Below are 72,089 nucleotides of genomic sequence, written 5' to 3' on the forward strand. Positions count from 1 at the left end.
CTCTTATAAATATAGTTTTGCAGAACTTCATACAAACAACTGTTCTCAAGATGACTACTTCTATTTGGATAGTATGTATCCAACATGTTTGTCTTCAAAATATCTGTACTGTTTGGTTCTTTCTCCGCCAAATACTCAATTTCTTCTACAGATTTCAAAACTCGGTTTCGTGTTGCAGCAAGTCCTAGACTCGCCCAAATAATTGTTCTAGATTTGGCGTAGAGACTTGCTGATGATAACCGATCAGAACATTCATATGCTCCAATTTCTCGATGCGACAACATCTTCAGACTGAAACTGTATAATTTTTTACTTATACTCTTTTCATGTGAAATGTCCTCCCACATTTCCTTCAGTTCTGTCTTTTCTTTTTTGTGATATAAGACGTCACATATCGAGCCACAGCAATAGAGTTGTCAGCAACGAACTGAATATCCATGTTAGCATTCCACATGGACAAAATCACTGGGTTGTAGTCGTTGATGTACTTGGACTCTTCGTTTCTTTTTAAATTGTATGTATTTTTTGGTGATTTCCTCGTCACAGTATGTCGCAGAGAAGACATCAAATTATTTACTCTTCCTTTAGAAATCACTGGTCGTGGAAACCCGAAACGACTTTTTGTGTAGAACTTGTCCTTGTTTCTGAATTTTCGACGACAGTACTTTCCACAACGATGGGATTGAAAGCATAAAACTTGCTGCCTTAAACTGTTTTCTTCGGTAGTTTTCGGAACAGCACATGTTGAATACTCTTCAATGAAGCTCATCACTGTCTCATCCGAATCTCTTCCAAATTTGGGTGCATCTTTAATCCACAACAACATATGTATGTGAGGAGCACCTCTCGCTTGATACTCCTTTCTCCAAAAGAAATCCAAAACCTCTCCAAGGGGAGGATTTTTTTTGTTGGTAATAAAAGACATCATAGCTTCAAATCTATGATTGAAATATCTGCATACATTCACTGGATCCAAAGAACACAGTTCTCCAGGTGTTTTGAATTCTATATTTTGTATGTTTGCGTTTGCCTCTCGTAGAAATTGAAGTAAGTCATCCCATGCATACTCAGCACAGCTAAGAGTGAGGAACCATGTAGGAGTTCCTAAGTTTCTTAGCATACATTTCAATTCCCCATGACGACGGAACCAATACCCATTTGTACCACGTTGACATGCCATGAGATTGATTAGCTGAGATTCCAAAATACTGTTTTGCAGATTGACTTTCTCCATGAAGTCCCTCGCCGAAACATTTTGCAGATGTGGTCCACTTTTCAGTATATGGTTCACTGCATAAGAAAGCCCAGGCAAGTCACTTTCATACAGTAGATGAAACAAATACGGAATGCATTGACGAAACCTTGGATCTTCAGCATATAATCTTAAAGTCCGGTATTCAGATGCAGGAATTTGAAGTAGTCGATCGTCATATCGTCCACCTTGACCTGTTGGAAATAACTGTGGAAAACAACGAGCTTCCAAACTTTCTTCCCATACACTAATGGGACTTCCTTTTGCTGCTTTCATTTGAAACAAGTCAATTGCATTCCCCATTACTTCTTTGGAATGCAAAGGATGAACAGTATAATGTTCATATATTTCTTCACTTCTAGACACATCAACTTTTTCAATTTGGCCGGCTGAACAATCACTGTCCTCTTCTGCAACTGTTTCCTCTGCTCCAACACATACATGTTTGCAGTACTCATTGTTTTACATTGTTGCCTTTTTGACTTTCCTAACATCCACTAAATCTTGCCAGATTTTCTTACTCTTTGTCGGAACCCCATTAACTAGAATAACCCGAGGTTCCTCTTTCACTTTTTCTACACCAATTGTATCAATATTTTTGTTGAAATCTAGAGGCAAATAAACAAATCTTCCCTTTAATCCTCTCTGTAAATCTGAAGGAGGCAATTTCCCTATCTTAGGCTCCATGCGAACAATAGCCTGAAAAGGATGGACACATTGAATCAACATAGATTCATATGTATTTAAATCCATCAATTCAGGAGGAATGTCTACCAACTCAAGATTATTATGAACAGCTCTAGCAGGCATTCTGTTTTCATTTAATTTATTATAACAATATTTACAAATATGCTGATCAAAACTCAAATCAAAAGAATTCTCCACTAACAAATAAGTTGCAAAATACTTCCACTCATAATTATTTATCTTTTCACTTTTTACGTATAAATCAACTAATCTAGTTTGATGCTTATAATGAGTTCGTCGACAACACACACAAGTAAAATTAGGCCTTTCACTTGATTTCACCTTAAATTTTGTAATTTCCTGGTCAAACTTTTCTGTACTTGAAATCTGTACATTGTCTTCCAAATTACCTTCTATTACTGTGTCAATTTCTACACTGTCCTCTTTTTCACCAAAATAACAAATCTCAATTTCTTCACACATCTTCTTCTCATCTAATTCTGTTCCATGCAAAAGAGCACTGTTTAATTGTTTAAGCTTAAGTGCTGGACGTTTTGCATAGTACAACCTTCTCACTAATTTCCTCACTTTGTTATGATGCCCTGCTAACATCCTAAAATGGTGAAAAACACTGTGACATACTTTTCTAGAAAGACAAGCCAGTGAATGCCCTTGCAAACCTGTGTTTTCTCTCACTCTGCAAGGATCTAAGTCTTGCAACATCTTCATTTTCTGTTTTAGACTTTTCTTACTATATGTACGTAAGAAATTACGAAACAAATCGATTGAATCCTGTCGCACACTACAAATACTACTACACTTCCAAGTGTACACTGGACCCTTAGTATGTCTCCCTAAAACTTCATCAGTTAACACCTCTTCTGCCTCTCTAGGCACAAGTTTCTCTTTTTCAATCGGACAACCGTCTTTCACCTCATATGCTCGACCACTGGTCTCAACTGCATGCACCAAATCATTCTCCTGGAAGTAACTCTCCTCATTAAAAAAATGGCTCACAACTTGAACTATGCATCCATTCTCCAGAAAAACTTTACAAAAATTAGTCCGATTAATTACTCTTTTGCATCTACTGTTTGATTTGAAAACATCAATTGCCTTGTTAAGTGTCCTAATTCTATCGATTACTAAAATAAATAATTTTTTCTTAACTTCAAAAGCCTGATCAACAATCTTCTCTACACTTTTCTTTTTCTTATAAAAAGCAGCTCTCTGTTTACCTTTCTTAATATTTTTTAACAAATTTAAAACCACCCTATTGCGAAACATTCGTTTACGAATGTCCCTAAATTGGTTTTGCCTTCTATTCCTATACATATTATTCTCTCCTGCTCCAGTAGTAACATTTTTGGGGGGCCTCTCCTTCCTTTTCAAATTTGCTCTCTCCTTCCGTATATTCACATTCTCATCAACATTTTTTTTTTATCTACGTATGTTCCGAAAGAAAGACTTAGTTGTCTTACCAGGAGCTTTTTTCCTGTTTTTTGAAGTATTTGTTGTAGAGGAGTGCTTTAATTCCGTTGCTGTTTTCTATTTTTCCCGCCTTGCATCTTTTCTTCTCCTCTGCCTTGAGGGCATATTTCCTTACTATTGAAATCTTGATTTCAATCTGTGTTAAAGAAAAAGATAACACATTATTGACCACTATTACCAAACAACAAAGCAATGACAATAAGCAAACGATTTAAAAACTAGTTTACAACATATCTAAGTTTATATCACAGCAACTATGTAACTAGGAGTAAAACAGAGAAAAAGAGCTAGAGGAACTAACACAAAAAGACAGAGAGAGTCAGACAAAGAAACAGGTTAAGGGACTCAAACATAGAGAAGGAGTAAGACAGAAAGAGTGTATAATATGTTGTAAAACAGAAACAGGATGTAATAGGGAGAGGGAGTCAGTGAAAGCAAGGGACAAAGGGAGTAAGTCAGAAAAAGGATGTAACAAGGTGTAAGACAAAGAGAGGGTGTAAAACGATTTCAGACAGAGAGAGGGTGTTAGAAGGTGAGAGAATGTAAAAGAGACTAAAACAGAGAGAAGCTGTAAAAGGTAGAGAGAGAGAGTAAGTTTGAGAGAGGGTGTAAGAGGAAGTAAATCAGAGAGAGGATGTAACAAGGAGTAATGAGAGAGAGGGAATAAATCAGAGACAGGGTGTAAGAGAAAGTAAGTCAAAGAGAAAGTGTAAGAGAGTGCAACACAGAGTCAGGATGTAAAAAGGAATAAGTCAGAGAGAGGGTGTTAGAAGGGGACTGATGGAAAAATAGAGTAAGTCAGGAAGAGAATATAAGAGAGACTTATACATTCTTGATAATACTTGGTAAAGAAATCTTGGTGCATACAGGAATTGTATTTTATAAATGAGCGAGGTTTCAGTAGTGTAATGAAATGCTTATACATATTACCTTTTCTCTGTTTTTTAAATGTTATTCTAAAAAAAGATTTCGGGCACATGAATTGGTTTTACATTATTGACAAGGATTAGATAGTATCTACATGATTTAAAAAATATATAATAGCACATTTCACAATCATGTCACCTGTGTTTTCTCAGATTAGTAAGTACATTGTGCACATGAGGTGAGGCCTGTCCAGGGGTGCAGAGGAGGTGAGACCTGTGTCCAAGAGTGCATTGGACAGGACTCACCTCCTCTGACCTTTGCACAAGCCTCACCTCCTCTGTGGACCCTGGACAGGCCTCAATGTATTGGGTATAATTGATGGTAACAGGGTGCAGATGAGGTGAGGCCTGTCCACGGGTGTAGATGAGGTGAGGCCTGTCCAGGGGTGCAGATGAGGTGAGGCCTGCTCAGGGTTGCAGATGAGGTGAGGCTTGTCCAGGGTGCAGAGGAGGTGAGGCCTGTGTTCAAGAGTGTAGTGGGAGAGAGGCCTGTCCAGGGGTGCAAAGGAGGTGAGGCCTGTGTCTATAAGAGTGCAATGGGGAAGAGGCTTCATGAAGTCCAGTCTACTGCACTCTTAGACACAGGCCTCACCACCTCTGCTTCCCAGGACAGGCCTCACCTCATGTGCACCCCTGGACAGGCCTTACCTTATTTGCACTCTGTTACCATCAATTATACCCAATACATTGAGACATGTCCAGGGTGAAATGGAATGCTTGTACATAGGACCTGTGCTCAGTTTTTTTTATGTTAATATAACAACGATTAAAGGGCAAATGAATGGCTTTAACATTTTTTAGAAGGATTAGAAAGTGTCTGCATGATTAAATAAATATGCCTGCACTTTTCACAAACATATCAGCTGTGTTTTCTAAGATTAGAAAGCAGATTAAGCTTTTTTATTCTTCCTTTGTGTCATATTTCTTGATAATATTTGATAAAGAAATATTACTACATAGAGCAATTGTATTTTGTGAAAAGAAATGAGGTTTCAGTAGTGCAATGAAATGCTTCTATATATGACCTGTGCTCTGTTTTTTAAATATTAATTAAAAATCGATTTAGGGCACATGAATTGGACCCCTGGACAGACCTCACCCCATGTACACCCCTGGACAGGCCTCCCCTCATCTGCACCCTGTTACCATCAATTATACCCAATACATTTAGGCCTGTTTAAAAAATGATTTAGGGTTGCAGATGAGGTGAGGATTGTCCAGCGGTACAGAGGAGGTGAGGCCTATGTTCAAGAGTGTAGTGGGAGAGACGCGTGTCCTGGGGAGCAGAGGTGGTGAGGCCTGTGTCTAAGAGTGCAGTGGGCTGGACTTCATGAAGCCTATCCCCCACTGCACTCTTAGACACAGGCCTCACCTCCTTTGCACCCCTGGACAGACCTCTTTTCCACCACACTCTTGAACACAGGCCTCACCTCCTCTGCACCCCTGGACAATCCTCACCTCATCTGCAACCCTGAACAGACCTTACCTCATCTGCACCCCTAGACAGGCCTCAGCTCATCTACAGCCCTGGACACGCCTCACCTCATCTGCACCCTGTTACCATCAATTATACCCAATACATTAAGGCCTGTCCAGGGGGCAAGGAGGAGGTGAGGCTTGTCCAAGGGTCAGAGGAGGTGAGTCCTCTCCACTGCACTCATGGACACAGGCCTCACCTCCTTTGCACCCCTGGACATGCCTCACCTCATCTGCACAATCTACTTCCTAATCTGAGGAAACACAGGTGACATGATTGTAAAAGGTTCAAATATATTTATTTAATCATGCACACACTATTTATTCCTAGTCAAAAATGTAAAAGCTATTCATTTGCCCAAAAATCGTTTTTCAAATAAGATTTAAGAAACAGAGCGCAGTCCTATGTACAAGCATTCCATTTCACTACTGAAACCTCACTATTTTACAAAATACATTTCCTCTCTCTTGCAAACATTGCTACCAAGCATTATTGAAAACCATGACACAATTCAACAAGAAAAAAGCTCAATCTGCTTCCTAATCTGAAGTAATACAGGTGACATGATTGTAAAAGGTTCAAATATATTTATGTAATTATGCAGACACTATTTATTCCTTCTCAAAAATGTAAAAGCCATTCATTTGTCCCAAAATCGTTTTTTAAATAACATTTTAGAAATAGAGCACAGGTCCTATGTACAAGCATTCAATTTCACTACTGAAACCTCACTATTTCACAAAATACAAATCCTCTATCTTGCAAATGTTCATACCAAGCATTATCAAAAAACATGACACAAACCAACAAGAAAGAAGCTCCATCTGCTTCCTAATCTGAGGTAACACAGGTGACATGATTGTGAAAGGTTGAAATATATTTATTTAATCATGCAGACACTGTTTATTCCTTCTCAAAAATGTAAAAGCCATTCATTTGCCCCAGAATCGTTTTTTCAATAACATTTTAGAAACAGAGCACAGATCCTATGTACAAGCTTTCAATTTCACTACTGAAACCTCACTATTTCACAAAATACAAATCCTCTATCTTGCAAATGTTCATACCAAGCATTATCAAGAAACATGACACAAACCAACAAGAAAGAAGCTCAATCTGCTTCCTAATCTGAGGTAACACAGGTGACATGATTGTGAAAGGTTTAAATATATTTATTTAATCATGCAGACACTATTTATTCCTTCTCAAAAATGTAAAAGCCATTCATTTGCACCAAAATCGTTTTTTAAATAACATTTTAGAAACAGAGCACAGGTCCTATGCACAAGCGTTCAATTTCACTACTGAAACCTCACTATTTCACAAAATACAAATCCTGTATCTTGCAAATGTTCATACCAAGCATTATCAAAAAACATGACACAAACCAACAAGAAAGAAGCTCAATCTGCTTCCTAATCTGAGGTAACACAGGTGACATGATTGTGAAAGGTTGAAATATATTTATTTAATCATGCAGACACTATTTATTCCTTCTCAAAAATGTAAAAGCCATTCATTTGCCCCAAAATCGTTTTTTAAATAACATTTTATAAACAGAGCACAGGTCCTATGTACAAGCATTCAATTTCACTACTGAAAACTCAGTATTTCACAAAATATTAATCCTCTATCTTGCAAATGTTCATACCAAGCATTATCAAAAAACATGACACAAACCAACAAGAAAGAAGCTCAATGTGCATCCTAATCTGAGATAACACAGGTGACATCATTGTGAAAGGTTCAAATATATTTCTTTAATCATGTAGACACTATTTATTCCTTTTCAAAAATGTAAATGCAATTCATTGTCCCCAAAATCATTTTTCACATCACATTTAAGAAACACAGCACAGGTCCTATGTACAAGCATTCCATGTCACTACTGAAATTTCACAATTTTACAAAATACAATTCCTCTATGCAGCAAAAACTTTTTACCAAGCATTATCAAAAAACATAACACAAAGCAACATTAAAAAACCACATTTTGCTTCCAAATCTTCTCCGTAGAGTATACAAGTCTCTATCTATATTAAATAAATCATTACTCACCTTTACAAATGCTTTGGGAGATTGAGAACAGTGTCAGACACACACACCAATATTTATTTAGCAGAGCAAAAGGTATGCACTCTAGGCACTGTAACCATGAATGGCACTGAGAACCTCTAATTCTACACACATATCCCTCATGTTAACGAATTATAACTCTTCCCTCTCTATTTTCAAACCAACACCCTTACCCCCCTCGGCCCTTTCTACCTGTTACCATAGCAACTCCCTCCTCACTGAGCTCTCAGGGTTAAAAGTTTATTCTACAATGTTCCAAATGAACTCAGCAAGGATGTTTGACCTCTCAATACACCAGCTTATCCGGTGCAATGTTTCTTTAAATTACTTTTTCTTAACCATTCAAATTACTTCTTTCACAGAACAGAACCATGCACCCTAACTTTCAGTTTTCAACTATCTGAATCCACCAATCATTGCTTGTGATTCAAGAGCACTGAAACTGCACATTTTTTTTGTTGCAAACTCCTAATGTTCCAACTGCCTTTTCATTCCTACACTTCATCTGACTGCACGGAACCTCCTCTCACCATGTATTCTGTCTGGATTATTGGACATAGCTACATCCACTGGGCTCAAAGGTATGCAGCTATCAGAATTTTTCACAACCTTGATTTACCAAATGTGCACATCAAGTGGATTGGCCAAAGAGGATTGAGATGTCATCAATTGATACCATTGGTGAAAACCTTTTACCATCTGCCACACCCTGACCTCATAATTTTGCACTGTGGTGGAAATGACCTAGGCACTTTGACTGGGGTAGGTCTGGAAATGCTTTTAAAGGACACCTTTGGGCAATTGATGAAACTTTTTCCACAAACTGTCTTGGTATATTCCAATATATGCCAAAGACAGAAATGGAAGTGGTCCAACCAATTTTGTCCACAATTTGAGAAAGCACGGAAACATGTGAATAAATCTGTTTCTGCTTACATGACAGACTATGGAATGGGTTCAATATACAACAATAACTTGCGTTACAACATGCAAGATATCTACAGAGGAGATGGTGTGCACTTCTCAGATGAGGGGAATAGAATATTCCTCCTGAATTTAAGACTGTGCATTGGAACCTACTTGTAGGTACCTAAATCAGCCACAGATCCCCAAAAGCTCTTTTCGGGGCTACCCTACCTCTGATCACTCAAAATGATTATTTTACTCTAACTTTTTTCACTATTTTTCACCATAGTATGCTCCCCAGTACGCTCCCCGGTGCGCGTACCGGGCGCTCCCCGCGTGAAAATAAAAAAAATATATATATTTTTTGGCCTAGGGGGTCAGGGGGTGTCTACCGTGCCCCCTTTTACCCATTCCCAACGTTGTTTATCCTCCATCTTGTGTCTCAATTCTTCCGAAACACAAGATGGAGGACTCCCGTAGCGCTGCCGGTGCGCGTACCGGGGCGCACACCGGTAAGCGCTCCCAAAAAATGTTGAAAGTTAATTTACATAAAAACCACTGGAGAGACTTTTACCAAATATAGAATAGGCCCTACTACATACCAGTCCCTACCATTTTCCCAAATTTGGTGGAATTCCATTGAGCCATTTGGGCTGTAGCCCTGTCTAAATATCCTGAGGTAAATTACATGACAAAAAAACGTATGAAGTGTTAGAATTTACAACCAATTAAAATGTTACTTTCATTTTCTACTTTTATTTCCTGACATTTGATTGGTTATGTACATGAATATAAATGAAAAATGAGAGGGAAACACGGCCATTTTGACTACAACTTCCTGAGGTACATCTTTAAAGGATTTTCTCATTTATCTTCATCACCTTTCTATAAGGTAAGTTGTTAATTTGTAAGGGGCACTTTAAGTTAATTTGTAACAACGTTTTCTGATAGTTATTTACTGTCCCTCTGTTATAGTTATAGATTGAGATAGGCTTCTCTGTTATAGTTATAGATTGAGTTAGGCTTCTATGGTATAATTATGAATTTACTTAGGCTTCTTCAAATGCACTTTTTTATATTTCTACTTCCTGCCTGATACCATACACTGCCCACGGATAACTTCACTGTTAAAAACTCAGAAGTACCTGTCTGAACTTAAACCCAACAGTGCCCTAACTCTACTGATATATTTATTTTTTATGCAATTTACAGCAAGAAAATGGAAGGAGAACAAAACAAAATTAATATTTCTTTCGAAATTGTTCTGGAGAACAATCCTGAGGAAAATGTTGCTGAGGAAAATATTGACGACTTTGACTTTATGGATGAGTCTCTGGACCATGAATTACTTGACTGTGTTGAAGCAATAGAATCATGTATTCAAAATGAGGACATTCCAGATGATGTAATGTTGGAAGCTCTTTTAAATTTTGAAAAATCGCAACAATAAATGTATATTTAATAATTAAAAATTGTTCGAGACATTATTCATTTTTATATGTAATTCATGAAATAGTACCAAAATGATTATAATATAAACTGAGACTTATAGTATACTGTGCAACTTTTTTGTGTTACATAGTAATTTTGCTCATAGTTACCTCCTTTCTCCCACTATATTATCTCTAATGTGTATTGACATCTCTTTTTCATCTCCTGCCTCCATGTTGTTTCTGCTTTCCTGACAGACTATGGTATAGATTGCATATACCACAATAACTTCTGTAACAACATGCAAATTATCTACAGAGGAGACGGTCTACATTGAATTTAAGACTCTGCATTGGTACCTACATGTTGATACTTAAATCACCCACACAACACAACAACTCTATTCAGCGCTACTCTACCTCTAAGCACTTTAAATTATTATTTTACTGTTTCACTGTGTTTTCCCCATGGTACGCTCCCCGGTACGCTCCCTGGTGCGCGTACTGGGCGCTCCCCCCGCGAAGCATTTTTATGGCCCCTACATCAAACCTATGGGGTCAGGGGGGGTCTACCCTGCCCCCTTTTGGTCATTTCCCCCTTTGTTTTTGCCACCTCTTGTGTCTCGATCCTACTGAGACACAAGATGGCGGCCGCTCCGGACTGTTTGGAATGTTGACAGACACCCGAGAGCCAATCAGCTTTCCGCTCGCGAACTCGTCAATAGTTCAGCGTCCTGAAAGTGACCACTTTCCACAAATTCTCAGGCTTGACATCATTGTCCCTACAGCCGAGAGAATGAAACAACTAATTCAAGAAACAGAGAAATTTAACTTACGGAAATTGAAATGGAGGGGCGAGGACATTCAAAATATTATGATCACGGCCACCACTTTCATGCGCCAACACGAGAGTTTTGACAACGGCGAGACAATAAAAACTTGGGAAAATCTATTAGAGGTACTAATGGAAAACCACTCTGCACACCCGAGAAGAAACAAAGACCACACAAGAAAACCAGTGCCCTGGTTTAACAAGGACTTAAAACTAGAAAAAAAGAAATTAGCCAGAGCCCAGCGATTGGCAGTAAAGAGCCAACACACAAACATCGCAGACCTCAGAATCATGAGAAAGGAATACCGAAAAAAACTGTGGGCAGCTAAAGGTCAATACAAAGAACAAGTATGGATAAAGCTACTGATCTCGACAAAAAAATCATCTCCCAGAGAGTTCTGGGCAATTATAAACGAAATAAACATGGGACCCACACTACAACAGGACCCCGGGATCAGCAACACGGAATGGGAGACACATGTTAAAAATCTTTATTTAAAAAAAGAACCCCAAATAACCAGAAAAAAAGAACAAGGAAGACCAATGGAGGATGAGGACTCTAGTTTAAATCCACATGACACCGTCATAACAGAATCATACCCTACCCAAGAAGAACTAAAGATAACACACGCACAATTAAAAAGATTAATACAGAAATTAAAATCAGAGGGGGCCCCGGGGCCAAACGGCGTTCCAGCCGCAGTCTATAAATCAGACACGGACTTCTGGGCCAACCTACTATCCACACTTTTTAACGACATCTTAAAAAAAGGAACGCTCCCGGAAACTTGGAGAGGAAATATCATCCACCCAATTCACAAGAAAGGGGACCGGAAAGAGCCTGGAAACTACCGTTTAATTTCCTTAATAGATGTTGAAGCCAAGTTGTATGCATCTTGCCTATTGAAAGAGCTGCAGGACTGGGAAACCTTAAGGAAAATAATCCCAAGGTTTCAAATAGGATTCAGATCAGGGATGGGGACAACTACCAATCTGGTCAGTCTTTGCTTAATAACAGACAAGGCTAAAAAAAGAAAACAGAACCTATATGCCTGTTTTGTCGATATAAAATCAGCTTTCGACCATGTTAGCAGGCCCAGGCTGTGGAGCAAGCTAAGAGAGTGGAAGATGCCGGAATACCTAATAAATGCAATATCAACACTATATAGTGACACATGGGCCAGGGTTAAACAAGGAAACGGTCGCAGCCTGACCAACAAAATCGAAACACAGGACGGACTTAAACAAGGCTGCGTCCTTGCTCCAAGCCTCTTTAATCTATATCTTGCTGATATTGGAAGAAAAATTGAAGTAATAGAAAGCCACGCACCAAAACTAGGAAACACTCCGGTACCCATAATGCAGTATGCCGACGATATTGTCTTACTCAGCAAAACACCTGTCGGGCTGCAACGCCTAGTGAACACGCTGGTTACGTACCTATCAGAGGAAAACCTGGAGTTGAATAAAAACAAAACTAAAGTGCTGCGAATCACGGAGGGAAAGAAACTTAAATATACATGGACAATCAACAAATCTCCACTCGTAGAACAGGATTCGTACAAATATCTGGGGATGACCATCGAGAGCGGTATAAAAAAAAATAAGCACATCCAGGTACTAAGAGGAAAAGCGCAATCACTAATCTATGCATATAGACAATTGCATAAGACAGTGGGCGGCCCAAACTACACCCACTTACTAAAAGTCATGGCCGCCCAGATTATTCCAATCTTGTCTTATGGTCTAACTGGATGGCTCGGGAGCGAATCACCAATCTTAAACAGCTTACAAAATAAAATATACAAAGTGGTGTTTGGGTTGCCAAATGGAGCATCAGCAGCCCAAGTTCGATTAGAATTTGGTTTACAAAATCAAGTAATTAGGTCAAATTCTACATTCGTAAAACTTTGTCACAAGCTCCGTCTCGCACCAGGTGACTCCTGGGATAAAATGTGCTGGGAGGATATAAACTTCCAAATAAACAAGCCGAATACCAACCATTGGGGAGAATTCCTTAACCAGAGCTTGTCAACCCTTGGACTCCACGAGGTATGGAACAAAAACATTGACCACAAGCAGTTTTGCAAAATTGCAAATGGATCAGCAAAAAAGATCTCCTTGCTTACAGACAAAAAAACCCTAAGCAAACGGAGACACGCCTGGACAGTAATCAATACATACTCCACCCAAAAACCGCAAGCTTTTCTAGCCCAACATTACTGTCAACACTTAAAAAAAACTTATATATCGTACCGTATGGGCTCGCACTTTACAAAAGACTTAATGCCTTCCTGGAAGCGCAAAATAGACAGTGCCAACTGTAGACTATGTGGAGACAAGAACGAAACAGTGGCCCACATATTATGTGTATGTCCTATACTGCAAGGCCTAAGAATAAGACATCTTCGGGGAATTTTCAATACACTGAAAATCCGGACCTGCAGACAGGCGGTTATACGGTGGCTAAGCGGCGTTTCCCCCATTCTTACATGTCGAGGAATTAAGTTCATGTCCATGGCATTAAAACAGATACAAGAAAAGGAACAGGCAAATGAAATTACAAAGACTAAAGCAAAATAAATGGGCTCAATATCGTCGAATGAGGCATATGACAAACTGTAAAGACTATTGTTAGATAATTATTAGATTTAATGACAAGTTTTAAACCTGTATTTTAAATTTTGTGGACGTGCATTTCTTACTGCTAGTAAAGATTGTAAAGATTTTAAATAATCATACAATAAAAACATTATGACTTATGACTTATGACTTATGACTTATGAGACGGTCTACATTGAATTTAAGACTCTGCATTGGTACCTACATGTTGATACTTAAATCACCCACACAACACAACAACTCTATTCAGCGCTACTCTACCTCTAAGCACTTTAAATTATTATTTTACTGTTTCACTGTGTTTTCCCCATGGTACACTCCCCGGTACACTCCCTGGTGCGCGTACTGGGCGCTCCCCCCGCGAAGCATTTTTATGGCCCCTACATCAAACCTATGGGGTCAGGGGGGGTCTACCCTGCCCCCTTTTGGTCATTTCCCCCTTTGTTTTTGCCACCTCTTGTGTCTCGATCCTACTGAGACACAAGATGGCGGCCGCTCCGGACTGTTTGGAATGTTGACAGACACCCGAGAGCCAATCAGCTTTCCGCTCGCGAACTCGTGTTACGCGCTGGTACGCGCCCCGGTGCGCGTACTGGGGCGCGCTTATAGATATATATATTTTTTTTAACCTAAATTACTCAAAATCCACTGGAGCACATATCTTGAGACATAGCAAAGGCACATCGGGCTACCAGTCCCTACAATTTTGCCAAGTTTGGTGGGAATCCATTCAGCCGTTCGGGCTAAAAGTGAGTCCAACCGCCCTATGGAAATTAACATGGAGAAAACACGTTTTGGGACCCCCCTTTTATCTCGGTCCCCGCTTGACAAATCCCCCCAAACTTTCAGGGAAGGAGCAGAGCGGAGCGGGCCATCTAAGTTGAGAAATTCGCGAAAATTCGTCCACCGGCGCCAGAGTTATTCCCAATAGAATGTGGCGGATTTCCTATGGAAACTAGGTCCTAACTATAACTACCTACTGGCGACCACCATATTTTTTTTTTTCACTGAAAAAACCATAGGTTATAGACCATATATAGTTAGGAATTAGCATTTATAAAACCTTATTTTACTCACACAAAACCATTGAAATTCGCATATATAGTTAGTTGCACTAACTATATATTTCGCGCACCCGCAATCCACTGCTGATGATGTCACATATTACATCATTCATGACATGGTCAGTGACATCACTGATGACATCACTGATGACATCTCAAATGACATCACTGATGACATCACTGATAACAACATCCAGTGACTGTATGTTTCTGTAAAGTTAAAATATTTCTTACATATTGAAGAATGAGTGGATGTATAAGTGTCTGGATGAAGGATTTAGTAGGTGCATGACTGACTGTATGAGTGAGTGATTAAATGTGTCTCACTGAGTGCATGGGTTAGTGACTAAACTGTCTTAATTTGTGCATCATTATGTCTGTTGTTCTGTAAACTGCTGCATGTGTTGATCAGTAGCTATATGAGTAACTATATGGGTTATTGATTGGTTGCGCAAGTATTTGTATGGGAGACTGAGTGTGTGTGTGGGTGGTTGGGAGGTGTATGACTCTGTGCATAGATGTGTGATCAGTTGATTCACTAGATGTATGGGTTCAAAAGTGCATGTGGAAACAGCAGTATGGGCAATTGACTGTGTGCATGAGTGTATTGGTGAGTGAATGGATATCTCAGTGCTACATGTCAAAGTAAGAACATATGTAAAACACAGTATATGTGAGAGTTGACATATATAAATAACTGTGCATAAGAGCCAGTGAATGTGTGAGTGGCTGTATGGATCATTGTGAACTTGTATCAGGGATTGTATAAGAGAGTAAATATGTGTTAGTATATGTTTGAATAAGTAAGGTGTTTATAACTGTATAGTTGAGGAAATGGAGGTGTGATTGATTATTTGCATGACTGACTAGGTGTGTGAGTAACTCCATGGATGAGTGACAGTCTGTGAGTGTCTGTTTACACTGAGTGTATATAAGGTTATATTAGAGTCTGAAGAGGTTCATCGTATTATCACATGAATGATGTCATCAGTGATGTGATCAGTAATGTCAAATGAGATGTCATCAGTGATGTCATCAGTGATGTCATTTGAGATGTCATCAGTGATGTCATCAGTGATGTCACTGACCATGTCATGAATGATGTAATATGTGACATCATCAGCAGTGGATTGCGGGAGCGCGAAATATATAGTTAGTGCAACTATTTATGCGAATTTCAATGGTTTTGTGTGAGTAAAATAAGGTTTTATAAATGCTAATTCCTAACTATATATGGTCTATAACCTATGGTTTTTTCAGTTAATTTTCAAGGTTTTGTAAATGCTAATTCCTAACTATATATGGTCTTTAACCTGTGGTTTTTTCAGTGAATTTCAATGGTTTTTTAATAGCAAATATTAAAAGCTGTTAAATGTATTCTTCTTTTAAAGGAAAAATATATTTTATATGTATTTAATATAAATTTTTTTTGTATATAATTTTTTTTTTTTTTTTAGTTTCGCTACCGGTCCGCGCACCGGGTAGCTTCCCGTTAGCTCACTTTTATGCCGCGACCCAGTCCGCGTACCAGGAAACGTTCCGTTTGCACAACTGCCGCGTTCGAGAACAACATCGTGTCGCGTAAGCGCGACGTATCGTGTTGCCGCGTAATGCCTTCTTATGACGCGCCGCGTTCGCGCACTTGGAAGTGCTCCAGTGCGCGAACGAGGCGCAAAGTGCAGCACACCGGAAGCGCTCCGGGCGCGGAGCGGGACGCGTAACGTAAGCGTAACAGGTCATGTGACCTGTAAATCACACTTTTCATTGGATTAGAACTTTTTTTTCCCAAATGATGAAAACCCCTCCTTTTTTCCTCACTCTGACTTTCATCTTTGTGAGAGGAAGACCTTAGTTATGGCATCTGTAGTAGCTGCAGCTGGTGGACCCCCACCACCACCACAACCACCTAGGAAGGAAGGACCACCTCCACAGTTCCTTCCTAACACAGAGGAAGAGGAAGAAGAAGAGGAAGAAGACGTAGAGCCGAGGCAGTTCTTACGTGAAGAGCCCCGGAAATCCCACCACAAAGACCGTTTTATTTGGCAATTTTTTTCATACCCTCAAGGCCAAAAAAAGGTCAATGCCCGACATGTGACATGCCTCATTTGTAAATTTGTTTTGTCTAGAGGTACAGACAAAAAGTATAGTTATGGTAACTATACTATGCACCGCCACATGCAGAGGTGGCATCCACTCAATTACAGTGTTGCTGAGATGCGTCACCTCCAAGATAACCCACCAACTCCTGTGGTCAGTACATCGTCACAGGTAACTCTATCGGGACCAGAGGCGAGGGAGACGGTCCCAAGTATCCAACAGAATTTTGTGCACATGAAGCTAGTGTGCATTTATTGTGGTGAACTAATTTCATAAGGCAATATGAGTATCATTTTGATTAATAGAGCATTTGATAACCACAAGTGCTCAAAACGCCCCAAGAAATAAAAAAAAAATTGCTCCTGTTGAGCCCTTTCTAATGCCTGTTTTTCGTTGTTCCCCCCAAAAAACACCAAAAAAAACATAAAATTGTTCAAGAAATACAAAAAAAAATGTTCAGAAAAAAAAAAAAAAATATAAAACAACAAAAACATTTAAAAAAAAGTTCTTTTCAGAACTACCTCCCATTTAAAAAAAATTACTAACATTTTTAGCACTCTTGACTTCATTTTTCTCATGGGTGCACTTCCCGGTACGCGCACCGGTGAGTGCCCCGTAAGCGCAATAAAAAAAAATAAAAAAAACCAAGAGAAGGAGAGCATAAGACAAAGAGAAAGAGAGAGTAATGTTAAGAGACAGACAGCAAGAGAGAGCAACACAGAGGTACTGTGTAATACATAGTAAAACAGTGTAAAAGATATAAGAAAGTGTAAGAGAGAAAATGAAAAAAATATAAGGCTGTGAAACAAAGAAAGAGAGAAGAAGAATACTAAAGCAGAGGCACATGAAGAAGGTGAGTGGCTGTAAAGAGTAAAAGGAAAGAGAAAAAATTATGTACAAATAAAAGGTAATAACGGAACCAGATTTAAATAACACTGGTAAGGGAGAGAGAGAAAAAAGTAGTGTGCATAACTAAAGAGGGATGAAATAAGATGGATAAAATCTACTAAAGTTAAAACATGTGGATTGACAGAGAGAAAAAACTGAAAGAAGAAAAGAAGAAGTAACAGAAAGGGCATAATTGAAGCAGCAAAGAAATGTAAATAATGTAGTGTGTTTGAACTTCAGGGAGAAAGCATAATGAACAAGTAGTGAAAGACTGAAGAGACAGAGAAAATTACAGTAAGAGAGACGGACTGAGTGAACGGGAGTGAGGAACTGTGAGAACAGAGGGACTGAGAAAAAGAGTGGAAAGAGTGCAGTAAGTAAATCACCCACACAACAAAACAGCTACCCTACCTGAGAGCACTCTAAAATATTATTTTACTGTTTCTCTTTATTTTCCCCTTGTTACGCTCCCCGGTGCGCTACCCATAGTAAAAGTAAAGAGGGGTGAAAGAGGGAGAAATATTGATTTAGGATAACACATGGTGAGTGACAAAGAGAGAGGACAAAGAGAGTAAAGGAAACAGTACCTGAATGGGCTTGAGTAAAACAGCAAAAAAATATAAGTAATGCAGTGTGTGTGACTTACAGGGAGTTACTGGGTGTAGGTCGGAGTGTGGGTGTGTAAGGTGTGTCTGTGTGTGTGGTTGTGTGGAGTGTTTTGGTGTGGGTAGAGATGAGGGTGTGTGAAATATTTGTGAGAAGTGTATGAGTGTGGGGTGTATATGTGTTCGATGTATGTGTGTGTATGGAATGTGTGCGTGTTTTTGAGGAGTGTGTGTGGGAGTTTTTTTGCGTATGTGTGGTGTGTGTGTGGGGTGTATGTTACAGGTGTGTATATGTGTTGGGAGGGGGATGAGGTATATGTGTAGGAGTAAGGTAAATAATTAAGAAAACGAGAATGAGTAAAGAAGCAAAGGAAGGGAACAGAGGGTAAGTGAAGTAAAGAATAGGGATCAAAAGAAGTTGAATATGAGAGGGTAAATAATGAAAGGGGAGTAAACATGGAGAATAAGAATAAGTAAGAGAAGCAGAGTAAAAACACAGGAGTGACGTAGATTGAGAAAATGTTAGTGACCTTAAAGCAAAGGATGATAACAAACTACATGTTTTAGTCATATTTACCATATAATAAATGTAACTATAATTTTTTTTACTACAGTTGGTATCTGTGAAAGAGAGAAGAAAAAATAAGTTATAATTAGTAAAATATGTATTTTAAATTAAAAGATACAAATGAAGAGCTAAAAACATCATAACACTCTATTTAGAAATAAAGTTAGAGTGAAGAACACAGAAAGGGAAATAAACTAAGGTAGAAGGACAAAAAGAGGGAAAAAGAAATAGAAGGAGAGCAAATTACAAAGAGTAAGGCATATAGATTCACTAAGAAAAAGAGAGAGAAGAACAGAGAAATGAACTGAAGGTAAGAAAGATATTAAAACAATGTGAGTTAGCAAAACTAAATCAGGAAACAGAAGTAAGTAAAAAGATAATGACTGAGACAGAAAACAGTCTAATTAAGGATGCATTTAGAAGAATGAGGAATAGAAGATAACTGAGAGTAAGTGAAGAACAGTCATAGAGTGAAAGGATGAAGGGAGACAGAATAATATACAACAATTGAAGGAAATGGACTGAGGAAGTTATAAGGTAGACACGCTAAGAGAAAAACGGAGTGAGGTGGAGTACAATGAGTGAGAAAAGAAAAAAAGTAAGTGAGCAAAAAAAAGGAAAGAGAGGAGAACACGACTAAAACAGTGCTACTGAGAAAAAATAATTTGGTGATGAAAGTAAAGAGAAGGACATTGAAAGAAAGGAAATGATGGATAGTAACGGAACCAGAGTAAAAGAAATGGGATGAAGAACGACGAGAGAGGAGCAGTGAAGTTGTTGTAAAAGAAGTGATAGAAGGTAGATAAAAACAAGTGAAAATAACACAAGTAGAGTGAGGCACTGAGCACAGAGAAGTAGTAAACGAAAAATAGAGAGAAGAGGTCAAAAGTAAGAAGCAAACAAAGATAAGCGAGTGAGAGTGGATGTCAGAGAATGGGAATACAATTTAATTTACACAATCCAAAGTATAGAATAATTTCTACAACATGTTACATAGTTTATTTTTGCTGTTCTCAGAATATATTGAATTTCACTTAAAGCAGTGAGTTCAAATTACTCATCATATGACAGCGGGAAAAAAAAACACAATCTAAAAGATTGTGTTTTAAAAAAAACCTTACATACTGACAAATGTACGCTAATCTTTGATTGACTTACTTTTCCTTGAGGCCAAATAGTATATCATGGAGGTCCTTTTCTCGTTGCATAGTATTTTGCTGTTCACTTAGAAATCCATTTCATCGACTTTCTACAAGAAAAGCTCCAAGAACATCTGAAATATTTTCAAAATTTTAATATACTCCTTTTTTTCAGTCATGACTCTTTACTCATTCTTGCACCTTTCCATTTGGCCAAATAGTGTCAGATGTATGAGTATATATGAGTACTCCTCCCATCTTCATAGGCCAATTACCTTTACCTAAATTTTGGCTGTAAAAACACTAGATATGAATTTATAAAGCCAAAAGGCAAACGTTGTTTGAAAGTCAAATGATTGTCATTACATTAGGTCCAACCTTTAGAAGTTTTTAAATAGCATGTGCAATGCCCTGATGTTGTAGAAGGACCGTCATGAAAAATAATAGCTACAGTTGCAAAGGTTCTTCCTGATATCGATAACTGAGAAGCCACTACATTTTTAATAGAAGTTGTCAATTTAGTTCCATCAGGTCTACATCGTTGGAACATTAAAATAACATAGTGACCATCATTTTGTAGAAATAATGTGGACAGCATTGCAGACTTACATTGAGTACACACCATATTGTGATCCGCTGCTTTAACTAGATTATTGAAAGACACTGATTTGCAGTCTGGTAAAGTTAAATATATAAATCTTTCAGAGTCTATTCTAGTAGTACTTGATGAAGCACAGTTATCACAGTCATGTTGCCATTGATAAGAAAGGCCAAATAGATTTTTTATATCTACTCCTTCATCTTGTAATACATCAAACATATACATAAAAAATTCCTGACAATCCTGCTGAATATTCTGTGAAAATTGATTTTGACCTGAACATATATCTAGAAGATTTCTAATTTCATAAACACTTTCTATTTTAGCTCTATCACTACTACATTTGTCTAACACAGAATTCAATAAACAGCACAATGTTTGTTCCCGATTTTCAACAATCTGTCTTTGTAAATTTTGAAGAAAAAAAACAACATTAACTACTACATTAGCATAGCAGTTGACACCAGAACTGTTTTCAAACTGAAATCCAACAACATCTTCAACAGAATCCTTTTTGTTTCTCTTTACAATTACACTTTTATCTACTTTATGCCTTTTTGCTGATACCTCACTGCAATTACTCTCATTTCTTCTTTTTCGGCCTACCACACGTTTTTCAATCAGAGGATATTGAGGCAAATGTGGAGCATACTCTCTTCTTAACCTATTGTATTCTTTTACACAATCTAAATCTGCACAAATCTTTGTTTCATCACACTCAATCAAGTACAATCCTGCTAAAGTTCTGACTCGTGATAATGCCACATATGCCATACCCTCTTTAAACACAGAACTTCCAATGTTCACCAAAGCGCTATCTACACTTAAACCTTGAGACTTATGAATTGTCACCGCATATGCCAAACAAATATGAAACTGTTTTCGGCGAACATATAAGTCTTTCACAAGCAAAAATCTAGCTGAACAACGACAAATTTGTTCTATTTCATCAATGTCATCAAATTTAATTTTTAAAATTTCAATTCCATCTCTATTTTTGTAATTCACAAAACCAACAACATAACCCATTGCTCCATTTACCAGACCTCTTTCAACATTTAAATTCCTTCTTAAAATGACACGACAATTCAAACACACATTCAGAGTCTTTTCAAAACCAGCAGTTTTAGATATAGTCTTCTCTAATGAATCCAATTTTGATTTCAAATTTTCAGACAAAATACTTGTTGCTCCCATATGCTCTATTTTATCAATAGCTTCCAGTTTCACTATCTCTTCATTTTCTAACTGTAACATTTTGTTGTTGAACATGGAACATTCTTTCAGAGTTGGCAACACACATATGCCAGATTTCTTCTCGTTAATTTTCTTAAATATGTTCTCTGGAAGAATGTTTTCATTTGGGTACAAATTTGAAATTAATCGTGCATGTAAAGCTTCTTTCCCTTGCTGACTTACTTTTCCGATCCTTACATCTTGTAGAATATTTTTATAATCTTCATCCTTTGCCTGCCGCATATTTTGAAGCAGTTCTGCATATTTAAAGTTTAACCATATATTAACGTTTCCGATGCTCCCTAAGCACTTCCTGGTATCTTCATGAGTGAGTATTTTGAACACAGGTTGTCCTTTTACTGGAGTCAACTGCAGAAGATCTCCAAAAACAATAATATGTTTTCCTCCAAATAAGACATCATAGTCTGTTCTAAGAATTTCTTGCATCCTCAAATGCACAAAAGCAAGCATTATATTTGACACCATGCTTACTTCATCAATGATAAGAAGTTTCATTTTCTTCAGGACTCTTGAAACTTCGGAACACGCATCTCCAGATAGCTTGTGATACTCCAATTTGTTATCATGCTCCACTGGCAGCATCAGTAAACGATGTAAAGTAATCCCTTTAATGTTATGTGCTGCCAGCCCAGTTGGAGCAGTAACAACACAAGACAGCGGTGATTAAGTCCTTTTCTGCAGATAAGTTGTAATGGCTTTAATCAGAAAACTTTTTCCAGTTCCCGCTTCTCCACTCACGTACAGTTGGACAGGCTTAAATGATGTACATGAGCACTCTTTTTTCTCATGACTGAATCCATGTTCAATCTGTTCTGTGACTTCGTCATATATCTGTTTCTGCTCAAGGTTTAGTTGTTTCACCACATCTTCTAAGTTAACTTCACCATCTTGACCTTGTTTCATAGCTCTTTCCACCTCATCCATGGCAGTAGTAGCTTCATTTTGGATAATTGGTCCTCCTAGTGGATCCTGACTCAATGAAGCAGAACTCTGACTGCCTTGAGAACTGTCTCTCGCAATCTCTGCAGCAATTGTGGCTTCTTGCTCTATTTCTTCATTCAACATTTGCAGATAATTTGGAAAAACAGGACATTCTATGGTATCCTTCGTTGCATTAAAGAAGTCTTCATAACAGAGAAAATCTCCAAGAAGTTCCTCTTCTTCACGCCATGGTTTAAACAGTTGCAAAAGAGCCAAATAATAAAATTCTCTTTTATCTGGATTATCACAACTCAATTTGCGATGATTAATCAAATGACCTTTTTTCTGTTTCACTAGACATCCTTCACATCCAATGACTCCATATATTCCATTATTGATATCTTCTCTGATGCTCCTCTTATAAATATATCTCTGCAGAACTTCATAGAGACAAGCGTTCTCAAGGTGATGACTTCTATTTGGATAGTATGTATCCAACATGTTTGTCTTCAAAATATCTGTACTTTCTGGTTCTTTCTCCGCCAAATACTCTATCTCTTGTACAGATTTCAAAACTCGATTTCGTGTTGCAGCAAGACCTAGACTCACCCAAATGATGGTTCTAAATTTGGCATAGAGACTTGCTGACGACAATCGATCAGAACATTCATACGCTCCAATTTCTCGATGCGACAACATCTTCAGACTGTAACTGTATCATTTCTTGCTTAGACTCTTTTCATGTGAAATGTCCTCCCACATTTCCTTTAGTTCTGTCTTTTCTTTTTTTGTGATGTAAGACGTCACATATCGAGCCACAGCAATAGCGTTGTCAGCAACAAATTGAATATCCATGTGAGCATTCCACATGGACAAAATCACTGGGTTGTAGTCGTTGATGTACTTGGACTCTTCGTCTCTTTTTAAATTGTATGTATTTTTTGGTGATTTCCTCGTCACAGTATGTCGCAGAGAAGACATCAAATTATTTACTCTTCCTTTAGAAATCACTGGTCGTGGAAAGCTGAAGCGACATTTTGTGTAGAACTTGTCCTTGTTTCGACGACAGTACTTTGCACAACGATGGGATTGAAAGCGTAAAACTTGTTGCCTTAAACTGTTTTCTTCCGTAGTTTTCGGAACAGCACATGTTGAATACTCTTCAATGAAACTCATCACTGTCTCATCCGAATCTGTTCCAAATTTGGGTGCATCTTTAATCCACAACAACATATGTATGTGAGGAGCACCTCTCGCTTGATACTCCTTTCTCCAAAAGAAATCCAAAACCTCTCCAAGGGGAGGATTTTTTTTGTTGGCAATAAAAGACATCATAGCTTCAAATCTATGATTGAAATATCTGCATACATTCACTGGATCCAAAGAACACAGTTCTCCAGGTGTTTTGAATTCTATATTTTGTATATTAGCATTGGCCTCTCGTAGAAATTGAAGTAAGTCCTCCCATGCATACTCGGCACAGCTAAGAGTGAGGAACCATGTAGGAGTTCCTAAGTTTCTTAGCATACATTTCAATTCCCCATGGCGACGGTACAAATACTCATTTGTACCACGCTGACATGCCATGAGATTGATTAGATGAGATTCCAAAATATTATCTTGCAGATTCACTTTCTCCATAAAGTCCCTCGCAGAAACATTTTGCAGATGTGCTCCACTTTTCAGTATATGATTTACTGCATAAGAAAGGGCAGACAAGTCACTTTCATACAGTAGATGAAACAAATAGGGAATGCATTGTCAAAATCTTGGATCTTCAGCATATAATCTTACAGTTCGATATTCAGATGCTGGAATTTGAAGTGTTCGATCGTCATATCGTCCACCTCGACCTGTTGGTAATAGCTGTGGAAAACAACGAGCTTCCAAACTTTTTTCCCATACACTAATGGGACTTCTTTTTGCTGCTTTCATTTGAAACAATTCAATTGCATTCCCCATTACTTCCTTGGAATGCAAAGGATGAACAGTATAATGTTCATATATCTCTTCACTTCTAGACACATTAACTTTTTCAATTTGGCCGCCTGAACAATCACTGTCTTCATCTGCAGCTTTTTCCTCTGCTGCAACACATACATCTTTGTAGTACTCATTGTTTTTGACTAAATACAACGTTGCCTTTTTGACTTTCCTAACATCCACTAAATCTTGCCAGATTTTTTTACTCTTTGTTGGAACCCCATTAACTAGAATAACTAAAGGTTCCTCTTCTACGTTTTCTATACCAATTGAATCAATATTTTTTTTCAAATCTAGGGGCAAATAAACAACTCTTCCCTTTAATCCTCTCTGCAAATCTGTAGGAGGCAATTTCCCTATCTTAGGCTCCATGCGAACAATTGCCTGAAAAGGATGGACACATTGAATCAAAATAGACTCATATGTATTTAAATCCATCAATTCACGGGGAATGTCTACCAACTCCAGATTATTATGAACAGCTCTAGCAGGCATTCTGTTTTGATTTAATTTATCATAACAATATTTACAAATACGCTGATCAGAACTCAAATCAAAACAATTCTCCACCCACAAATATGTTGCAAAATCCTTCCACTCATAATTATCCATCTTTTCACTTTTTGCATATAAATCAACTAACCTAGTCTGAATCTTATAATGAGTCCGTCGACAACACACAAGTAAAATTCGGCCTTTCACTTGATTTCACTTTAAACCTGGTAATTTCCTGCTCAAACTTTTCTATATTTGAAATCTGTACATTGTCTTCCACCTTACCTTGAATTGCTGTCTCAATTTCTACACTTTCCTCTTGCTCACGAAAATAACAAATCTCAATTTCTTCACAAATCTTCTTCACATCTAATTCTGTTCCATGCAAAAGAGCACTGTTTAATTGTTTAAGCTTAAGTGCTGGACTTTTTGCATAATACAACATTCTCACTAATTTCCTCATTTTGGTATGATGCACTGCTAACATCCTACATGGTGTCCATCATTTTTTCTCGATGTACATATGTTGCGTAAAAAAGACTTAGTTGTCCTACCAGGAGCTTTGTTCCTGTTTTTTGAAGTATCTGTTGTGGAAGAATGCTGTAATTCCGTTGCTGTTTTTGATTTTTCCCGGTTACGTTGTTTAATTGACCTTTCCCTCGTGGGCATCTTTCCTTATTCTTGAAATAACGATTTCAATCTGTGTTAAAGAAAAAATAGCACATTATAGACCACTATTACCAAATAACAAAGCAATGACAAAAAGCAAACGGTCTATACAGGGTTTCAGATCAGGTGAGTATTCTCCAGTGGTGCACAAAAGGTGAGGCCTGTATTGAAAAATATTGTGGAAGACAGCTCTGTCCACAACTACAAAGAAGATCAGACCTATGTCTAACTCCACTGCACTCTTATACACAGGCTTCACCACCTATGCTTCCCAAGAAAATATTGAGTTATATAGTTATATAGAATTGTATTTTATAAAATTGTGAAGCTCCATGAGAAAGCGTATGCCTCAGTCTTATTCCCGTTGTGAGGCAGGTGCAAGATTTTGCCTCAGTCTTATCCCTGCTGTGAGGCAGATGATTGTAAATAGGATCTGTGCTGTGTTTCCTAAATGTGATGTCAAAAACGATTTTGGAGAAAATGATTGGTTTTTACATTTTTGATTATAATGTGGCGCAGAGGTTTAAAAAGTGACGCATCTACCTACATGCATCAATTTTTAAATATGGAGCAAAAGGTACTTGTTTGGGTTTTCCTGGGGAGCGTAGTTGGTGAAGCTTGTGTCTAAGAGTGCAGTGGACTAGGCTTCATGAAGCATATACCTGTCTGCATTCTTAGACCCAGGTGTCAATTTGACTCTTTACAGTGATGTTAGCTGTGTTTTAAATCAGTGTAGGAAGCATATTGAGTTTGTTTGAATAGAGGAATTGTATTTTGTAAAATTGTGAAGCTCCATGTGAAAGCGTTTGCCTCAGTCTTATTCCTGTTGTGAGGCAGGTGCAAGATTTTGCCTCAGTCTTATCCCTGTTGTGAGGCAGATTATTGTAAATATGATCTGTGCTGTGTTTCCTAAATTTTATGTCAAAAACGATTTTGGGGAAAATAAATGGATTTTACATTTTTGAGTATAATGTGGTGCAAAGGTTTAAAAAATAACGCATACATGCGTCACTTTTTAAATATGGGGAAAAAAGGTACATGTTTGGGCTTTCCTGGGGAGCCTAGATGGTGAGGATTGTATCTAAGTATGCAGTGGACTAGGCTTCATGAAGCATATCCCTGTCTGCATTCTTAGACATAGGTGTCAATTTGACTCTTTACAATGATGTTACCTGTGTTTTAACTCAGTGTAGGAAGCATATTGAGTTTGTTTACATAGAGGAATTGTATTTTGTAAAATTGTGAAGCTCCATGAGAAAGCGTTTGCCTCAGTCTTATTCCTGTTGTGAGACAAGTGCAAGATTTTGCCTCAAAACACCTGTGTATAAGAATGCAGCAGAGATAGGCTTCATGAAGCCTAATCCACTGCACTCTTAGACACAAGCCTCAACACCTATGCTCCCCAGGAAAGCCCAAACAAGTACCTTTTTTGCCCCATATTTAAAAAGTGACGCATGTAGGTAGATGCGTCACTTTTTAAACCTCTGTGCCACATTATACTCAAAAATGTAAAAACCATTTATTTTCCCCAAAATCGTTTTTGGCATTACATTTAGGAAACACAGCACAGATCCTATTTACAATCATCTGCCTCACAGAAGGGATAAGACTGAGGCAAAATCTTGCACCTGCCTCACAACAGGAATAAGAGTGAGGCAAACGCTTTCTCATGGAGCTTCACAATTTTACAAAATACAATTCCTCTATGCAAACAAACTCAATATGCTTCCTACACTGTTTTAAAACACAGCTAACATCATTGTAAAGAGTCAAATTGACACCTATGTCTAAGAATACAGACAGGGATATGCTTCATGAAGCCTAGTCCACTGCACACTTAGATACAATCCTAACCATCTAAGCTTACCAGGAAAGCCCACACATGTACCTTTTTTCCCCATATTTAAAAAGTGACGCATGTATGCGTCATTTTTTAAACCTTTGTGCCACATTATACTCAAAAATGTAAAATCCATTTATTTTCCCCAAAATCGTTTTTGACATCACATTTAGGAAACACAGCACAGATCATATTTACAACCATCTGCCTCACATCAGGGATAAGACTGAGGCAAAATATTGCACATGAAGCTTCACAATTTTACAAAATACAATTCCTCTATGCAAACAAACTCAATATGCTTCCTCACTGAGTTAACACAGGTAACATCATTGTAAAGAGTCAAATGTATTTCTATTAAACATGCACACATTCTTTATTCCTTTTAAAACATTTAAAAACTATTTATTTTCCCCAAAATCGTTTTTTACATCACATTTACAAAACACAGCACAGGTCCTATGTAGAAGCATTCCATGTCACGACTAAAAATTCACAATTTTACAAAATACAATTAACGCTTTCACATGAAGCTTCACAATTTTACAAAATACAATTCCTCTATGCAAACAAACTCAATATGCTTCCTACACTGTTTTAAAACACAGCTAACATCATTGTAAAGAGTCGAATTGACACCTGCGTCTAAGAATGCAGACAGGTATATGCTTCATGAAGCCTAGTCCACTGCACACTTAGATACAATCCTCACCACCTAGGCTCCCCAGGAAAGCCCAAACATGTACCTTTTTTCTCCATATTTAAAAAGTGACGCATGTATGCGTCATTTTTTAAACCTTTGCGCCACATTATACTCAAAAATGTAAAATACATTTATTTTCCCCAAAATCGTTTTTGACATCACATTTAGGAAACACAGCACAGATCATATTTACAACCATCTGCCTCACAGCAGGGATAAGACTGAGGCAAAATCTTGCACATGAAGCTTCACAATTTTACAAAATACAATTCCTCTATGCAAACAAACTCAATATGCTTCCTACACTGAGTTAACACAGCTAACATCATTGTAAAGAGTCAAATGTATTTCTATTAAACATGCACACATTCTTTATTCCTTTAAAAAAATGTAAAAACTATTTTTTTCCCCCAAAATCGTTTTTTACATCACATTTACAAAACACAGCACAGGTCCTACGTAGAAGCATTCCATGTCACGACTAAAAATTCACAATTTTACAAAATACAATTACTCTATGCAGTAAAAACTTTTTACCAAGCATTATCAAAAAGCATGACACAGAGCAACATGTAAAGACCACAATTTCCTTCCAAATCTTCTCCATAGAGTATACAAGTCTCTATGTATATTAAATGAATCATAACTCACCTTTACAAATATTTTAGGAGATTCAGAACAGTGTCAGATACACACACCAATATTTCTTTAGCAGAGCAAAAGATATGTTCTCCAGACACTGCAAACCATAAAGGCACAGAAAACCTCTAATTCTACACAGATATCCCTTTTTGTTAACCAATCAAATCTCTTCCCTCTCTATTTTCAAACCAACACCCTTCCCCCCCTCAGCCCTTTCTACCTGTTACCATAGCAACTCCCTCCTCACTGAGCTCCCAGGGTTAAAAGTTTATTTTACAATGTTGCAAATCACCTCAGCAAGGATGTTTGACCTGCGAATACACCAGCTTATCTGGTGCAATGTTTCTTTAAATTACTTTTTTTAACCATTCAAATTACTTCTTACACAGAACACAACCATGCACCCTAACTTTCAGAAATGCTTTTAAAGGACACCTTTGATCATTTGATGGCACTTTTTCCACAAACTGCCTTGGTATATTCCAATATATGCCAAAGACAGAAATGGAAGTGGTCCAATCAATTTTGTCCACAATTTGAGAAAGCACGGAAACATGTGAATAAATCTGTTTCTGCTTACATGAGAGACTATGGAATGGGATTAATATACAATAATAATTTACGTTACAACATGGAAGATATCTACAGGGGAGATGGTGTGCACTTTTCTGATGAGGGGAATAGAATATTCCTCCTGAATTTAAGACTGTGCATTGGTACCTACTTGTAGGTACCTAAATCAGCCACAGTACCCAAAAGCCCTTTTCAGGGCTACCCTATCTCTGATCACTCCAAATGATTATCTTTTTTCAACATTTTTCACCATTTTTCACCATTGTACGCTCCCCGGTACGCTCCCCGGTGCGCGTACCGGGCGCTCCCCCCGCGAAAATCGTTTTTTATCCCACGGGGCCCTTTTATGGCCCCCACATCAAACCTATGGGGTCAGGGGGTGTCTACCGTGCCCCCTTATACCCATTCCCAACGTTGTTTATCCTCCATCTTGTGTCTCAATTCTACCGAAACACAAAGTGGAGGACTCCCGTTACGCTTCCGGTACGCGTACCGGGACGTGCACCGGGAAGCGCTCCCCAAAAAATGTAAAACTTAATTTACATAAAAACCTCTGTAGAGAAGTTCACCAAATAGAGAATAGGCAATACTACATACCAGTCCCTACCATTTTCCCAAATTTGGTGGAATTCCATTGAGCCATTTGGCCTGTAGCCCTGTCTGAATATCCTGAGGGAAATTACATAACAAAAACACATCTGAAGTGTTAGAATTGACAACCAATTAAAATGTTACTTTCATTTTCTATTTTTTCCTGACATTTGATTGGTTATGTACATGAATATAAATGAAAAATGAGAGGGAAACACAGCCATTTTGACTACAACTACCTGAGGTACATCTTGGAAGGATTTTCGCATTTTGTCTTCTTCACCTCTCTCTAAAGTAGGTTGATAATTTGTAAGGGGCACTTTAAGTTATTTTTAAAAACATTTTCTGATAGTTATTTTCTGTCCCTCTGCTATAGTTATAGATAGAGATAGGCTCCTCTGTTATATTTATAGATTGCTATAATTATGAATTTACTTACGCTTCTTCACAGGCACTTTTTAATATTTCTACTTCCTGCCTGTTACCATACATTGCCCAAAGTAAACTTCACTATTAAAAAATCAAAACTACCTGTCTGAACTTAAACCCAACAGTGCCATATTTCTACTGATTTTTTTTTAATGCAAATTTCAGCACAAAAATGGAAGGAGAACAGAACGTTTCCTTTGAAATTGTCCTAGAGATGAACAATGAGGAAATCATTGAACCCATTGACTTGGAATTCATGGATGAATCACGGGACCATGAACTTCTACAATGTGTAGAATCTGTGGATTTGTTAATTCAATATGAGAACGTTTCTGACAGTCAAATGTTGGAAGTTATGTTCAGTCAAAAAGAGGACATTTCGGACAGTCAAATGTTAGACGTTCTATTAAATTTTGAAAAAGAATCAGAAAAATAAATTTATATTTAATAATCAAAAATTGTTTGAGACATTATTCATTATTATATGTAATTCATAAACTAGTATCTTTACATTACTCCACTCATCTTTTCTTTACAGCACCTGGAGGTCTCGGTTTTTAATTATGCCGATGACCTCCAGCTCATTTTTAATCTTTCTTCTAATTCTGACTCTATTTCTAATTTCCAATCTACTCTATCTTTCATCAGGGACTGGATGAACTTCAACCACCTGAAACTCAATCCCGATAAAACGGAACTTGTGGTGACGGGTGGTAGCTCCAGTCGCTGGAACTCACTCTTCTGGCCCCCCTCTTTTGGTCCCCCTCCTACTCCGGTTTCCTCTGTTAAGACTCTTGGTATCAAGCTCAATAATCAACTTACCATGCACTCCCAGATTGGTTCTGTGGTTTCTTCTTGTTTCCTTACTCTCCGCACCATTCGTTCTGTCTCCCGCTTCTTCTCTTTCCCTGCACTTAAGTTAATTATGTCCGCACTGGTCCTGTCCCGCCTGGACTACGGGAACATCCTGTACAATGGCATCCCTCAGTACAGCCTCCGTAAATTGCAATTAGTGCAAAACCAGGCTGCTCGTCTTGCCTTTGGTCTCCCTAAATTCCACCACTCCTCCCCTCTCCTGAAAACCCTTCACTGGCTCCCGGTGCGGGAACGTGCCTTGTTTAAACTTGGCTGCGTGGTGTTCCAGGCCAGGACTGGCCTGGCCCCCCTATTCATATCATCGGCCATCAAGGCTTATGTCCCTGGCCGAGACCTCCGATCCTCAGCCCAACTCCTTCTAGCTGTGCCCCGCTTCCGGAAAAAGAAACAGGGTGGCTCGAAATTTTCTTTTCTTGCCCCCTTGTTTTGGAACTCTCTCCCTTTTCACCTTAGGTCCCTCACTGATTATTCCGCCTTCTGCAAAGCCTTGAAGACCTTTTTATTCCCTCAGGCTTTTCCCTAGGTTTCTGTTTAGTTTCCAGCCACTGTTTCAGTGACTGTCCCCGCTCAGTGGGCGGTCTTCGACTTTAGCGCCAAGAAACCGTCTAGGTGTATGCTGCGCTCAATAAATATTTTAAACTTAAACTTAAACTTAAACTTAGTACCAAATTGATTATAATATAAAGTCAGACTTATAGTATACTGTGCAACGTATTTCTGTTACATAATAATCTTGCTCATAGTTACTTCCTTTCTCCCTCTATAATATCTCCAATGTGTATTTTACATCTCTTTTTCATCTCCTGCCTCCATGTTGTTTCTGCTTCCCTGACAGACTATGGTATAGATTCCATATACCACAATAACTTCTGTAACAACATGCAAATTATCTACAGAGGAGACGGTGTACATTGACTTTAAGACTCAGCATTGGTACCTACATGTTGGTACTTAAAACACCCAAACAACACAACAACTCTATTCAGAGATACCCTACCTCTAAGCACTTTAAATTATTATTTTAGTGTTTCACTTAGTTTTCCCCATGTGTAGATGTGGGGGAGGTGTGTGTGGGGGATGTGTGGAGAGTGTCTGTGAGGTGTGTATGTGTGTGTGTATGTGTCTAGGGGGGATGAGGTGTATAGGTGTGTGGGGTATATGGATGTTGGTGGGGATATGGGTATGTAAGTTGTGTGTGTGGGTGTGAGTGTGTGGGGTGTTTGATTGTAGGTGGGAGTGTGGGTGTGTGAGGTGTGTGTGGGGTGTGCGTGGGTGTGGGAGGTATGTGTGTAGGATGTGTATGTATGTGTGAGATGTGTGGATGTGTCTGTGAGTTGTCTGTGTGTGTGTGGGGGGGGAGATGTGTGTGTGGGATGTGTGGGGTGTGTCTGTGAGATATTTGTGTGTATGTGCATGTGTGTGTGTGTGGTAGAAGGGGGGTGAGGTGTGTGTTTGAGTGTGGGTGTGTGGGATGTGGTTGTGGGTGTGGATGTGTAAGGTGTCGATGTCGGGGGTGTGGGGTGTTTGAGTGTGGGTGGAAGTGTGCGTGTGTGAAGTGTGTGTGGGGAGTGTGTGGGTGTGTGGGTGTGGGGTTGTGTGCATGTGGGTGTGTCTGGGACACACTTGTAGGTACCTAAAACAGCCACAGAACCCAAAAGCTCTTTTCAGAGCTACCCTACCTGTAATCACTCAAAATGATTATTTTACACTATTATTTTCACTATTTTTCACCTAAGTACGCTCCCTGGTATGCTCCCCGGTGCGCGTACCAGGCGCACCCCCCGCGAAAATCGAAAAAAAATAAAATTGTCCCACGGGACCCTTTTATGGCCCCCACATCAAACCTAGGGGGTCAGGGGGGTGTACCCTGCCCCCTTTTGCTCATTTCCCCCTTTGATTTTTGCCACCTCTTGTATCTCAATCCTACCGAGACACAAGATGGCGGCCGCTGCTGACTGTTTCGAATGTTTACAGACACCCGAGAACCAATCAGCTTGCCGTGCGCAAGTTGCGTACCGGAGCGCGCTTACAGATATATAAATTTTTTTAAACCTAAATTACTCAAAATCCACCGGAGCACATATCTTGAGACATAGCAAAGGCACATCGGGCTACCAGTCCCTACAATTTTGCCAAGTTTGGTGCAAATCCATTCAGCCGTTCTAGCTAAAACTGCGACAGACCGCCCTATGGAAATTAACATGGGGAAAACACGTTTTGGGACCCCCCTTTTATCTCAGCCCCCGCTTGACGAATCCCCCCCAATCTTTCAGGGAAGGAGCGGAGAGCCGCGAGGCAAAGTTGCTGAAAAATTCAGCCTGATTGCTCAACCGGCGCCAAAGTTAATCCAAATAGAATGTTGCGATTTCCCTATGGAAATCGATCCTAACTATATTTACCTACTGGCGACCGCCAGTAGGTAATTACCTACTGGCGGTCGCCAGTAGGTATATATAGTTAGGATTTTTTCTCTATGGGTTTTTTGAAAATTCTATGTCTAATAACTTTGGCGTTTGTGGACGGAATTGGCTGAAATTTTCAGGAAAATGGCACATTTTGTTTCTGAGCAGCCCCTGAAAATTGGGGGGGGGTTCGTCCAGGGGGGTCGAGAAAAAAGGGGGGTCCCAAAACGTGTTTTTAACATTGAGTTTTCCATAGGGCGGTTGGCCTCACTTTTAGCCCGAACGGCTGAATGGATTTGCACGAAACTTGGCAAAATTGTAGGGACTGGTAGCCCGATGTGCCTTTTGTAGGTCTCAATATATGTGCTACAGTGGATTTTGAGAAATTAACGTTTAAAAAAAGATATATATCTGTAAAAGCGGACCGGGCAGCGCTCCAGTACGCGTACTTTTCGCGCAACGGAGCTTTGTGAAGCGAAGCTGATTGGTTCTCCGGCGTCTGTAAACATTCCAAACAGTCCGTAGCGGCCGCCATCTTGTCTCTCGGTAGGATCGAGAGAGAAGAGGAGGCCAAAGCGAAGGGGCAAATGACCATAAGGGGGCATAGTAGATCCTCGCTGACCCCCTAGGTTTGATGTGGAGGTTTTAAAAGGGCCCCGCGGGGCAAAAAAAATAATAATAATAATAATCGAACGGCTGAATGGATTTGCACGAAACTTGGTAAAATATTAGGGACTGGTAGCCCGATGTGCCTTTGCTAGGTCTCAATATATGTGCTCCAGTGGATTTTGAGAAATTAACGTTCAAAAAAAGATATATATCTGTAACAGCGCTCCGCTTCGCGTAACGGAGGTTTGCGAAGCTGATTGGTCATTCTGTCACTGGGCTATAGTTGGGCTACATCTGGCTGATATTTGGGCTACATTTGTTTTTTTTGTCTCTGGCGGCCATCTTTGGGCTACATTGGGCTACATTGGGCTTCATTGGGCTTCATTGGGCTACATTGGGCTACATTTGGGCTCCAACATATATATAGGCCAATGTAGCCCAATATATATTTTTCAAAGTTAATTTTCGTAAAAACCACTGGAGCATATATCTTGAGACATAGCAAAGGCACATCGGGCTACCAGTCCCTACAATTTTGCCAAGTTTCGTGGAAATCCATTCAGCCGTTCGAGCTAAAAGTGAGTCCAACCACCCTATGGAAATGAAGGAAATGAATGGGTAATTTGTAATTAGCAAATAGCTCATCGCAAACTAGGAATGGTAAAGAATCGCTATTTATTCCTTAAAGTTCGCTATTTAGGAAATGCAAAAAACTTTGATGATACATATGGCGGTTCATCTCTAACAAGATAAGAAGCATAGGGATAGATTTATGATGACTGCCGCATCACCAGGGATGTGTTAGTCATTCTGTGCCGCTGTTCCGTCACCTATGGTGTGCTGCATTTACAATGCGGCGCATCATGGGGCAAAAACAGCACAGATGCGTGATGTATCTGTGCCGTAAAGGTGGCGCATTGCTGGAGTTGTATCGCAAGTGTGATGAAGCTCCAGCAAGGGTCGGGGGTGCCCCTGTCGCAGGGTTTCTGTTCTCACACAGAACTGTGGACAGAGGATTGGAACCTCGGCGAATTAGGGTGTCCCAAAACTCACCTTAGTAATCAAAAACCCCTTAGCAAGCTAGGTACAGTGTCACATTGGATATAACAAACTCTCAATGTTTAGACAATCCAGAATATGAACTTGTAGTACCTCAGGATACGTGGAACTCATGAACAGTCGGTCGTTATATATTTCTTAGAAACCAGAACATGGAGTTAAGAAGAACACATGTGTATTTGAAATGTTTATTTACTAATGCCGTCTTCTCAGGCGTAGTATCTTAGATAATACAAGTACACATATTATCAGTAGCAAAATTACCAGCATAGTTACTAGTACATAAAAAGCGAATGGTGACAGTATGTTAACATGCTGTAAATGAATAAGAGTTAGCAACACTTATAAGCAGCCGCGGGCTGTGGAGGGAGTTACGGTGGGGCAGGGAGGCGGGGAGGGGGAGGGGCAGGGTGGAGAGGGCTCCACCCTGCCCCTCCCCCTCCCCGCCTCCCTGCCCCACCGTAACTCCCTCCACGGCCCGCGGCTGCTTATATCTCACCCTCCCTAATACACATATTATATTATTGGCTAAGAAGGTCTCTTTGTGTTGGTTTAGGGCGTGCCCATACTTTAGTGTCTTAGATTTTAAGGAATCACATCAGCATACACCAGCTCTCTCTTCATGTGAACCGCATCAACTGTTGTGTATGTGTGTTCGGCAAAGCAATATAAAACCCGCCTCATGCCCAGAATTGGCAGAAGTTGCACTTATGTTATGAGTATGAAGTCGTGGAGATCAGACCTCATAACAATTCTGTATCGTGTTGTTCTTGAAACTTCAGCACTCGCTGTACAGATATAGTTTAACAAGCAAAGCAGATAGTAGAGCAATAACATATTATTCTCATGTAAACCACGATGAACTACTAGGTTGAAAGCTAAAGCAACAACTAAGTGTCGTGTGCAGAAGTTGCAAAAAAGGAAAAATGGCGTTTAAACCGGTAATGAGCCCATGCTAACTTAACACGGTGTAAAGATATCCAGGACCTAGATGACACCTCCCCATGATCCGGAAACGAACTGAATAAGATAATAGAAGTGCCATCTCATGAGAGCAGATTGCAAGTTTATATGTGGACGGTCCGCAAGGTAAAGCATTAAAAACTAGGAAAATTTTATGCTAAAGAAAAATAAAACAGCCAAGTACTTTATCGAGTCTTAAGCCAATAGGCAAGCTAAATAATAAAAACTTGACAAATAAGTCAATGAATTGTCAATGAAATGCTAGTACTCAGCATATCAAACATGAAAAAGGTCTATGACATAACTGTGTATGCAAAATAAGCTGCAACAGCCTCCAATAGGAAGTCACCGTCTTCATCCGAAAAGAGTTCAGCCATCCAATTTAAAAGCGGAAAAGAACATACGTGCTCTCCCAGCACCGGATCCTCTATCACCATCAGAGGACAGCTCGGTGGGTTTTCAAGAAAGCTCTGTTCCAAGAAAGACTGTGTTGCCGCCAGTAAATTCCAGGGACCAATTAGTCCATGCATCAATGCCACAGCCATAATCCTTTCGCCAGGACAAACCAACTTGTGAGTAATGATAGGAGTCATCAGCTGATTAAAGTCGACGTCAGGAGAAACCGGTCCGCAGAGACACAAATCAATGGCCCAATCGAAATCACAGGTCAGGCAGTGAAATACAGGCTGGACACAGGTGAAGTAGGAGAATCGAAAAGATAATCCATATGCCGTGCTTAATATCGCCAACGGCATTGTGCCATAATATTCTAGCATGCGATTGCGGAACAGTGTCAGCAGCTGCAGGGCGGGAGCTTGCACAGGAGGGACATCCATATTTAAAAATGTAAAAAAGCACAAGAGCGTCCGCTGGTAATGCAAGTAAAAATGGGAATCCACGAAGCAGAGTGGAAAAAATAGAATGAAAGAAAGCAGGGATGACTCCAAAGATTTTCTCAAATGAAGTCACGAGACCACTGGTAACAACTTTAAAAAAGTGCGCCAGGGCCTTTGTGGAGGACGCGTTAAAGATAGTCCGAACCATCTTGCTGAAATGGAAAGGCAAATCTGTATTGAAAAGGGTCTGCACCTCTGTACGGGTGTTCGCTATGTGAACCACGAAAGTTTCCGCCGAACTCAAGGCCACCTCTCTCTGAGACAAAAGAGCTCTTATTCTTGCCATGCCGTTGAAATCTGCTCCCAAGGTTGGTATTTGTGGCGAGATTGAAAACTCCCTATGTTCATGTGTGGGAGGAAATAGAACATTTCTGCAGCAAATAACCCGTTCACTTACTGTTACGATAAAAGGAATACTTTTAATTAACCCAGAACAATCTTCATTATTGAGCATCAAATAACTACCATTTTCCAACAACTTGAACGTGGGGATGATAGCAGGAACTGGCGTGCCTTGCAACACGCAAGCCATATTTGGTTGGTGTTTGTTGCATGAACCGTGTAACTGTATGTGCCTACACATTAGTGAATGATGTGGCGTCTCAGTGCATTCCTCTCCATTCAGATAAACTTCTTGATCATCTTTGAAACATCTGTATGTGTATGGAAGCGACCAGACCTCATGAAGAAAAGCACTACCTAAAGGTTCATAACGACCTATTGGTATATATTTCATACAATTTGAAAACTTATATAAAGCAAAAGGCAGCGTTATTAAACCGTGGATAAGGCACGTTGCCAAAAAACCCGCAATCCTCTGCTGATGATGTCACTGAGCATGTCATGAATGATGTAATATGTGACATCATCAGCAGTGGATTACGGGTAATAGTATCTCTAGTTTACTCCCTTATAGCTGTCTTTCTTTTAACATAAGTGTCTGTTTCCTTCCCTTATACTTACTGTTCTTTTTTTAAAAAAAATGTTTTGGTTCACTTCCGGTTCGCGTACCGGCGAGCGAACTGGGAAGCGAACTACGAGAAATAGAGGTTGGCACAGTTCCAAATATTGTACCATTTTTTTAATAACGGGGAGGTAGTTCTGAAAAGAACTTTTTTTTTATTGTTTTTGTTGTTTTATATTTTTTTTATTATTTTTCTGAACATTTTTTTACTTTTTTTGAATTTTTCTGAACAGTTTTATATTTTTTTGGGTTTTTCTTGGAGGGGGCAATGAAAACGATTCATTGTAAAGGGCTCAACAGGAGCAACAAAACAAAAAAAAAGTATTTATTATTTTGGGCGTTTCGTACAAACTTGCATATGATAGTCAATACCTCTGTTGATCAGAGTGATGCTACTTTCTCTGTAGCAAATGAATCCATTGCAATGTACGCAGACGTGTTTTACTTCACCAAATCTCATTTGTATATTTGGCACCATCTCCCTGCCCTCTGGTCCCGTTACTTCCGGTACAACAGATCTTCTGGCCATAATAGGGAGATTATCTAGGTCGTTCCGAAACTGTGCAGCACTGTAGTTGTTAGGATGCCACCTAGTCATATGGCGATGCATTGTGTAGTTTCCGAAACTGTATTTTTTCTCGGTCCCTCTGGACAGTCTATCTTGACATATAAGGCAAGTTACGTATCTTGCATTTACTTTTTTCTGACCTTTGGGAATTTAAAAAAATTGCCAAATGAAGTTTTCTTTCCGGTGAGACGTCCTGGGCTCCTCAGGCAAAAACTGCCTCTCTTCGTGCTCGTCGTCCTGTTCCTCTTCTTCCTCTTCTTGTTGAATTATAACTTGAGCAGGTGGTCCACTCTTCCTTGGATGTGGTGGAGGTGGTGGGGAAGCACCAGCTGAAGCTACTAAAGAAGCCATTGCTCACTGGTAACAAAGGGTCTTTCTCTCACAATGATGAAAGTCAGAGTGAGGAAAGAAGGAGGGATTTTCATCATTTGGGAAAAACAAGAGTTCTCAACCAATGAAAAGTGTTCATTTTAGATTATATGACCTAGTCTTACATCATTAGGAAACCAAAAGTGAAATGAACCAATGAAAAGTGTTATTACCAAGTCACATGACCTGCTGTGTTTACGTTAAGTGCTTTGCAGGGCCTCCCGGTTTGCTTCCAGAAACCTGCGCTTTGCGACTCGCTTCGCGTACCAGTTCGCTAACGTAGCACGTCATATGACGTATCACTCGACAACGTGAAACGTCATGCGGACGGGAGGCGTCACGATGTTGTTTTCTAACGTGGCAGTTGCGGTAAAGAAACGTTTACCGGCTCGCGGTCTATTTCGCGGCATCAAGGTCAGCTAACGGGAAGCTTCCCGATTCGCGAAGCGGGAACGAAGAAAAAAAAATATTTTTAAAAAAAATTATTCATAAACATATAAAATATATTTTTGGATTTAAAGAAGAATACATTTTACAGCTACAGATATTAGCTGTTAAAAAACCAATGAAATTCACTGAAAAAACCATAGGTTATAGACCATATATAGTTAGGAATTAGCATTTACAAAACCTTGAAAATTCACTGAAAAAACCATAGGTTATAGACCATATATAGTTAGGAATTAGCATTTACAAAACCTTATTTTACTCACACAAAACCATTGAAATTCCATATATAGTTAGTTGCACTAACTATATATCGCGCACCCGCAATCCACTGCTGATGATGTCACATATTACATCATTCATGACATGGTCAGTGACATCACTGATGACATCACTGATGACATCTCAAATGACATCACTGATGACATCACTGATGACATCTCATTTGACATCAATGACCACATCACTGATGATATCATCATGTGACAATACAATGCATCTCCTCACATTTTAATATAACCTCTGTTTCACCCAGTGTTAAATACAGAGTATAATTTTTGAAACCATTGACACACCAATACTAGTTACTACATACGCACTCACTGATTCCTATGTCTACACACACATTCACTCATTCACCCATACAATCATTCATACATACAATCACTCATCTTTACAACACTATCATATGCACTCATACACCTATACAGACACTCACAGTCTGCCACTCATCCATGGAGTTACTCACACACCTAGTCAGTCCTGTAAAGAATCAATGACACTTCCATTTTCTTGTCTATACAGTTAAACATAGAGCACCTTACATTTTCAAACATATACTAACACATACTTACCTTCTTATACAATCATTGATACAAGTACACATTGATCTGCACAGAGTCACACACCTCCCAGCCAGCCACACACACACTCAGTCTCCCATACAAATACTTGGACAATCAATCAGTAACCCATATAGTTAGTCATATAGCTACTGATCAACACATGCAGCAGTTTACAGAACAACAGACATAATGATGCACAAATTAAGACAGTTTAGTCACTAACCCATGCACTCAGTGAGACACATTTAATCACTCACTCATACATTCAGTCATGCACCTACTAAATCCTTTGTCCAGACACTTATACTTCCACTCATTCTTCAATATGTAAGACACATTTTAACTTTACAGAAACGTACAGTCACTGGATGTTGTCATCAGTGATGTCATCAGTGATGTCATCAGTGATGTCATTTGAGATGTCATCAGTGATGTCATCAGTGATGTCACTGACCATGTCATGAATGATGTAATATGTGACATCATCAGCAGTGGATTGCGGGTGCGCGATATATAGTTAGTGCAACTAACTATATATGGAATTTCAATGGTTTTGTGTGAGTAAAATAAGGTTTTGTAAATGCTAATTCCTAACTATATATGGTCTATAACCTATGGTTTTTTCAGTGAATTTTCAAGGTTTTGTAAATGCTAATTCCTAACTATATATGGTCTATAACCTATGGTTTTTTCAGTGAATATATATATATATATATATATATATTACCTACTGGCGGTCGCCAGTAGGTATATATAGTTAGGATTTTTTCCCTATGGGATTTTTGAAAATTCTATGTCTAATAACTTTGGCGTTTGTGGACGGAATTGGCTGAAATTTTCAGGAAAATGGAACATTTTGTTTCTGAGCAGCCCCTGAAAATTTGGGGGGGGTTCGTCAAGGGGGGGCCGAGAAAAAAGGGGGGTCCCAAAACGTGTTTTTAACATTGAGTTTTCCATAGGGCGGTTGGCCTCACTTTTAGCCCGAACGGCTGAATGGATTTGCACGAAACTTGGCAAAATTGTAGGGACTGGTAGCCCGATGTGCCTTTTGTAGGTCTCAATATATGTGCTCCAGTGGATTTTGAGAAATTAACATTTAAAAAAAGATATATATCTGTAACAGCGGACCGGGCAGCGCTCCAGTTCGCGTACTTTTCGCGCAACGGAGCTTTGTGAAGCGAAGCTGATTGGTTCTCCGGCGTCTGTCAACATTCCAAACAGTCCGTAGCGGCCGCCATCTTGTCTCTCGGCAGGATCGAGAGACAAGAGGAGGCCAAAGCGAAGGGGCAAATGACCATAAGGGGGCATAGTAGATCCTCGCTGACCCTCTAGGTTTGATGTGGAGGTTTTAAAAGGGTCCCGCGGGGCAAAAAAAAAAAATATTAATAATAATCGAACGGCTGAATGGATTTGCACGAAACTTGGTAAAATATTAGGGACTGGTAGCCCGATGTGCCTTTGTTAGTTCTCAATATATGTGCTCCAGTGGATTTTGAGAAATTAACGTTCAAAAAAAGATATATATCTGTAACAGCGCTCCGCTTCGCGTAACGGAGGTTTGCGAAGCTGATTGGTTCTCCGGCGTCTGTAAACATTGCAAACAGTCCGTAGCGGCCGCCATCTTGTCTCTCGGTAGGATCGAGAGACAAGAGGAGGCCAAAGCGAAGGGGCAAATGACCATAAGGGGGCCTAGTAGATCCTCCTTGACCTCTTAGGTTTGATGTGGAGGTTTTAAAAGGGCCCCGCGGGGCAAAAAAAAAATAATAATAATAATCGAACGGCTGAATGGATTTGCACGAAACTTGGCAAAATTGTAGGGACTGGTAGCTCGATGTGCCTTTGCTAGGTCTCAATATATGTGCTTCAGTGGATTTTGAGAAATTAACGTTCAAAAACAAGATATATATCTGTAACAGCGCTCCGCTTCGCGGAGATAAAATTATATCTGTATTACCTAGCTGTTGCTAACACCAGTTAGCGACGGCTAGTAGGAGATAGCGACCATCTTGGGCCCCACTTTGCATGTGAGTGATATTTATCACTAATGACATGCAAAGTGGGCATGCCAAGATGTTAGCGACTGGAAACAGTCGCTAACATCGCTATCTCCTATTATCAACTTTTGGAAATATTCGAGATAAGCGCGAATATCTCCAAAAGCTAGCACCTGCCCTGAGCAGTTCTTAGCCATGTTATCCAATGGGAGGTGGATAACATGGCTAAGAGCATTAGCTCGGTAATGCATGAATATCGCTGAGTTTTCAGCGATATTAATGCATTGCGGTCGTTTATTATCGTATTTGCGATAAACCTTGATAATAGCAAGGTTTATCTGCGATAATTTCTGACGATGCTTAGCGTTAAAAAAATCGTTGCTAAGCATCGTTAGGGATAAATATCGCTTAACTTTGGTAATATGCCCCAACGTCTGTTAACGTTCGATTGGAAGGAAATCAGGAAGTGTTGAAAAACATTGTCTGCGCCATCTTGTCTTTTTTCAAATGCCACACTTTTGTCGTGCACGGCAGCCATTTTAGATGCCTTGACCAGACCCACTCTGTGCACGCTGTCGATCCTTAGCATGGCTCCCCACCCTCGCAAGCATCTCCCCCAGGCAGTGGTCACCCCCGCTTTCTGTCTTATGCATGGGTAATAAACCTCCCCCCATTTGCGCTGCTCTTCCCTGAGAATCACACCCTGTGCCCGCCCGACACCTCCCTTTCGCCCTATTCACTACCGCACCCTCTGACACTCCTTTTCCTCTGTGTCCGATTGTCCAGGCTGGTCCTAGGGTATCAGCTAGCCCTGCAGATGTAGTTTATGGCCCCAGCTGTAAAGAATCACCCCTCTTCAAAGGAGTTATAGTAGATCAAGGCCCACACTCGATGAGATTCGTCACAGCAGAAGCGTTCCTATTATCTGAAAACCATCCTGTATTGTGATTGGGGAGGGGACCGAGCCTGAAGCGGAAGATTCCAGGGATGACTCTTTGTACATCAAAGTTTTTACAATTATGTGTCACATTAAAAATATATAGCACTCCGACAAAGTAGTAAGATTATAAAACTTTAATAATTTATAAATATATACAAGAAAACAAAAATAGTAATAACATATAAACATTTTTAGGGAAAAACAACGAAGTAGCGGTCGGCTGTGCGAATAGTCCCAACGCAGCACAACGTCCAGATTTCCGGCGTGGGGCGTCGCGGGGGGTGGGTCATCAGTAGCAAACTGTTGTGCGAATAGTTCCAAGGCAGCAGAACGATGGCACCCAGGTGATGTCCAGTAAGTTGCCGCACTGGTTTTGGTATCCTACAATGCTGCTCCGAATAACGGCGTGGGGTGCCCCGGGGGAGGCGGCGTGAACGGGCCTCTCCAGGTGGAGTGTCATCTGTTGTAGTGGGGCGCCCCTTTACCGTTTCAGTTGCCATTCCGTCCGTTTTTGGTCCACTGTGTCAAAAGCCGAAATTCAGCTGAGTTGCGCCCACTGTTGCGGTGCAGCGATAGGCGGCTGTCACAGGACTCTCAAAATGGCGGCAGGCTCTTTCCTTTTTGGGCCTGGTCCACTGAAATGGCCCTGGGACACCTTGGAAATCGGACGCTTGTCTGCTAGGTCTTGGACCCCATTCTCGAAAGCGTCCCCTCCGCCTTGAGGATTTATCAAAAGTTTTGGGGGCCCCCGACTCCTGTAGGCTTCTGGTGGGGAGCGGCTGCCATGATTGCTCGCGGAATGACCACGACGGAGCTACGAGATGGTGGTGCTCTCATGCTGACGCCAGCTTCAGTCTGAAACATCCAGAAACAAGGTGGGGCTTTTATCGTTTGGGGGAAAAAAAAAAAGTTTTCATCCAATGAAAAGTGTTGTTTTTAGGTCATATGATCAAGCCTTCCATCATTAGGAAACCAAAAGTAAAATGAACCAATGAAAAGTTTTATAAACAAGTCACATGACCTGTTATGCGGCATAGGGTATAAAATGCGGAGAAAATACGTTGGCACGTGAGGCGGCGTCAGTAGCGGACCGATGTGCGAATAGGCCGAAGGCAACACAACGCGCCAAGATCCGGATGGCACCGAGGTGGTGTCCAGCAAGTTGCAGCACTGGTGTGGCCATCCTACAATGCTGAAAGTCGGCGTGGGGCGCCCCGTTGGCCTGTGAGTTTGCGTCAGTAGCGGACCGATGTGCGAATAGGCCGAAGGCAGCACAACGCGCCAAGATCCGGATGGCACCGAGGTGGTGTCTAGTAAGTTGCGCACTGGTGTGGCCATCCTACAATGTTGAAAGTCGGCGTGGGGCACCCCGTTGGCCTGTGAGATGGCGTCAGTAGCGGACCGATGTGCGAATGGGGCCAAAGGCAGCGCAACAATATTTTCTGACTAGAAGACACCACAAGGCGCTGAGATGCCAAGCTCCGGATGGCACCGAGGTGGTGTCTAGCAAGTTGTGGCACTGGTGTGGCCATCCTACAATGGTAAAAGTCGGCGTGGGGCGCCCTGTTGGCCTGTGAGATGGTGTCAGTAGCGGACTGATGTGCGAATGGGGCCAAAGGCAGCGCAACAATATTTTCTGACTGACACCACAAGGCGCTGAGATGCCAAGATCCGGATGGCACCGAGGTGATGTCTAAGTTGCGGACCGATGTGCGAATGGGGCCAAAGGCAGCGCAACAATATTTTCTGACTAGAAGACACCACAAGGCGCTGAGATGCCAAGCTCCGGATGGCACCGAGGTGATGTCTAGCAAGTTGCTGTACTGGTGTGGTCATCCTACAATGCTGAAACTCGGCGTGGGGCGCCCTATTAGCCTGTGAGATGGCGTCAGTAGCGGACCGATGTGTGAATGGGGCAAAGGTACCGCAAGAATATTTTCTGAATAGAAGACACCACAAGGCGCTGAGATGCCAAGATCCGGATGGCACCGAGGTGGTGTCTAGTAAGGTGCACTGGTGTGGTCATCCTACAATGCTGAAACTCGGCGTGGGGCGCCCGATTAGTCTGTGAGATGGCGTCAGTAGCGGACCGATGTGCGAATAGGCCGAAGGCAGCACAACGCGCCAAGATCCGGATGTCACCGTGGTGGTTTCATAGTTGAGAGGCACTTCATCTGCAGTGGGGCGCCGAGATCCGGATGGCACCGAGGGGATGTCTAGCAAGTTGCTGTACTGGTGTGGTCATCCTACAATGCTGAAACTCGGCGTGGGGCGCCCCATTAGCCTGTGAGATGGCGTCAGTAGCGGACCGATGTGTGAATGGGGCAAAGGTAGCGCAAGAATATTTTCTGAAGAGGAGACACTACAAGGGGCTGAGATTCGGTTACCACCGAGGTGATGTCTAGCAAGTTGCCGCACTGGTGTGGCCATCCTACAATACTGCTCCGAATAACGGCGTGGGGTGCCCGAAGGGGGGGGGGGAGGCGGCGTGAACGGGCCTTCCCAGGTGGAGGCTCGTCTGCTGTAGTGGGGCGCCCCTTTACCGTTTCAGTTGCCATTCAGCTGAGTTTCGGCTGCTCTTGATGCTACAGCGACAGGCGGCTGCAACAGGACTCTGAAAATGGCGGCCTGTTCTTTGGATTTGGGCCTGGTCCTCTAAAATGGCCCTGGGACACCTTAGAATTCGGACGCTCGATTTTTTTTCCCTTTCCTGTATATGCAAAAAAAGGTAAATGTCCGGTACGTTACACGCTTCATCTGCCACGATGAACTCTCCAGAGGAACCGAAAAAAAATATAGTTATGGTAACTATACCATGCATCGTCATATGGAGAGGTGGCACCAATTAATTATAGTGCTGCATAAAAGAGAGATTTGGAGGAGAACCCCTGACCTGCTAGTACATTCATCAAAGAAGTGGCACTGACAGCATCAGAGGCAAGGGAAACGGTCCCAAATATTTAGAAGAACTTTGGAAAGATTAAAATGACATGTTTAGATTGTGGCAAATTAATTTCATGTGGACAGATGAGTGTTACTCTAATAAATACAGCATATGAACATCATCATAGTCGATGGTTGGTAGAGACATTTTGACTATATCCTGGACCTGCCCGTCCTCGCCCAAAATGGCGCCGGAATAAATGGGACTCGTAACTCCTTGTTGTGTACTGGTTGCAGAACCTTGAAATCACGAGATACGTATGCAGTTTTGAAGCACATGGCGGGCGGGGACGAGAATTGATTGAATATTTCGACATCCCTATTGATATTAAGTTCTGATGTGTTATTGATTACTGTACTATTGAAAGTTCGAATTAACGTCACCCATGGAACTTGCCCGCAAATGTATATCTAGATAATTTTATTGTAACTGGCCCTGTCGTATTTTAATTATAAAATGTACGTCCACCGATTCCGTAACTGTTAGACACCTTAGTTCTTGCAACCTAATGGCCCGCCCGTTACGTTCCTCTACAGTGTAAATGTCTACTCATCATATACGATTACAGTTTGCTCCGTGGCCGGCCCACGTGGTTATAGGCTCGTATTTGTATAATGAAATTTTCACAATAAAGGTTTTTAAAAGAAAACATGGTAGTAGTATATACATTGGTAAAGTTTTTAATAATAGTCACTGTTTTAGAATCATTAAAAGGCAAGTGAAATAAAGCAGACCAATTACATGAAGGGTAAAAGGTATAATACGAAGGAACGCAGTAAAGATAAATGGTCAAGGGCTGTTGTGTTTTCTACTCCTGCAACATAAAGTGATCGATAAGAATCTCATATTCAGGCGTATCGGCGACTAAGACAGCAGGTCGACCCTCTTGCTCAACGGCTCCGTCATGGGACGAAGAAACGCTCTTTTTCTCGAAAAAAGAATATATTTTACTTGCAGGACAGTTGTAAATTTTCCGGGAAAGTTCATTAGCCTGGAACATTATAACATATATTTAAGAAAAAATAATGTTCGGAAGTAATAAAAAGCGTAATTTTTAGGTCATATGACCAAGCCTTTCATCATTAGAATAAGAAAAGTAAAATGAACCAATGAAAAGTTTTATTAACAAGTCACATGACTTGTTATGCTTACGTTACGCGCTGCGCGCCCCGGATGACTTCCGGATGCGCTAACGCGGCGCGTCATATGACGCATTACGCGACAACGCAGGTCCAGAATATAGTCAAAATGTCTCCACCAACCAGCGGTCGGAACACAACCCCTTTCAGCAGGCTAAATAGTTCTGTTAAATGACAACAGAAGGGACAGGCAACAAGAACCATCAGTCAAAGAGGGGAGGGCTAGTTCTTCTCTACCGGGTTACATTGGGGCGCTACCGGAACTGATCGAATTGGTAGTCTACAGTGTTTCTGGATGTTTCAGACTGAAGCTGGGGTTAGCATGAGAGCAGCACCATTTCGTAGCTCCGTCGTGGCCATTCCGCAACCAATCATGGCAGCCGCTCTTTATCGTTATTTTGGGCGGGGTGGGTGGCGGAGCCGAGCTGTTTTGCAGCCATCATTGTGTGGAGTTCAGTTCATCTCACTAGTTTTGTATTTGTCATGAGGTGTTGTTCCTAATGTTTCTATTTTAGCGAGGTCAAAAAGAGATCCCATTAGTGGCCTACTGACTTGGCTCGATTCCTTTTCTTTTTTTTTTTACACGATTTTTCGTTATCTGCAAAGACTAAACAGAGTATTGCGACTCTGTGTTTGTTTGTAAATAGAGAATAAACCAAAGAGAACCAATTCTAAAACAGTAAATACTTGGATAACAATCAATCAAATGGAGAGAGAAGCAGGCACGACGTATTACAACGGGGGCAAAGGCCTGCGTTAACTACTCTTCACTATGTGCAAAGAGAGAGTACTCCTAATAGAAATGAGGGGGGGGGCACCATTCAAAGCAGATCAGTGTGCATAAACACGAAAATGTTTTCACTTACCACGTACTTGACATTCGACAGCTTATGATATTTGCTATTAAAAAACCATTGAAATTCACTGAAAAAACCATAGGTTATAGACCATATATAGTTAGGAATTAGCATTTACAAAACCTTGAAAATTCACTGAAAAAACCATAGGTTATAGACCATATATAGTTAGGAATTAGCATTTAAAAAACCTTATTTTACTCACACAAAACCATTGAAATTCCATATATAGTTAGTTGCACTAACTATATATCGCGCACCCGCAATCCACTGCTGATCATGTCACATATTACATCATTCATGACATGGTCAATGACATCACTGATGACATCACTGATGACATCTCAAATGACATCACTGATGACATCACTGATGACATCTCAAATGACATCACTGATGACATCACTGATGACATCTCAAATGACATCACTGATGACATCACTGATGACATCTCATTTGACATTACTGATCACATCACTGATGACATCATTCATGTGATAATACGATGAACCTCTTCAGACTCTAATATAACCTTAGATACACTCAGTGTAAACAGACACTCATAGACTGTCACTCATCCATGGAGTTACTCAGACACTTAGTCAGTCATGCAAAGAATCAATCACACCTCCATTTCCTCAACTATACAGTTATACACACCTTACTTATTCAAACATATACTAAAACATATTTACTCACTTATACAATCCTGGATACAAGTTCACAATGATCCATACAGCCACTCACACATTCACTGGCTCTTATGCACAGTTATTTATATATGTCAACTCTCACATGTACTGTGTTTTACATATGTACTTACTTTGACATGTAGCACTGAGATATCCATTCACTCACCAATACACTCATGCACACAGTCAACCGCCCATACAGCTGTTTCCACATGCACTTTTGAAGCCATACATCTAGTCAATCAACTGCTCACACATCTATGCAGAAAGTCATACACCTCCCAGCCACCCCCACACACACTCAGTCTCCCATACAAATGCTTGGGCAACCAATCAATAACCCATACAGTTAATCATATAGCTAATGATCAACACATGCAGCAGTTTACAGAACAACAGACATAATGATGCACAAATTAAGACAGTTTAGTCACTAACCCATGCACTCAGTGAGACACATTTAACTACTCACTCATACAGTCAGTCATGCACCTACTAAATCCTTCATCCAGACACTTATACATCCACTCATTCTTAAATATGTAAGACATATTTTAACTTTACAGAAAAATACAGTCACTGGATGTTGTCATCAGTGATGTCATCAGTGATGTCATTTGAGATGTCATCAGTGATGTCATCAGTGATGTCACTGACCATGTCATGAATGATGTAATATGTGACATGATCAGCAGTGGATTGCGGGTGCGCGATATATAGTTAGTGCAACTAACTATATATGGAATTTCAATGGTTTTGTGTGAGTAAAATAAGGTTTTTTAAATGCTAATTCCTAACTATATATGGTCTATAACCTATGGTTTTTTCAGTGAATATATATATATATATATAAATCAGAAGGTAACCCTCATGTGGAAGAAGCCTCGAGGTAAATGATTTTCTCCGCATTTTTATTCAAGCTGCTAAAAATCATTTACCTCGAGGCTTCTTCCACATGAGGGTTACCTTCTGATTTTGATGTTAAACGGCTGAGCCCCAGCCGCGGAGGAAGCCCGCCGCAGCATGCAGACCCAAGATGACGCCATGCCGGTGTCATCTACAGAGGGGAGGTAATCCTCCTTGAACTGCTGAATAAGATATCAGGTGTTTGCAGCAGGACTGAACATCGACCCACAAGGGTATTTGAAACTTTTTATTATTCTGCTGATGGAACAAAGACAGACTCACATGAGAAAGACATCGAAGCACTACGAGAACCAGAAGGCCATTCACCTGGCCATGCCCACCGAGGCAGGCTTTCGGAAATAAAAGTGCGCGAAAGAAAAACTGCCTTTAAATCAACAGAACGCCATTGAAGAAGGAACTGAAGTCCCGAAACCGGTCTGGCTGATGTTATTCGTGATGACAGTTACCTGCCTATTCCCTGTATGCAGCAGCTTGAATAAAAATGCGGAGAAAATCATTTGCCTTGAGGCTTCTTCCACATGAGGGTTACCTTCTGATTTTGATATATATATTTGTTCACCAATTAGTCAGAACGCGGAGGGCACACTTTGCACAGCTGGCGCATGCGGCGGGGATGGACTATTCCCGAATTAAACCCACCAACGAAACAGAATACGCTTGCACTCTCCCAGATTCAGTTGATCATCAAAGGTTTATTTTCAAGACCATTGCCATCGACAGCACTCTCCACACCTACTCGTTTCGACCGGCAGGTCTTGGTCACAGTGAAAAACAGTTGTCCTACTTTAATTTCTTCCTTTTATACCAGAGAAATCTATTATCACATTATGATGCATTATCGGTCTGGTAGTTCAAAAACATTAAATTATCATTATCTCTCTTTCTATACAGGTAATTTGGTAAACAATGACACACTATGCTGTTTTGTTAGGGATATACCATTACATACATGTATGTGAACCATCCCAGTTACCTGTGAAGTTTGTAAAATAACCTAATTATTAAGAGTTATCACGCTGTTCATATGTTATTAACAGGTTGGTCCTGTGAGGCATTCATAGTTGTACTGCTTATATTGCAACTTTCAAACAGTGCTCATTTTCTGGTACAGTGTCTATTTGTGAACGTGCTTGGATTTTTTCCGGCGATCATCTTATTCTGGGACTAAGTGCCCTTAACTCATTAACAAACCATGTGTATTTGTGATGGTCATCCTTTTTCATGTATGTCCATGGTAGTTCTTGTATTCCTTTATGTTGTTGGTTTGTTCTTCTTTGCAAGCATACAGTTTAACTCTTTCGTTTTGCTCTTACAGTCCTGTTTATGATCTCTCCAAGATCTATATTTTCTTCTTTTTTGGACAAGTGGTATCTATTCTAAGGTAAGGAATCTGTGGCTAGATGTCTCTATCAGATGTACGAGTTACTTACCTTTGGTATCGATGTATCTGGAAAGAGACGTTGTCTAGCCGCAGATTCCTTAACGCCCACCCAGCCTCCCCGTTCTGCAAGGACCTTGCCAAGTGGTGTTCTCAACTGGCCTCTTTCAGTTGCCATTGGTTTTTTCTCTCACGGGAGCTCACATTGTTGCAACCCTTTGAGAATTGCCATATACAGCTAACTCCCTCTCAGGGGCTTCTTTCATGTGAAATGGTGCCTTTTGCTTTATCTTCAATAGGATATTTATTTTCTCTCCTGTTGCCTTCCTCTCCTTCCGCCTTCTCTATTGACTCAGGGTTCTGGCCTCCTTTATAGTCGTCGTCTTTGGGGATCTGTTGTGCTCTGGTACGCACCTCCATTACAATAGGGGAAGTGTCAGTCTTTTATATACATTCCTGTAGTGGACTGTTGTTCTTTCTGTGCTCCGTTCTTACTGAACGGCACGGTTCTACATGGTAATGGCAGTCTATTTCTGTCTGTTGATATAATCTTCCCTTGTTGTACTTAGGGAATGGTCTTCTCTCCCTTGTGGGGCTCTTTCTCACAGCTTTTTCACTTATATGTAGGCAGTGTCTAATTCTGTCTTTTACGATGGTGTCTTGCACCATCCCTTTTTTCTTTTTTCACTGATTTTTCATCCCTTGCACACTGTTCCCACACTTTCACAGTTTTTGTTGGTGGCTCCGCGTTATGCAGTGGAAACGTTTCTCCAAAGAAAACTGACGTCAGCGCACCGGGAGGAACTTATTTGACCTCGCTGACGTCACGTACAAGGACGACGTCAGGGCGGGGTCGCGTGGCGCCATCTCCGGCGCGCAGCGCTGCTGCTGCTGCAAAAAAAAATTCGGATCCAGTCTGACGTCTGGGGATACTCTAAGTTAAGGAATCTGTGGCTAGACAACGTCTCTACCAGATACATCGTTACCGAAGGTAAGTAACTAGTACATCAGGTTGAATTTAAAACCTCAGGACGCCAAGACCAAAGGGCATCGTCTCCTATGTTTCCATGAAACAATGGCAAGGACTTTTCATTAACCTCTCTATGGCTTATACCTGAGAAAATAAATTACATTTTCAGCCTCCAATTTGATATGTAGTTGTAATACATAATAAGCCGTAGGTCTTTTGTCTATAAGTTTTGCTGTGTTTGATTGATTATAATAATTTACCGCTTAATTATGCAAAATACTCATTAACTGTGTGAGATGAAATATGATTCAATATTAATCTGCTCTGTACCCTCCTTTCACCGGAAGGGCGTGATATGTATCGTTTCAATAAAAAGATTTAAACAAAAAAAAAATCTACCGCTTAATCAATGCCCATTTTGTAAAAGGCTTTCCTAACTTTTAATATTTGTTCTACAACTATATTTCAGAAAAAATAAGCAGTAGATTTACAATTAACCTGACCATTTATGCTCCTTGAGACATTTTAACACAATCTTTATCACTAGAGGAAATGAGTCTAAGATGGTAAATGTTATAAAATCAATTTTAAAATATAACATATATTCAAAACAATATCCTCCTCAATGAAGGGAAAAAATCTGACAAAATAATAAGTGTCTTAGACTTATAATGAGCAGAGTGATTCAAACTCATAGCTCTGTTATTCAACGACTCCAAGTTCCTTTATACACAGACAGATCATGCCAAAAAAAGGCATTGTTGTCGGATTCAAAACATAATTTTCCTTAGAAACAAAGCAATTATGAGCAAGAATCAAATCACACTGTGTTGACAAGATCATCTTCTCACAGAGAGAAGAGCGAGACCAATGGAGCTTCCACAACATGGCAGGGCTGATTCACTGAATTGGTATTACTGTAGGATCCACCTGCATATTTGTATTGACTTCACCTACTTGTAAGCTTTCCTAAAATCTAAGTTTCTGTGGTGGTTTCTTTTTAACTCCAAAGTTTAGAATGTTGTTTCCTAATATGATTAATAGGCTTAATTTTATCGTTGGACTGCAATATCTCCTTGTCTTAGATCTCATAGAGTTAGATAAAACAGAAATACAATCTGTGGGCCTGATTCACAAAGGGCCTCCACACTCCTGGAGCAGGCCCCGCAGTCATGGAGTAGTATTGGCACTCGTGTGGAATCTCCACAATGAAAATTCTCATTGCGGAGATTCTGCCTGGAGTGCAGAAACTCCCCCATGACAGTGGGGTCGGAGGCCACAAGTTCGGAATCAGGCCCAGAGATCTCAATTACATATTGCCAATCTTTAGGTTTGATGGTGACCTCAGAATATTTACCAGAGTTTAAAAAATACTTCTCCAGTAGCAGATTACAAAGTGAGAGATCATCTACCCTTGCAGATGATTTAGGGCAGACTTGGCTGGTGTGGATTTCATATCTAGTTTCCCCTTTAAGCTTTTGCCCTGAAGTAATTTTGGCCTCCGTGGGGGATCTCATTATAAAACTTATACTGCTCATCTTTGTTGAGGGCCTTTAACACAGGAGACAGAGTTGGCAATGTTTGTTTTTGTACTATGAGATGTTTATTGTTTAGTTTTAAGATTGAAGATAGCACAGAGTGCATTGATGTCATCATGGAAGAGATTGGACCCTCTGATCTCAGGGGTTGGGGGGTACTTTCCTCCACTCTTGATGTATGAATAAAGATGACCTATGTTCTAATATAGAAGCATATTTTAATAAAAATTGATCAGTGGGTGTTAAGTCGTCATGATCAAGAGAGATCCTGACCAGATCCTGATATGGTGACTGAACAAGGGGAAATGTACAACTTTTCGATGATCTAGTAAAATAGTCCTGAATGTTCTGCTTCTTCTTCCTTGGTGAGACAGACTCCTTGGTTGCTCATAACTGAGAATTAGAGTGCCTGAGCTATCCATAGACTGAGAGATTTTGTATGTAACCTTTTTGCTTCCTTAGTTAATACATTCTTCATCGGTTTGCAAAGTTTCAAACAAAAGGGACACATTTTCCCCAGCGGGAGGTCAGAAAATCTCACAGCTCACTTCTCAAGTCAAACAAAAACAAATAGAATAAATTGGCCAACTGAAGCTGGAACTGTCCACTAAAGGGGGGAGTTCTACCAAAGTTCTTCCTAACACTTCAGTAAAATAGCATCAACACAAATTATCAGCTGCCAAAGTTAATCAATAAATACATCAAATATTCTTTATTTAGCTATATAGCAGTAGCATATAAAGTACACAAAATACAAACCTCATTATACATCATATTTTAGCTAAAATGCAAATAGGACCATTTGTAAAGATATAAACTGATACATTATTAGTAATGCATAAAAAGCCCTCCAGCATTACATAAAACATTTTTATGTGCATCATACCATCACAGTAAAATCATAATCACAATGCATCATTAAAATGTATCTCATTTTATCTTGCGATACTTTCTATTTGGGATCTCCTACTCTTCAAAGAGAACCAAAGGAATGACGCTAGAGAACAGCAGATAAAAGGATCAGCAAGCTTTTGGATAAAGTATAAAGCTGGCCGACAGTTTCTAAAATTATATTTGCACAGGAGCTGGAGGATGTATGTTTTCCTTTGGGCACTGTAAAAATGATCAAAAATATTCAGATCTGTCTGAGGTGACAGCCCATCGCAGGGATGTGTGGTCAGAAGCTCTGCAGAGTAAGTATTACTGGGATAACCCAACATCAGTGGGATGTCATTTAAGCGGGACCTCACTAAAATAAAATGTTGGTAGTTTGACCTAGACTAAATAAGAATGTACATCCTATGTAATGGGGGGGGGGCACCTGGTAACACCTCACCTTGAATGTATTGCTATTTATCTCCGTGCTCTCTCTTTTGAGGCCTTTGTTAAAAAAAAAATGTCCCTGAGTCCTGCCTTAGAGATATGCGTGCAACTATGTGGGTTCTCATATAACTCCTGTAAACCCAGAGACCTCAAAGAGCAATTGACATATTGTAACCATGTAATCTTGTGTGCAAGGTCCAAGTTTAAACAATCCCTCAGAATGCTCTGGTTCAAGTTAACCGTCTCCCTTCTCCATATCGAGTGCCACAATAAAATAGGGGCTAAGCAAACAATATCCGGGAGATACGGAGCATTAAGTTCAAGGCTTGCAGTCTCTTGTAAAAACCAGCCTCTATGCACTGCAGGGAATCTATTTTCACTGCTCCCCAGACCCCTGCTCCGTAGGTAAGGATAAAAAAAAGCTTTAGCCACATACACCAATTACCTCAATGTGCTTGGTCCCAAGCTTCTTGATAAAGTTAAAGATGGCCATTATACTTTTTTCCATTAGAAGAGCTCTATTAGCTACCATCTTGTTCCATAGATTATTTCTGTTAAATAGGACCCCTAAATAAGAGAATTTATCCACTTCCTCTGCCCTACGCTTTTCTGGGAGTTTCTTTAGGCGAGCTCCTGCCACGACTACAAAAGATTTTGCTTCATTTACGCGAAGATCCAAACTTTTCATAATCTAGTGTATTCTTCAATGAGTTTCTGCAATGCCTTCCCAGAACTAGCTATTAGCACTGCATCATCTGCATAGAGGAGTATTGGCACGAGAACTGAATTAGCAGTGGGCACATCTTTAGTAGATCCCGACAGGGCAGCCTCCAAACCAATGGTATAGATTGAAAACAAAAAGGGGGTGAGGACACATCCCTGTCTGAAGCCCCACTCAATCTGAAAAGTCCTTGTGCTCTCCCTTCCCTTCCATAGTGAACACATGCAATGGTTTGTGAGTACATCTGTCTTATAAAAGCTGTTATAGTCGCATCTATTCCCATACCTTCCATAACTAACCATAGCTTGGAATGGGTAACACAGCCGAAGGTGGCTGACAGGTCTATAAAAAAAATATATATTTGCCCATTCTTGGCTTCTGTAAATTTAGCAATAATCCGACTCAGGGTGAGACATTGGTCTATTGCCCCATTACCTTTTTGAAATCATACTGTGTTGGTATTAAAACATTCTTCTAATCTGTTCAATAATAGGCATCCCATCAGTTTGGCTGTGGTGTCTAACAAAGAGATGAGTCTGTAATTTTGAGGCAGGACCTTGTCCCCTTTTTTATAGCTAGGGATAGATAGGGTTTTTTCAGGAGTCTGGTGTGCCCACCTTTTCTGCATTAAAAATATGGACAGTAATGGTGCACAGAATCTGGTGACATCTCCTGAGGCGGAAAGCCAGGAGAATTAGCTGCTGTTAATTAAATTTTAAGACTGCTGATATCTTTTTTAAAAATCGTACAACCTACCTCTCCTCACTTGAACATTTCCCCTTCAGCCGATTAGGCGCTGTCACGGGGAGCAAGCTGCCGCCATATTGGGGGTAAGACCGGGTTGTCGGCATAGTTGCTCGGCCACTCCCTCCTCGTTGTACATAATGAGTACTTCCTGCCGACCGCGCAGCGGGCGCGCCTAAGGCCAGCCCATCTGCGCCCGTCTGCGCCCGTCTGCGGCCGGCTGGGGCCTGGGGCCATAACCCCTGCACCTTTTATTGGGCATACTAGGCGCTATAGCCCCAGCTCTCTTTTTAGATTAAGAACCAGGTTAAAAGATACGTGTCACCATTCCTACCAGCCTTTAGATCTGCCCACCATCTGTCCTCAATGTAACACTGAGCTCTACGTTACATCATACAAAGAGGAAAGTCTGGAACTCACAATGTATCTCTTGAACTGTAGGTCCCTGCCCAAACACCGCACCGAAATTGCCCTGCTGATAGATGAACTTGCGCCAGATGCCATTTTCTTGACGGAAACTTGGCTAACCCTGGACTCCGAACCCAACTTAGTACAAGCACTCCCCCAGGGCTATCAGATCGCATGGAAAGATCGTTCCCATGGGAAAGGAGGTGGCTTGGCAAATATTTATAAAGATCATTATACGTGCCGTTGCGCCACTGACCCTCTTCCAGACTTTTGTCTTTTTCGATTGAATTTTCTGCGAATGACAGCTTTTCTGGAATACTCATATACCGCCCCCCCAGACCTCCAAAACAGTTTCACACTGCCCTACCCTCTATCGCTGCAGATCTAGCCACCACCCCCTCCAACTTCACGTTGCTGGGTGATTCTAATATCCACTTCGACAATATCGCGGACCACACTGCCTCAGAGCTGATGGCTAGTCTCTCCGCATTACAAATGGAGCAACTTGTCCTCTCCCCCACCCACATTAAAGATCTCCTTCTTGACCCTTTGTTAAGTAATTGTATCAATCTTACGGTAGGGTCTCCTATCTGTCTCCCCTGGACTGATCCCCTTCACTTGGGATATACACAAATCCCCCTCCTTAACGCCCATCCACGAAAACTACTAAACTGGTCCAAATTTCCGTTAGAACAGTGGACCAGAGCTCTAGAGGCCTCCAGACCTCCAATTAACAATGAGCCCCTATCAGCTAACAATAATTACAATAACTGGATTTCAAACTCTCTCGATTCCATACTTCCTCTCTGCAAAACTACTCCAAAACGACTTCGGAAAACTGCTCCCTGGTACTCGGTAGGGCTTAGGGAGAAAAAACGACAGTGTACAAAACTGGAAAGGAAATGGCGATTGGACTATGCTGCTTCAGATAAAATGTCCTATAGAGAAGCGATAAGATCTTACAAACACGAGATAAAAACGGCGCAATCTGCATACTACACGGGAAAAAACACTGCGGCCAGTTCTAAACCTAAAGAAATATACCAAATTGTGAAAAGTCTTATCAAGCTTCTCCAAACCCCTCCACCCAACCATAACATACAATCCCATTGCCGCACCCTCGAGAAAGCCTGGCTCCTCGACCAGACCACCGACAACATGACCGCCCTCAAACACGCCACCCGCAAGCACCACCAGCTCATCCGCACCACCAAGAAGAAATCCCTGAAGGAACGACTAGACAACAATGCCCACGACAGCAAGGAGCTCTTCAGCATCGTCAAGGAGTTCTCCAACCCCAGGGCCGGCAACAACGACATCACTCCGTCACAAAACCTCTGTGACTCCCTCGCCTCGTTCCTCCACCGCAAGATCGCCGACATCCACAACAGCTTCAGCGCACCATCTGCGCACCCCACCGTCGAACCAACGACCCCCACCACCACTCTCCGCACCTGGACCACGGTGACCACCGAGGACACAGCCCGCACAATGAACACCATCCACTCCGGATCACCGACCGACCCCTGCCCACACCACGTCTTCAACAAGGCCAACTCCACCATCGCACCCCAACTCCGGAACATCATCAACACCTCCTTCAACACCGCCACCTTCCCGGAGAGCTGGAAGCACGCCGAGCTCAGCGCCCTCCTGAAGAAACCAACAGCGGACCCCACTGACCTCAAAAACTTCCGCCCCATCTCGCTCCTCCCTTTTCCTGCTAAAGTCATCGAGAAGATCGTCAACAGACACCTTGGTGCCTTCCTCGAGACGAACAGATCCCTCGACCCCTCGCAGTCCGGTTTCAGAGCCAACCACAGCACCGAGACCGCCCTCATCGCAGCCACCGACGACATCCGAGCCTTGCTCGACAACGGGGAAACAGCGGCACTCATCCTCCTGGACCTCTCCGCTGCATTCGACACTGTCTGCCACCGCACCCTAGTTCAACGCCTCAGCAACATCGGCATCCAAGAGAAGGCACTGGAGGGGATCACCTCGTTCCTCGCCGGAAGAACACAAAGAGTCCGCCTCCCCCCGTTTCGATCCGAGGCCACCGAAGTCATCTGCGGCGTTCCGCAAGGATCTTCACTCAGCCCCACCCTCTTCAACATCTACATGAGACCTCTTGCAGCCAACGCACGCCAACACAACCTCAACATCATCTCCTACGCTGACGACACCCAGCTGATCCTCTCCCTCACCAGAGACCCCGACACCGCCAGAACCTGCCTACACGAAGGGATGAAAGACGTCGCCGAGTGGATGAAGAACAGCCGCCTGAAACTGAACTCAGACAAGACGGAAGTCCTCATCCTGGGACCATCGCCCTCCGCCTGGGATGACTCCTGGTGGCCCCCCACCCTGGGCACCGCACCCAAGCCAACCGACCACGCACGCAACCTGGGCTTCATCCTGGACTCTTCCCTCTCGATGACCAGGCAAGTCACCGCCATCTCCTCCTCGTGCTTCACCCTGCGTATGCTCTGAAAGATCTTCCGTTGGATCCCGACCGAAACCAGGAAGACGGTCACCCAAGCACTTGTCACCAGCCGACTGGACTACGGAAACACCCTCTACGCCGGAACCACAGCCAAGCTACAGAAGAAACTCCAACGCATCCAGAACGCCTCCGCCCGACTCATCCTGGACGTCCCCCGACGCAGCCACATCTCCGGCCACCTGAAAGACATGCACTGGCTCCCCGTCAACAAGAGGATCACGTTCCGGCTCCTCACCCACGCACACAAGTCTCTCCACGACCTGGGCCCCAAGTACCTCAACGACCGCCTGACCTTCTACACGCCCACCCGCCAGCTACGGTCCACCAGCCGCGCCCTCGCCGCTGTACCACGAATCCGAAGAGCCACCGCCGGAGGAAGATCCTTCTCCTACCTGGCGGCCAAGACATGGAACTCCCTCCCCACCCACCTTCGGCTGACCCAGGACCACCTCGCCTTCAGGAGACAACTCAAGACCTGGTTGTTCGAGCAGTAGCAAACCCCGTCCTCCAAGCGCCTTGAGACCCTTCCGGGTGAGTAGTGCGCTATACAAGTGCTATGATTGATTGATTGATTGATTGTAACGATTTGGCGGAATTCTTCTTTCAAAAAATCCATCAAATCTATTTATCTTTTCCAGATGCAGTTAAGGACCCCCACGCCGATGCTTTATCCCTGTCCCCTCAAGAAACTGAGTGCCACTCTTCGAATATTCTGGATCAGTTCCCTCTGTTGGATCCAGAATCACTTGGATCCATAATGCTGCAAGTAAAATCAGGTTCCCCTTGTGACCCAGCTCCCCCTTGCACTTTATGCACTGCTGCTCATACTATCCCCCCTACCATGCTTGACCTACTCAATGCATCTATATCCTCAGGTATTGTTCCGCCTCTGTGGAAACAAGCCATGGTACGAGCACTCCTAAAAAAAACAAATTTGAACGCTAACAACTCCAATAATTATCGCCCTATCTCTCTGCTTCCCTGGGCGAGCAAAATCCTCGAGAAGCATATTAATGGACGTCTAATGTTGTTCCTCGAGAGTAACCATCTGCTCGCTGTCACCCAGACGGGTTTTCGCCCCAAGCATGGGACAGAGACGGCCCTGCTTGCAGTAACAGACGAAACCAGAGAGAATCTGGATCGAGGGGGATCGGTGGCAGTCATCCTCCTCGATCTAAGCGCTGCGTTTGATACGGTGAACCACAGAATTTTACTGCACCGACTTCTTCGTCTAGGAGTATCAGGGAGAGCGATAACCTGGCTCAAATCTTTCCTGAGTGACAGATCATTTCAAGTCTTTGAAGAGGATATTATCTCCCCCAGTAAACCGTTGGGTTGTGGGGTACCGCAGGGCTCATCTTTGAGCCCTACATTGTTCAACGTATATATGAGACCACTGGCTGAGATCGTCCGTCCATATGGTATTAAGATCATTACTTATGCGGACGACACTCAGCTAGTGGTCTCCCTCGCGCAGAGGGACAGCCAATCAGCACCAGCTGATTTGGCGAGCTGCTTGGAGGAAGTAAAAAGCTGGATGACTGCATCATGTCTCAAGCTCAATGGAGACAAAACAGAGCTTATGCTCCTTGGCTGCTCTACCTCGTTTACAGTTAACCTTATATGGCCCCCCTGTCTGGGTCCGCCTCCAATACCCAAAGATACTATAAAAAGCCTTGGTGTCTGGCTGGACAAGACTTTGACCTTCGACAGCCAGGCTACCAGGCTATCAGCCATCTGCTTTGGTCTTCTCAGACTCCTTAAGAAGATTCTCCCCTCCTACCCTTTGAAGCCAAACAAACTGTGGTTCAAAGCTTGATTCAGTCCCACCTGGACTTTGGCAATGCTCTCTATTTAGGAGCCCCTGAATACACCTTACGGAAACTTCAGCTGATCCAGAACTGTGCCGCGCGCACGTTGCTTCAGCTCCCTCGCAGGCTCTCAGCCAAGCCCGGGCTGAGGAGCCTCCATTGGCTCCCTGTTAGGGAGAGAATCAATTTTAAATCCCTGTGCTTCTTCTTCCACATGAAGGTCTAGGGATAGGTCACTTTCATCTTTGAGGAAGTGCCTATTTATCTCTCTCCAAAAATCCTGGCTGTTTTTCAGAGAAGCTGCTTGTCGCAAATTATCCCATGTGTGCTCCATCAGGCCCCTTAATCTAGCACTCCTTCCTTCTTTATAGTGGATGCACATTTCCTGCACCAAATCCTTATCTCTTGGAGATGCCCTAAGGGGTGTGTGTATATTTTGTAGGGTCTAATAAGCAAGCAGCATCAAAAGAGCCCACTGTCGGTGTCAGCTTGGAAGAGCATAAGCGGACTAAATTGCTTTTAATTTCACCCAATAGCTTGTCAAATACTGTCAATGATTGTGCCATATCAGAACTGGGACCTAGACAGATCAATACTTCTGTCTGCTTTCAGGTAAGAATCAATGGGACAACCTTCTCCTTATTAACATTGTCCCACTTTCGGATAAACCCATTCTTCCTTGCTAGGCATGGCTTTGGTACTTTATTCACTAAAACATATATCTATCATCCCATTTCATAGTGAAAAATAGGACTGCATTATTGCTGAAGCATATGTGCATTGCTTCTACTTGGATAATCTGCCCACAAAAAATGTCAGAAACCACAATATAGTAGAGTATTGATCCATTACCCGGGGTCCCACATGCATTCAATTATAGTCCTGTATGGGGATCTACCTTATTGATTATTTCTAGGTTACTAGTTATTAGCAGCCTGTTAAGCGCAGTGCCATACTTATTATGGGTAAAATGGGGGACTGCTTATCCCTCCCCATCAATTAGTCTACACACTGGCTTTAACATCTTATGGCCGCTTTGGGCATTGACATCACCCAGCCATAATATATTAAGACGGTTAGGGTGTGCTGCGCAGATGGAATCGATCTCCTTTTCTAATGGTCTGAACACCAGGGCCATAATATCTCCAAAGTTGTTATTATAATAATTGATTGAGATCCAGTCCCAATCAATAAGTACTTTGCACAAATTAATACAGTAATATGGAGACTCACTTCAGAACTTTATGACCTTTAATGTCACAGTATTTGCTATCAAGGTTAGTATACCACCTCTGGCTCTACCAGCCCAGGATGGAACACCTGGGGTTGGAATGAGCGATAACCATCTATAGAATTCCGACCTGTTTCCCATGTTTCCTGGAAACATAGGATATAATGGTCCATCACTCAACTTACCCAGTCTGGATTACTCAGCTTCTGTCTTAAACCTGCTACATTCCCAGTAATTAATTTTAGCAAGTGCATACCCTCTTCTAATGACTCTACCCATTTCTGCGTCCTGGTCTCAGGTTGCTTATTTTCGTGTGCACACCTGTTTACAATGCAGGTGACATTCCTCTTCCAATACAACCTTTTTAATATCTTTGTTGAGCTTTTGGTCTGCCTTATTGTTCCAGAAAATGTCCCTTCCACATGTAGTCTGATAATACCCAGATCTTACTCCCCATTGATAGTGACTTGGGCATAGTTGCAGATTATAAGGAATTGGGTTCTTTTTTTGGGATAAGTGACTACCCAACTCAAAGCAAAATCACAGCTTATGTCAAGGTGAACATTGAAAGTCACTAAATTCTAAATAACCTGATATTAGCCTCCTAGTGGCTGTGGTAGAGGACAGATAGACTTAATGTAGGGCAATTTGTAAAGTATATAAGCAGCACCAAAACAGTCAAAAGCAAAATGCAAAACAATAAAAATCCCAAACCGAATTATACATTTAATTTCTAGGGATCCAGAGATACAAATCTTTAAAAAGTAAAGGAAAAATAACAACAACAAAAAAAGCACAAAGAATATTAATTGTTCGCGGTAGCCTGGAATTTATGCCCAGTTTGCGGCTGACGAGGATGGAGCACAGCTCACATACAACAACCAGGTTCATCTTGGTTAAAGATCTTACCTTATGACATAGCCTTTAAAGATCAAATCAACCACATGAATACACTTCTAAAGCCTCCAAACAACTCAGAGTTAGAGACTCACAGGGTGTCAGGAAGAGGCCAATAGGTACAGTAGCCAGTGGTCAGCTGGGTGCTTTCAGGAAAAGACCTCCTACAGCTTGCTGTCTCCCTGTCACCACACAGGAGGTCAGCCACCAGATCCTTGGAGTCCACGTTTTTGTCCTGGGTACAAGAGAAAGCAAGTGCATACCTGCAGGGATCTACTCAGTACAATGACAGCAGGCCCAGTCCTCCTCTGAGCATCCGCAGGTCCAGAAAGTGTTTTGAAGTGGCTACCTGGAGGTGCCATGTTTTTGACTGGCATCAGCAAGAAGGCAGGGTGACACTAGGGCACTCTCTAAGCAATGGGGTAAAAGGTCCTTGGACCAACCCTACCCATATTTTCAGTAGTTCCTGTTTGCTTTACTGCAAACAGGAAGAACATTCTATGTATTAGGGCATTTTCAAGATTGCAAAAGTCTTCGGCCACACTAATTTTGGCTTTAAGGGCTGGGAGGGGGGAGAGGTAGTATCATAGGGAAATAACTAGTATCCTCCTTCATCTAACACTAGAATCTTTTTTGAAGCATGCATATATGCACAACCAACTCAGAGAAAGAAATCTAGTAAGACTAAATCAAGGTGCTTTAGCAATGAGAAGGAATCCACAAGAATTGTCTTGACTTCCTGTTTCCTCCCTTTCAAATGTGCCCCAAATTTTACATGTGGTACAACAGACCTGACATGCAGGATATGGCAGTGTGGTGTCCAATGGCAGCTAGTATTAATGAACGTAGTGGGAGTTGTCCCATTAACAATATACAGAAAGAAAAAACCTACTGAGCTGCTTTAACAAATGGATCAGTGGGTAATTAGTCTCTAGCAGTAACCTGAAACTGTTTTTTTCGAGTTGGAAGAGGGAATGCTGATATGCGTGTGCCAGGCCGAGGGACAGTTTACTCGTCCCGGAGGCACAAGGCAGTGTTACTGTGAGACTTAAGATTGTCTTGCCCAAGACTTTTTTAGTTTTGCCTTCATGTTTTGCTGATTTGTTTTATTGGCCTTAGGGCTATGAGCACATTGCCACTGCTAACCAGTGCTAAAGTGCATGTGCCTCTCCCCTAAAACATGATGACATTGGTGTATATTTGATCTGTATATTTGTTACATTGGTAAGTCCCATGTAAAATTGTTTACCATCTACCCAGGGCCTGTACTTCAAATGATATTAGTGGGCTGTAGCACAAATTGTGCCACCGACAGAAGTAGCCTTTCAAATCTGTCTCAGGCCCGCCACGGCAGTGTCTGTGTGTGAAATTTACTGACACTTTGACTTGTCATTTAAAACTATCTGCCAAGCCTTAAACTTTTATTTTATCATGTATGTTACCCCTTAGGTAGGCACTAAGTTACCCTAGTGGTAGAATGATATGTAAGTAAAAGGTGGGACATGTACCTTTATGTTTTGCATGTCCTGGTAGCGACAAATAACCTATTTAGTTTTTCACTACTCTGAGGTCTAGTCCTCTCATAGGAGTACATTGAACATTCCTTTTAAGCTGCAATTACTGATCAGAGAGGAGTAGCTTCTTCATGTTTTATATTTTGGAATGGTAATGATAAATCCTTCGTACTGGTGAAACTGTTTTAGAAATTGCACTATTAGAAAGTGGACATTTCTCTGCACTTACTGCTCTGTGTGCCTGACAGCCAGTCTCCAATATACGCATGGGGAAGGTGACAGCAACACTTTGGTCATTCCCTCTAGACATCCACAACACAGGAAGGATAGGTGTGTCTGAGTACCATCTACATACATCTGCATACTAATGCCCTTGCCTGGGCAGGATGGAAGGGAGGGCCTAACACTTCACTTGAATAGGCTATGTCCTGTCCCCACACAAAAAGGAACTGATTACCCCCCCCCCCACACACACACACACACACACACACACACACACACACACACACAGAAAGCCTGGTAGACAGGACTGGGTTGAAAGGGATCCTTGTGTTCTTCTTGTGTGGAGAAGTGTGGCTCAGTGGTTAGAGGCGGCAGACCCGGAAGCTGAGATCAGCCATGGACCAGGGTTCGTTTCCCCGCCTCGGCAGGTCTCGGGCTCAAAAATTCCACGGACCTGACAATTCTCGCTCCGGTGCCTACTCGACTCACGGGGTCACACTCTGCGACTCTGGGCAATAGCTTGCTTAATCTCCACTACGGCCCTTCGCGGCGGGATGCCTGGCTTTCACCTTGTGAATACCCTGCCGGGGTATCTCTCACAGGGGAATACCAGGACGGGTTCCCTAAGCAAGCGCCTTGAGACCCCTGGGTGAAATGTGCGCTATATAAATCGAAATACATTTACATTTACATTTACATTCTTCAGAGAGCTGATTTGAAGTCACCCCCCCAAATCAAAGACACTTTTTGGTATAAGTACTGGGTCTCTGGCCCCCTAAAATTAGACACTTCTGGATCTTGAACTGAACCTCTGTCAGAAGGACTGCTGCTTTGATTAAAGGACTCATCTCTGGACTGCATACTTGGAACGCCTGCTTTTCTCTTGTGTTGCCCTGCTGCCTGCTACTCCCTGACTCTGCGGAAGGAGAGCTGGATTCTGCCTTTTCTTCAAGTGATCTCCAAGAGCGTGCTGGCTTGCCTCCTGTTTCTGAAATTTCAGGAACACAAAAGACTTCTTGTAATTCTGATGGTGCTGCAGGACTCTGCCATCTCAGAGCCCTACCATTGTTTTAGGTGCTCTCTCCAGTTCTGGCCTCAGAAGTGGGTTCTGAAGCTGTTTGCTACAAAATTGACACATCGTCACCACTGCACCAAATGGAACTGACACAGTACCCTTCGACGATGACGCAGTGCTGATTCAGAGACATTCCTGCGTGGCTCAACGACGACGCAGGACCCGACTGTGAGGTTCAATGTCGACAAAGCACAACTTCGACACATCGAACCGACGGCATGAATCAGAACTGATGCATCCCTTGTTACCTCTCGACTCTGGCACCCGTCTTCAGAACTGACACATTGCCTTCACTGCATGGAAAAGATTTACACATTTAGTTGCTTGCGACCAGAAAAGGTACTTTGTCCCCGGGGCCTGCGTGGGTCCTGTAGCTGGCATCCGCTTCCATGAAGTCAGCCCAAACTCTGGGCTCTATTACGATGTCCACCCGCCACCACAACGGCTAAAGTGACCGCCCGCCATAGGCGCGGCGGTCCCGTCGTACGCATTATGATGTCCCCGCAACACTGGCAGCTCATCCCGCATTCCTAACATTGCAGCGGGCAGTGCTGTCAGCAGCACCCGCCGCAATGTCAGAAATGAATGTTGTGCATTTGCATGCACAACGTGACAGGCACCGCGCGGTGCCTGCCACCTTGTGCATGCAAATGCAGCCATGTGCACCCCCCAACATCCTGGGGCCCCGCAACGGGCCTCCAATAACAAAGACTGCATGCCTTTCCATGCCAGCAATGCCGCCATGGAAAGGCTGATCTCCGCCAACATCCTAATATGGATGGCGGTGTCTTGCAGACACTGCCACCATATTAAACATGTTTTCCGCCAGGTCGATGAGTCGAATAGCAGAAAAGCAGCAGACGGTCTTCCGTCAGCCGCGGACCCCCCAGCCATCCTAATATGGCAGGGTGGGGTCTTTCTGGTGTCGATGGGCCGGCGGGGCCGAACCGCCCGCTATCCGAATGGGCCCCCTTGACTCTGCCTTGGTCCAGTGTGACCTAAAGTAACCTTTTAGCACTACTTGCTTCTAAGCACTTTTACTACATTTATTCATTTAAAATGCAATACCTCAACTTCTATACATTTCATTTTTGTATTGTTTTTCTTGTTTTGTTTGAAATGTTATAATCTATTTTTATAAACCTCTGTGAAGTCTTTATGTGGTGTATTCAGTTTGTTACTGTATTTGTATGTTGCACAGATACTTTACACATTGCCTCTTTAGTTTAGCCTGACTGCTCTGTGCCAAGCCACCAGAGGGTGGGCACAGGTAAAATTTTAGTGTGTACCTTACTTACCCCGGCTACAGTTGTGGTTCCTGCCTGGCCTGGGTGCATACCTCAGCCAACCAAGAATCCCATTTCTAACAGTTATGATGTCAGGATGCTGAGTGTAACATTTTGCAATGCTGGTGCATTTGCTTATTTCTGGATGTTAAGTCGTGTGGCCTGGCGCAGAGTCCATGGGAGGGAGTACTAGCCACATGCCAACAAAAAAATGCGATCCCCTCCTGATACTGGTTTTGCTTTTGGTTGTAGGAGTAAGGGCTGGGACGGAGTTCATAGTGTGTTTGCGATAATTCACATGTGAGGTAAGAGGCGATTCAAGATGCTCTGTACCCGCTGCTGTTTTTACTAAATAGTGGACTTATTGCTCTGTGGGCTGCCTCTTTCCAGTTCTTGTTTCCTCCTGGTTCCATCCTTGCTCCAGAGCAGGAGGATTCCAGAGGCACCAGTCAATTGCTCACCTTTGTGCAGTTGTATTTCTGGAGTGGGCCCTGGCTGCATCCTATGAGCCGTCACTTCAGTTTCTCAATGCTTGTGTGGCAGTAAGGGTACCTAAAACAATATGAACCAGTTTCATGGAACTATGGAAATTAATATAATATTGTATGGATGAGGAGACTGAATCCTTGTCATTTGTTGTTTTAATGCAAAACAGTTATTCTCAAATGTTGTTCTGTGGTTTGCAAAGTTTCGTTAGTGCTCATAGAAATGCACAGATGCAATGCTCCTTTCTGGATATTCGATCCACTGTTTTAAAATGGGAAATAAAATTAGGGAAAATGTTTCCAAAAACCATCTCACTGTGTGTAGTGAGGCAGAAACGAAAACAGAAAAAGGAAATGGAAGAAACTGTATTTCCGGCCGCAAAACTAGGTTAATATGATCTTCCCCTTATGGAATGTTGCCTACCAATGGAGCATAGAACGTGTAAACAGAAATACAATGATTTTCGTGAAACATGTTAGGAGAGGGTGGAATTGCAACACATGTTTCCCCAAACCCCTCTCACGCCTCTGTATTTGGACGTGTGACCTTGGACTCTTTTGGTTCCCATAATTTTACAAAAATGCTGATTTATCGAGAAACTTGGCAACCAAGATCCACAATATTATTTTATAAGCATGGGGGTGTTTGCACCTTTGTCGCTGGGAATGTGTTCAGCCTATTGAATTCAAGCCCTGCTCTATTTAAAAAATGGACATAACCTATAAAAAATCGTTTTGCCTGAATGAGGATGTGGAGGGTTTGGGATTGGGACGGGAGGAAGCTCAACTCTTCGCAGCAAGAAAAACTGAAAAGGACAGAGGCTATGAAGATGGTTGGACTTCTGCCCAGTCCTGTTTTCAAGACATCAATAGCAGGGAGAGGTATTCAGCCCGGTAGACACCTATACTGAGGAAGAACTGTGCATATCAAGGAAGAGGATAATAGGAGAGAAATGTGCACTCAATCAAAAAAGAAACTTAAAGAAAATTTGACAATCTAGAAATTATTAATACTGGGGAGAAAGGCACACCTCTGAAATATCACATACTGGGACAGGCAATCATGAATACTGCGCGAGAAATGCATGCCTCTGTAAGACTCTACTAATGAGAAGAAATGCAATCAATCAATCAGTGCTTCTTAAGCGCAGCTACTCACCCTTGAGGGTCTCAAGGTGCTGGGGTGTGGGGGCTGGGGGGGGTTTACAGGTCCAACTGGGCGCTGTGGTTCATTTGAAGAGCCAGGTCTTGAGATCCTTCCTGAATTGCATCAGCGACAGGGAGAGCCTGAGGTGAGGAGGCATGTTCCAGGATTTGACGGCGAGGTAGGAGATGGATCTTCCTCGGGTTGCAAGGGCAAGTTGGACAGAGCGGAGGTGTCTGGTGGGTGCATGGAATCAATCAACCAATCAGGGGTTTATATAGTGCACTACTCACCAGTGAGGGTATCAAGGCACTGGAGAGGCTGTGGTTCAGGTATGCAGGTCCGGCATCATGGAGATCTTTGTAGATGTGTCTGAGGAGCATGAAGGTGACTCTTTTGTTGACTAGGAGCCAGTAGATTTCTTGGAGATGTGGCTGCGATGGGGGAGGTTGAGGACCAATCTGGCTGCAGTGTTTTGCACATTCTGAAGTTTCCTGAGTAGTCTCTGAGGGGTGCCTGCGTAGAGTGCATTGCCGTAGTCGAGTCTGCTGCTGATGAGTGTGTGGATGACCGTCTTCCTAGCTTCAGTGGTGATCCATCTCGAGGATTTCGGAAGCAGTGTGGACACATGATGAGGTGATGGTGTTGATCCGGTGGTTCATGGTGAGTGAGGAGCCCAGTACGATGCCGAGGTTTCCTGCGTGATCAGTGGGTGTGGGGGGTTCCTAGCTCGACGGGCCACCAAAGTCATCCCAAGTGGAGGTGTGCCCAGGATGAGGATTTCGGTCTTGTCCGAGTTGAACTTCAGGCAGCTGTCTCTCATCCAGGTTGCGACAGCCTTTATGCCATTGTAAAAGTTGTTCTGGTGGGGGTGGGCTCGTTGGTGAGTGAGTGAATCAGTTGGGTGTCATCGGCCTAGGAAACTATGTTGAGTCTGTGGTTCCTGACAATAGCTGCGAGCGGGGCCATGTAGATGTTGAAAAGCATGGGGCTCAGGGAGGAGGAGGATAGGGCTGCTGTTTCTCCCATGATCAAGGAGGGAGCGGATGTCATCAGTGGCAGAAAAGAGGGCGATCTAGGTTCTGTGGTTGATTTAGAATCTAGATTGAGAGGAGTCCAGGATGTGGTTGGCTTCAATGAACTCGGAGAGTTGGGCGTTGATGACCATCTCGATGACCTTGGCTGGGAAGGGGGCCAGGCAGATGCATCTGAAGTTTTTGAGGTCTGTTTGGTCAGCTGATGGTTTCTTCAGCAGGGGGTTGACCTCGGCATGTTTCTAGTCATCGGGAATGGTGGAGGACTTGATGGAGCAATTGATGGTGCAGCATAGTTCGGGGGTGATGGTGGTGTCGGCTCTGTGGAAGATGTCATGCATTTAGGGGTCTGAGGGGGCTATGCATATCTCTAGAACCTTAATAATGGGAGAAAATGTGCACTGTGGTCAAATTAATGCTAAGGAAAATATGGACATCTGTAAGACATACTGGAAGAGAAATGTGCAAAACCTTACTTTTCCAGCCTGCTGCTGTCTCCAAAGGCTTGGGCTTGATTACACTGAATTTAGTCCTTGCCTTCCCTACTAAATTCAGCATAGGTGGTCATTTATTTGCCTACTGAAAGTGGTTGAGGGGATTAAACAATTCAAATTTTTACTTGCAATTTAGTCATGTTAAACGACCACATACTCCGAATTCCAGTTTATGGATTTTATTATAAGGCCAAAAATAATTGAATATAAACACACCTTAAAATCAGAGAATATAGGTACATAAAAATCAATACAGAGCCGAACCTACGAATATAATTAATTTGGCATAAAAGGAATAATGTGATGAACTCCAAAATCAAAATGTAATCCAGAATTGAAGCTGAGTCCAAATCCTGTTTCATGAGGAAGAAAAACAAAGGTTATCTTTCCCTACACTGCTCTCTCTGAGGGTCTTGCCTATTTCCTTTATCTCATACCCCAAAGGTGTCAGCACATGTTGACTTGTTAAGAAGTACTTATGTCAAATGGGTCAGATAGCTGAAGGCTATGGAGCTCATTCTAAGATGCTCCCTTCTTCTCCAAAAAATGCAGAAGTCTCCTTTCTTACTGTCCCTGCGCATCATACAAAAAGACAATGTTCGCCCCTAAATGTATCTCATGATGAACTGTTCACCTGTAATATTCTTTAGTAGATTTCCATAGACACTTTAATTAAGTTCTTCTTGTCTTCTAGTGGCCTTGAGGTTCAGATAGGCCAGACACGGAAGGCATCATTTATTCTCGGCTTCCAGACTTCTTCAAAGACATTCCGGGTATCTTCTTAAACTAAGAATAACGAGGTCGAATTCCTGTACTTGCAGAAGGATGAGAACATACTGTCCTGGCACACAAAAGGATTCATTTAATTATTTCGTGAACAACTAAGGATTCTAAACTGACAACAACCAGTTCTGGGCCTACAGTGCAGGCAACTTAAAAGACACAGTTACATTATATGGTTATAATGTCATCCTGCACATTATGCATACAGGAATTATAATGGTCTCTAATAGATGTAAATTCCTACTTGAGTGTGTACACTACATTTCAATT

This window comes from Lissotriton helveticus, chromosome 8 (assembly GCF_964261635.1).
Source record: "Lissotriton helveticus chromosome 8, aLisHel1.1, whole genome shotgun sequence".
Taxonomy (NCBI): Eukaryota; Metazoa; Chordata; class Amphibia; order Caudata; family Salamandridae; genus Lissotriton; species Lissotriton helveticus.